The following is a 72,089-nucleotide window of genomic DNA, read 5'->3' as shown; positions in this document are numbered from 1 at the left end:
TCCTTCGGAGGTCTTAAAATTCAGTAAATACAACCCAAGATGCGCAACACGTGATACATTGCAGTGCATTATTATGTACCAAAACTAGGCTAAAATGCCGAAGCAGCGAGTGAAAAATTATAAACACCCCACGTTTAGCAGCAATAACGTCACACAATTGTTTTCTCCATTTCTCTATGAATTCTTCAGTCTTACATCATTCTGGAGGAATTTTGGCAAACTTTCCTTTACAGTGTTGCTTCTGTTCATTGAGGTTTGGGGCACTCTAACTCCCTTAATCACCAGGCCAATTTTTACAATTCTGACCACTGTAATTTTATGAGGTTATAGCTCTGGAATGTTTCAATGAATCACACTGGTTCTGAGAATGTTTTTTCGTGACATATTGTACTTCATGATAATGGTAAAATTTCTTCTCTATGACTTGCGTTTATTTCTGAAAAAAATGGAAATTTGGCAAAAATTTGAAAAATTTTGCAATTTTCAAACTTTCAATTTTTGTGCCTTTAAATCAGGGAGTCATGTCAAACAAAATAAACAACATTTCACACAAGTCTTCTTTACATCAGCACAATTTTGGAAACATAATTTTTTTTTTCGTTCTGAAGTTATAAGGGTTAAAAGTTGACCAGCAATTTCTAATTTTTCCAACAAAAACATCTTTTTTTAGGGACCACATCACATTTGTAGACTGACAGATAGTACCCAAAAGTGACCACATTCTAAAACTGCACCCCTCATGGACCTCAAAACCACATTAAGGCCGGTTTCACACGTCAGTGGCTCGGGTACGTGTGGTGACAGTTTTCTCACGTACCGGAGACACTGACTCACGTAGACACATTAAAATCAATGTGTCTCTGCACATGTCAGCGTGTTTTCAAGGACCGTGTGTCCGTTTGAAAAACACGGAGACATGTCAGTGTTCATGGGAGCGCACACATCACACGGACCCATTAAAGTCAATGGGTCCTTGTAAAACACGTACCGCACACGGATGCTGTCCGTGTGCAGTCCGTGTGCCGTGCAGGAGACAGCACTACAGTAAGCGCTGTCCCCCCAGCGTGGTGCTGAAGCCGCCATTCATCCCTTCTCTCCAGCATCGTTCGCTGGAGAGAAGGAATGAAAAATCATCTTTTTTTAAATATTTTTGCCTTTACAATAAAGATCCTTGTCACCTCCCCCCTCCCACCCCCTGTGCGCCCGCCCGCTGGAAATAAAATACTCACCCAGCTCCCTCAATGCTTCCTCTCAGCGTCGCAGCTCGTCCTGTATGAGCGGTCACGTGCTGCCTCTCATTACAGTGATGAATATGCGGCTCCACCTCCCATAGGGGTGGAGCCGCATATTCATCACTGTAATGAGCGGTACCACGTGACCACTCATACAGGAAGAAGCTGCGGCGCTGAGAGGAAGCATCGAGGAAGCTGGGTGAGTATTTTATTTCCAGCGGGCGGGCGCACAGTGGGTGGGATGGGGGAGGTTGCCGGGAACTTGATTTTAACCACAAAAAAAAAAAAAAAAAGATTTTTCATTCCTTCTCTCCAGCGAACGCTGCTGGGAAGAAGGAATGAATTCCGGCTTCAGCACCAGATGCAGGGGACAGCGCTTACTGTAGCGCTGTCTCCTGCACTGTCCGTGTGGTACCCAGTCGGCACACGGCTGCCGCACGTGTGCCACACTGATGTGGCACGTGAGCTCACGGACACACGGACACGGATAACTCCGGTACCGATTTTTCCGGTACCGGAATTATCTGGACGTGTGGGACAGGCCTTAAAGAAGTTTATTAACCCTTCAAGTGCTTCACGAGAACTGAAGCAATGTGGAAGGAAAAAATTAACATTTATCTTTTTTCACAAAAAAATTACTTTAGACCCAAACTTTTTAATTTCCACAAGGTTAACAAGAGAAAATGGACCACAAAATTTGTTGTGCGATTTCTCCTGAGTACACGAATACCCCGTATGTGGGGGAATTCTACTATTGGATACACGGCAGGGAACAGAAGAGAAGGAGCACCGTTTGACTTTTTGAACGCAAAATTGGTTGGAATCGATGGAGGGCACCATGTCGAGTTTGGAGGCCCCCTGATGTGTCTAAACAGTGGAAACCCCCCACAAGTAACTCCATTTTTTAAGCCACACTCCTCAATGATTTCTCTAGATCATATCAGAGGAGAGAGAAATTAATTGTAAATCAGACATTTTTTTTGTGATCGCCTTTATTCGGTGAATAACGGCAATCACGTGATAGGGGACCGTAAAAATCGGCCCTGATCATGTTCTCCAGGTCGAGACTCTGGAGATTTTCCGACGCTGGAGGTGCTATATCCTTGTTTCTCAGCACCGTTAAAAAGCAGCGCTGAGGAATAAGTACCCATAACTGCCTCCGTTAAAAGACGTATCGGCAGTCGTTAAGGGGGCGAGGGGTTGACTCACTCAGCTGCTTGCAGAACGCCTCTTGTGGTAAGTCACCTGCTGGTTTGTTAGGGCACAGCATAAACCGCAGCAGGGTTGAACAAAGTAAACGTGGCCTTTCTTGCCTAATGGCAAAACGAAAAAAAGATAAATTCCAATAAAGTCATTTTTGCTGCCGGATTCACCCACAGGGAACACTCAAAGTCCTCAGCTCCTCCTGGAGCCACTTCTGGAGACTTTCCTCTCCAAACACACAACAGAGGAAAAAAATTGTGGCTGAACATTTAACTCCCCAGCTTCAACCTGGAGATATGGTGAGTAGGCGTCTGCCCATCTCTCACATACTCACCAAAAAAAAACCTGGTCCTTTATCATGACTGGTTAACCCCTTCAGCACATAGCTTGTTGGAGAGAAACGTATGAGTTTTTAGATCACGGAAGAAAGCAATCTTCGTGACACATATCTCCCCTCACATACCACGCCAGTGATCTTGTCACAGGGAACCTGTCACCAGAAAAAAATGCTATTAACCTGCAGATATGAGGTTAATCTGCAGGTTAACCCCTTTATCCCGCACCCCATTTTCGTTTTTCATTTTCGTTTTTTCCTCCCCTTCTTCCGAGAGCCATAACTCTGTTATTTTTCTGTCCACATAGACATATGAGGGCTTGTTTTTTGCTGGTCAAGTTGTACTTTTGAATAACACCATTCATTTTACCACATAGTGTACTCAAAAATGGGAAAAAAAAATCCAAGTGCAGTGAAATTGTGAAAAAACACACAATTCTGAATTTTTTGGGGGGGATTGTTTTCACGGTGTACATTTAGTAGTAAAATTGACCATGCAAAATCTGGAGATGGCATAAAAAAAATTGGGGGAGTTGTGTCCCCATTTTCCAAGACCCGTAACATTTTTATTTTTCGTCTGATGGAGCTGTATCATAGCTTTTTTTTTGCGAGGCGAGATGAAGTTTTATTAGTGCCATTTTTGGATAGACATGATTTTTTAATCTATTTTTTTATGTAATTGTGGCCACCAAAAAAAATTTAATTTTGGCGTTCTTCAATTTTTTTTGTTACGGTGTTTACCGATCGGCATGTCCGATCTTGATCCAAGTGTCTGATCAAGATCTGCAACACAAGTCTATGTGTCCATGAAAAAAATATCGGATCACACTCAGACACTATCCGAGTGTTGTCTGTTTTTCACGGACTGCTAGATAGGTGAAGGTGGAGAAATTTTTTTTGGTTTTTCATACAAGTAAAAATGATGAAACTCTCACCAAAATTACTGATAAAATCGTGGACAATTTTACTCATGATGTTTGAATGAGTCTTTAACATGGTTCATGCAGGAAAGAAAAAATAAAAGTGCAAATTACACCCCCAAAAATGGAGTAAAAGGAATAGCTGCCCCTTATCATATTATAAAGATCTTGTGCTACTTCTCCTTTAAGTGTCAGTTACACTCTGTTACCATGCATTTACTTCCGGCAATAACTATGGAGGCTCACAAGGAAGAGGGAGAAGAAACAAGAAACAGCTGCAGGAATGCTCGGAGTATTGTGTGCTCCTCTCTGTGCAATCGGCATTTTCCTTGCCTTGTGCCTTCTAATATTTCTGGGAGTAACTTGGCATGAATCCTCAAAAGTTCAGATCCCATCAGGGATTGCAAATCCTGATTTACTTTGGAGAATTCATACATTTTCTACTGGTGCATTCATCCTGGTGAGTCCATAGCCTGAGCCCCCCAAAAATCTTATCTGTGTTGTTTTTTTCTCTAATTTTGCCTTACAAATTTCAGGACCCTAATTACGGTTGTGTGAGCCCACAGCGGTGCAGCTGCTGGGATCAATGTAGTCATTGGGGTTTTAGGGTATGTGCACACGCTGCGGATTTTGCTGCGGATCCGCAGCTGTGGGTCCGCAGCGGTTTCCCATGAGTTTACAGTACAATGTAAACCTATGGGAAACGAAATCCGCTGTGCCCATGCTGCGGAAAAAAACGTGTGGAAACGCAGCGGTTTACATTCTGCAGCATGTCAATTCTTTGTGCGAATTCCGCTGCGGGTTTCCACCTGCTCCAATAGAAAACTGCAGGTGAAAACCCGCAGAGGAAACTGCACTAGAAACCGCGATAAATCCGCAGTAAAAACCGCAGCGATTTTGCACTGCGGATTTATCAAACCCGCTGCGGAAAATTCCACAATGGAATCTGCAGCGTGGGCACAAGCCCTTATAAAACTACACTTACACCCTAATTATAATGGACAAGCGTGCTTTTTGTATGTCATTCGGTACTTTTTTTAGGTGGGTAGAACTTGGTTTGCAACAATTTTTCCATAAATGTTCAAAAGTGGATAATTTTTTTTTTTTTTGCTTTGTTCCCTGCTTTTTTTTTTTTTTTTTTTTTATTCCTGCTGCTTTACTTGAATTTTCTGATTTTTCTTTCCCCTTTTTTTTTTTTTTTTTTAAATCCGCCATACTGTTCTTTTTATTTAGTGGATCCAATAAGCTAATTTTTAGGGTATGTGCACATGTTGCGGATTCGGCTTAGGAATTTCTGGTGCGGATTCTGCCTCTCCTGGCAGAAAACGCACCTGCGGTTTTTTGTGCGGTTCCGCAGCATTTTTTTGTGCGTTTTTGCTGTGGTTTTCTTGCGGATTTGCTGCTGTTTTTACCCCAGCGGTTTTCTATAATGGAGTGGGTACAAAAACGCTGCAGATTCACAAACAAGAAGTGACATGCTATTTCTTAAAAACCGCAGCGTTTCCGCAAAGTGTGCACAGCATTATTTTTTTTTTCACTGAATTACATTGTACTGTAAATCAATTGCAGATCTGCAGCGTTTCTGCACCTAAAAAAACGCTGCGGATCCGCAGCAAATCCGCAACGTGTGCACATACCCTTACCGTCTTCACCGAGGGCGTTGCTCACATATTTGTAGCTCGTGTCTTTAGGCTGTTCTGCACTTTTACCCTATGAGCCGCGCCTTCTTGCAAAGGCTGTAAAAACTAGCACTAAATAAAGAGGCTCATATCTCTGGAACCGTATGGTGGATTTGCAAAAAAAAAAAAAAAAATGGGATCATCAAGGAATAAAATAAAAAGCAAATCCTTTTGCTTTTTGAGGTTTGCTAACCCCTGAGGCTACTTTCACACTAGCGTTAACTGCAATACGTCGCAAATGCGTCGTTTTTGCGAAACGCCGCATCCAGCAAAAGTTTTTGCTGGATACGTTGTTTCGTCATAGAGTAACATTAGCGACGCATTTGCGACGCATTTGCGACGCATTTCCAAACGGTGAATGCGTTTGGCGGCGTTTGGGCGTATGGTAGCGGTCCGTCGGGAAAACAAAACGCTACATGTAACGTTTTTTGCTCCCGACGGTCCGCTTTTTCCGACTGCGCATGCGCAGTCGGAACTCCGCCCCCACCTCCCCGCACATCCCCGCACCTCACAATGGGGCAGCGGATGCGTGGAAAATATGCATCCGCTGCCCCCGTTGTGCGGCGGAGACCACACTAGCGTCGGGAACGTCGGCCCGACGCGCAGCGACGGGTTGTTCCCGACGCTAGTGTGAAAGTAGCCTTATCAGTCACTGTTAATAAGAGTAGTCTATATATTGCTAACCCCTAATACCCCCATGTGTCAGAAAAACAAGGGATTTATTAATACATGGAGGTGCGGCTCTTTCCTTGAATTTTAAGGGTATGTGCACACGTTCAGGATTTTTCACGTTTTTTTCGTGATAAAAATGCTATAAAAACGCATAAAAAACTCATACATGCATCCTATCATTTAGAATGCATTCTGCATTTTTTGTGCACATGATGCGTTTTTTTCCGCAAAAAAAACGCATCGCGGTAAAAAAAAGCAGCATGTTAATTAATTTTGCGGGTTTTTTGCATTTTTCCCTCTATTTAATACATTGGGAAGCTCCAGAAAAAACGTGCAAAAACACGTAAAAACCACGAAAAAAAGCATGCTGATTTCTGGCAGAAATGTCTGGTTTTTGTCAGGAAATTTCTGCAAGAAATCCTGAATGTGTGCACAAACCCTTAGTGCTCGCTCACACCACCTTTAGTAATCGAACGAGTGTTATCTGATCGCACTTGGACCAATGATATGTAATGGGGCAATGCTTATCAATATTTTACTCTTCGCCACGACAGCACCCCACTGGAGAGAGGGATCCGCCCCGCAGGTACAGGAAACCTATTGAGAAATAAAATGGGGCGGTCCGCCTCTCCTCCTCAGTTTAGGTTTCCTGTTCCTGCAGGAACGACAGGATTTCTATGAAGATAAAATACCTGGGCATGCAAGCCGCCTGTGCGGTGTCTTTTAAGAACGGCAGGGGCTGCAGTCCAGAGGCAGCGTCGGGGGAGATCCGTTTGACGGCTCCCTCCTCGCCTGACAGAAGCCCGGATGATGACCTGGTCCGGGTAGGGCCGCCGGGCATCATTTCCGAAGCAGGTGGCAATAGCAGGCGCCGGAATCCTCGCTGATCAGGTGAGGACAGCGTTCCGGAAGTGAGTCCGGGGCCCGGACTGCGCACGCGCCGACCACCACCAAGGATTTACCCGGAAGTATAGTTTGAACTTCCGGACTATCCAAGCTGCGGCCGGCGGCGGGGGGAAGGTGCGGTCCTTGCGCATGCGCAATATGGAGGACGCTTAGGCGCCATATTTAAATCAAATGAGCGCCACTATCTGGCGATGTAAGATGTCATCCCCAGGTGCCATGGACCCTGAAACAGGAGACCAAGTACCCCCTGCCAAAGATCGTCCCAGCAAAGGATCTTCAGACACCGGTCATAAGAGCGGTTCGGTGGTCAGATCCAGGACAGGATCTCGGGCTTCTGATCCGGTATTATCAGCTTCACTGGGTGAGTGTGAGTGACTCTACCTATTAAGCTAATGCTATTTCCCCTCTCTCTCTCTCCTCCCTTCCCTCCTTCTCTCAGCGCACGGGTCAGGGGAAAAAACGTGAAAAAACAAAACATAAAGAATGTGCTCTATGTAGCCAGCCCCTACCCGACTCATACCCCAAAAAACTTTGTCAAGGCTGTATAACTGAAACCACACAAGGAGCGGCAATGTCCATTACGGACTTGCGTACCATTATCAGGGAAGAATTAAGAGCTATATCCCAAGATAAACCGCATAAATCCAAACCCAAAATACCGACACCCTCGTCAAATTCAGACAGTGACCAGGTTGTGTGTTCAGACGCCTCCTTATCATCATCATCATCATCATCATCTTCATCGTCTGAAATTGAGGGACGTCCTTGCTTCCCGGTGGAAAGTGTGGACAATTTAGTGAAATCAATACGAGACACTATGGGGTGTGAAGAGACAAAAGGAGCACAAACCACGCAAGATATAATGTTTGCGGGTTTGGCAGAGAGAAAAAGGAGATGCTTTCCGGTCATACCGGCAGTAAAAGCGTTAATAAAAAGGGAGTGGGAAAAGCAAGATCAGAGAAGCTTTTTACCCTCATCGTCAAAACGAAAATACCCGTTTAGTGACGACGAGCTTCTCACATGGACAAAAGTCCCTAAAGTTGACGCTGCTGTAGCCTCTACCTCGAAGCAGTCAACTTTGCCTGTAGAAGATGCGGGACTGCTCTCGGATCCTCTGGATCGCAAAGCCGAGTCCTCCCTAAAAAGATCCTGGGAGGCAACTACGGGAATATTTAAGCCAGCAGTAGCAAGCACTTGCACAGCCAGATCAATGCTCATATGGATAGATCAATTGGACCAACAAATTGAGAATAAAACCCCAAGAGAGAAATTACGGGCAGCCATCCCCTTAATACGGGGTGCAGCAGCCTTTATGGCGGACGCATCCGCGGACTCCCTTCGGTTAGCGGCAAGGTCTGCAGGTCTGGTAAACAACGCAAGGCGTGCACTATGGATGAAAAGCTGGAAGGGCGATGCGCAGTCAAAATCGAAAATATGCGCCATCCCATGTGAGGGTGAGTTCCTCTTTGGCAAAACTCTAGATGACATACTAAAGAAGGCGAAAGACAGGAAAAAAGCTTTTCCTGACTCTTCCATTCCCTTTTATAGGAGAGCCTTCAAAAGGAGACCGTTTGGCAAAAGAAAGCAAACGGATAGGTCTACAACATGGACCGCTAAAGATGAAAAGCAGAGAGGTACCATGTTCAGAAGACCCAACCCCTCAAAAGATAACAAATACTGAGGATATACCAGTTGGGGGTAGACTGAAGTTTTTCACTACTCAATGGGAAAAGATAACATCTAGCTCGTGGGTTTTAAATATCATCCGAGATGGAATTAAATTAAAATTCTCTCGTGTCCCCCACGAGTCTTATATTATAACATCTTTCAGCTCGCCTATACAGCAACAGGCGTTAGAGCTTGAAATTCAAACCCTATTATCAAAACGGGTCCTAGTCCAAGTTCCGGTGGGACAGGAGGGTAGGGGGTTCTACTCTCCCCTATTCTTAACTTCTAAGCCCGACGGTTCTTTCAGGACAATCATTAACCTTAAAAAACTCAACTTATTTATCGAAAATTATACCTTTAAAATGGAGTCCATTAGATCCACCATAAAGCTCCTCTTCCCAAATTGTATGATGGCGGGCATTGATCTAAAGGATGCTTACTATCATCTCCCTATTCATGATAGATACCAAAAATTCCTCAGAGTGGCGGTAAAAATCAACAACGAGGTTCGTCACTTCCAGTATGCGGCTCTGCCCTTCGGCCTCTCAACAGCGCCGAGGATCTTCACCAAGATAATGCTAGAGGTGATGTCCTATCTTCGCCAGAAGGAAACTTTGATTGTGCCCTATCTGGATGACTTTTTGGTAATAGGAAATTCAGTTACTCAATGTTCTGATCGTTTAGCTCATGCAATTTCCTCCCTACAGGACCTGGGCTGGATAATCAATACCGAAAAATCCAGACTCACTCCACTTTCCCGTCAAGCGTTCTTGGGGTTCCATTTAGACTCTATATCTCAAAAGTGTCTTCTACCACAGGTAAAAATTCAACTGATCAGACACAAAGTCCTAGCTGCAATAAACAAACCACGTACATCCCTAAGACAGGCCATGTCATTATTAGGGTCTCTTATCTCTTGTATACCTGCAGTAAGATGGGCTCAACACCATACTAGAACACTGCAACATCAAGTTTTACAAGAGGATAGACGGTTATTGGGTCACCTAAATACAAAAATAACCTTATCTCAAGAGGTTTTAACTTCCTTAGAGTGGTGGCTAGACTCAAACCATTTGATGAGTGGGGTTCCATGGGTAATAACACCATCTCACATCATAACCACTGACGCCAGTCCTTATGGTTGGGGCGCTCATATGGGAAATGATTACTGCCAGGGATTATGGAACATGGAGGAAAGCTGCAGCTCCTCAAACTTCAAAGAGCTAAATGCTGTAAAATAAGCCTTATATCATTTCCTCCCACAGCTTCGGGGGAAAGACGTCAGAGTCCTGTCCGACAACACCACCACGGTGGCGTACCTAAACCGGCAAGGAGGTACGAGATCAGAAACTCTGATGTCTTCTGCTACAGAAATTTTAAACCTAGCAGAAAGTCATCTAACATCCCTTACTGCATTGCACATAAGAGGAGCAAGCAATCAGCAGGCGGACTTTTTAAGCCGACACACCCTGAGACAAGGAGAGTGGTGTCTAAACCAGCAAATATTTCTGGACATAATATCTCTTTGGGGCCGTCCTCAGATAGATCTTTTCGCCACAAGAAAAAACAGAAAAGTCCGGAGATTTGCTTCTCTATATCCAGCGGATCACCCGGACATTCTGGACGCTCTCCAAGCCCCTTGGCAGTTCAGTCTGGCGTACGCGTTTCCTCCGATCATATTGCTACCTCAAGTTATACGCAAAATCAGAGAAGAAGGGGCGAGAGTTGTACTGATAGCTCCATTCTGGCCCAAGAGACCATGGTTCTCATGGCTACAGACTATGTCGGTCTCAGATCCTTGGGTCCTCCCCTCAACGCCCAACCTTCTCTTCCAGGGTCCGTTTTTCCACCCTCAGGTGGACAATCTCCACCTGACGGCCTGGAACTTGAGAGGCAGATGCTAAGATCGAGAGGATTCTCGGGGGGTTTAATTGATACGCTTCTCCATAGTAGAAAACCCTCCACCACAAAAATTTATACAAGAGTATGGAGAAAATTTTTTCAATTCCATACATCTACCAACACATCAGAGATTCCGATACATTCTATCCTGGAGTTTCTTCAAAAAGGGAGAGAACTAGGTCTAACTGTAAACACCTTAAAGGTTCATGTTTCAGCACTAGGAGCCCTCTATGGCCATAACATTGCGGGGGATAGATGGGTATCCAGATTTATTACGGCCTGCGAAAGAATGAATCCAGTTAACATACCTAGAATTCCACCCTGGGATTTAAATTTAGTCTTACAAGCCCTAACAGACTCTCCATTCGAGCCAATAGACTCAATACCAATCAAATGTTTATCACTAAAAACGGCCCTCTTGGTAGCACTGACTTCAGCTAGGAGAATCAGTGACATCCAAGCACTCTCTATAGATCCACCTTTTTTGTTAACTTTTCAGGATAAGTTAATTCTTAAACCAGACCCTTCCTACCTACCCAAAGTAGCGAAAAAATTCCACAGGTCACAAGAAATAATCTTGCCCACTTTCTTCAGTAATCCCTCCACTCCTGAAGAACAAAAATATCACACTCTAGACGTTAAAAGAATAGTGTTAAAATACATTGAAAAGACCAGCAGCTGGCGACAGAGTAGGGCTCTGTTTATTTCCTTCCAGGGAGTCAAGAAGGGTCATGGAGTAACAAAAAGCACCTTATCCCGGTGGATCAGAGAGGCTATCAGACTGGCTTACTCCGCGAGGAAAGAAATCCCTCCGGAAGGCATAACGGCACACTCCACCAGAGCGATGGCATCCTCCTGGGCAGAGAGGGGAGACGTCCCGATTGAAACTATATGTAAGGCGGCAACGTGGTCAAATCCTTCTACATTTTATAACCACTATAGGCTAGACCTATCGTCAACTTCTGACCTAGACTTTGGCAGGACTGTCCTCAGCACGGTGGTCCCCTCCCTAGGTGATGGTCTCTGAAAGATCTCCAGTGGGGTGCTGTCGTGGCGAAGAGTAAAAAGCCGGATTACTCACCGGTAATGCTCTTTTAGTGAGTCCACGACAGCACCCTCTTACATCCCTCCCTATATTAACATAATGCATATTATTGGAGTAAAATCCTTTTAATCATAAGCAAATAAGTTTAAAGAACGAAATAAATGATATTTGCCTAACACTGGCGGTCCTCCGGGTACTCTGAAATCAAAACTGAGGAGGAGAGGCGGACCGCCCCATTTTATTTCTCAATAGGTTTCCTGTTCCTGCGGGGCGGATCCCTCTCTCCAGTGGGGTGCTGTCGTGGACTCACTAAAAGAGCATTACCGGTGAGTAATCCGGCTTTTCTTTCTTATACCGATTCGTCATAAGAAAAATAATCACAATATGCTGCTATTTGACACGTATATTAGATGAGACTATGATTGCTTGGAAATCATCGAACTGCACTTAGATGGCATCCGAGTGCAGTCCGATTTCCCCGGACTCACAGAATGGAGAAATTTTGTCTTCATCTTCTCCACACACAGTGTGCTCGCATCCGAGAGAATCGGATCGAACTATGCTGACAGTGTGATCAGAATGTCATTAGCATAATCAACCTGATTATCTCAGATGAGAGAATCTACGGTCATGTGATCCTAGCCTGAGGGAGTTTTTGGCTTGGCTATCTTCATGTCTACGAGGCCTCATTCAGACATCCATTTTTTTATCAGTATGCTGGATCCAATTTTCTTTCATTTTTGGGGGGGGTTTGCGTCTGATTTTATCATCAGTTTATCATGTTTTTTCTCGTGTTTAAACTTTTAGGGTATGTGTCCACGTTCAGGAAACGCTGCATTTTTGACGCAGCGTTGAGCCGCAGCGTCAAAAACGCAGCGTCCAGATGTTACAGCATAGTGGACTGGATTTAATGAAATCCCGTCTCCACTGTGCATTAAAAAACACATGCGGAATTCCCGCAAAAACGCACATGCGGTGTGTTTTTTCAGAACGCAGCATGTTGCTACAATGAACAAAACACGCAGGAACACCGCAGGTGACCTGCCAGTGACCGCAGGTGCATTTTTGGTCAGGATTTTACCTGCATAAAATCCGGACCAAAGCCTGAAGCAAACCTGAACGTGGACACATACCCTAAAACACGACAATTGGCCCCCACTAATTATCTTTTTTTTTTAATAATTCTTTTTTTTACCTAGAGACATCTACCAATTATACATTGCGAAATCAAGCAGTTGCCCATATTGTTTGTTAATAATTCACCGGACTGTTTTTGGGGACCTTCAATATGAAATTATTTTTATTTTTTTTTCATAGGGGAAGGCTCTTGATAAATTCGGAGTAGGGAATGTTGCAGGCCTTATTAACTTTTTACAAAAAATATCAGTACCCAAGCCGAAGGATGATCCAGAGATCTTCAAGAAAGACTTAGAATTTGGAGGAGTGCCGGTGAGAGTCTACCAGCCCCGATCTCCTTCAGCTGGTGGCAGAAAAGGAGTCGTGTTCTTTCATGGAGGAGGATTCATGTTTGGAAGTATTGGTAAGGAAATCAGAGGATGATCCGTAACTGTTCATTTGTCTTAGGGCTCATGCACACAGCTGTATTATAGGGGTCATCCATTAAGGGGTCTACAGCTCTCTCAAATGCTTCGGATGTCCAAGTTTGGTCTGGGGAAGTATAAGCGAGGCAGTCCATAGTGGTTGTGTGGCACCCCAGGGTCCTGGTCCTCACAGTAGCATTGCTTTCCTCACAGGGAAGGTGATGTTACGTTTGGAAGCGATGAAGGATATCTTTTATCAGGTAACCACAATACACACAACATGTTCACACTCCAGGCCACAAGGGGGAGCTTTTGATCCTATTCCTAGGTGACTCCCCTATATATATTGTGGTTTGGAGGGAAAGAGGAGTCAGATTGTCAGAGAGACAGAAGAGAGCAGACTGACATAGAGTGTCAGAAGATCTGAAGGGGCCGTGTAGTCTGAAGCACTACAGCTCCTGGAGAATGAGCGATACAGAAGGAAAGGACATTGTTCAGTGAAAGTGAAGGAGAGTGAGGCACAGGCGAGGACCGCAGCGAGCAGACTGTCTCCCTGGCAAAAGCGCAGAAAACCGGTAGCCGGCACACCGAGGTTGTAAGGGACTCTAGGACTTCCATCAGAACCCGGCAGGACAGCTGAACTTCAAGTTACCTGTCCGCCATACACACCTGAAGACACAGTAACACATACAGCCCGGGGCGTGATAGAGTCCCTGTAAAAAGGCTCGAGTTACCTGTCTTACAGGTATTGTCCTATCCTATATGGGGGACAGAGAGAACAACTGTGAGGACCTTATGTGAAGCCATAGGTAGTAAGGGACTTCAATACTACCGCTCTAGAGGAAGGCTTTTAACTCCACCTGGTAAAGGGGACTCTGGATTCGCTTCCAAACTGGCCGGATTCTGCCTGCCCTGTGATCTGGTACCCTGGACTGTGGCTGCTTGAAGACTTCAGTAAACCAGGTAAAGAGACTGCAAACCTGTGTCCTTGTTCTTTACTGCTCCATTCACCATCTTCCATCTACACATCGGGAGCCCTGGGGATATACTTCACCTGTGGGTAGTTATACCATCTAGCTGCCATAACATCACCCCAGTGGACCCCTTAAAGCAGCGTCGGTCACCCTGACCGAATACCACAGGTGGCGTCACGAACATAAACTTTATTCAAAAACCCCCTTTTACATGGGCGCCCAGGGCCACGGACCGGGTCGCCACCGTGACATCCCCCTGTGAACACCGGACCCGGTACCGGGTACCCCACTGCCCTGGCGGGTGACTCATCTGCATAACGATGTCACGCGAATGTTGAGAGACCAGTGTGGGAGATGAGTGTCTGATATTTTTATTTTACACTCGAGAATATAGTATTTAAGATGGGGTTGTCCAAGTAGTAGACTCTGTTTCATAAGGTGCTGTATTTTATAGAGATGTTTTGGAGATACATGAGTCCTCTACTATGTGTCTATATTTCTCAGATTTCATGTGGAAGCTTTCTGTATGAAGTGGTCTATGGGAGAATATCTCTTTATATCCTGAGTCCGTTGGAGACTCCATGCATTGTAAGGCTCAGTGGTTAGCACTGTACTATGTATAGGGCAGCACGGTGGCTCAGTGGTTAGCACTATGCTATGTATAGGGCAGCTCAGTGGTTAGCACTGTAATATGTATAGGGCAGTATGGTGGCTCAGTGGTTAGCACTGTACTATGTATAGGGCAGCTCAGTGGTTAGCATTAATATGTATAGGGCAGCACGGTGGCTCAGTGGTTAGCACTATGCTATGTATAGGGCAGCTCAGTGGTTAGCACTGTAATATGTATAGGGCAGTATGGTGGCTCAGTGGTTAGCACTGTACTATGTATAGGGCAGCTCAGTGGTTAGCATTAATATGTATAGGACAGCACGGTGGCTCAGTGGTTAGCACTATGCTATGTATAGGGCAGCTCAGTGGTTAGCACTGTAATATGTATAGGGCAGTATGGTGGCTCAGTGGTTAGCACTGTACTATGTATAGGGCAGCTCAGTGGTTAGCATTAATATGTATAGGGCAGCACGGTGGCTCAGTGGTTAGCACTATGCTATGTATAGGGCAGCTCAGTGGTTAGCACTGTAATATGTATAGGGCAGTATGGTGGCTCAGTGGTTAGCACTGTACTATGTATAGGGCAGCTCAGTGGTTAGCATTAATATGTATAGGGCAGCACGGTGGCTCAGTGGTTAGCACTGTACTATGTATAGGGCAGCACGGTGACTCATTGGTTAGCACTGTTCTATGTATAGGGCAGCACGGTGACTCATTGGTTAGCACTAGGGTTGAGCAAAACGGATCGTTCATTTTCATAAGTCGCCGACTTTTGGCAAAGTCGGCGTCTCATGAAACCCGACCCGATCCCTGTGTGGGGTCGGCCATGCGGTACGCGATCTTGGCGCCAAAGTCGCGTTTCGTATGACGCGTTTAGCGCCATTTTTTCAGCCAATGAAGGAGTGTGGGCAGAGTGATGACATAGGGGTTAGGGGCATGCACGGCTATCATCATTTTATCGCTTGTGCGCAGTAGGGATTTGCAATGTGTAACACGAGATTTTCTGTGCTGGGACGGAGGGGAATATGGGACGGAGGGGAATATGGGACGGAGGGGAATATGAGAGAGAGAGAGAGGAAAAAAAAAATAATATATATATATATATATATATATATATATATATATATATATATATATATATATATATATATATATATATATATATATATATATATATATTTTTCTCTTCGCCACGACAGCACCCACTGAGAGAGGGGATCCGCCCCTAGGAACAGGAAACCCTACGGAGAGATAAAAGGGGCGGTCCCCCTCGCTCCCACAGTTTGGTTTCCTGTTCCTACGGGAATCCACGGAGAAGAGGATGCCTAGCCTGGATGCCGCTTGCGCAGTTTACCTGTGAGGACGGCAAGGGCTCCAGAGCTGGATGCAGCGTCGGGGGTCCTCTCGTCAGTTTCCCCCCTCGGCTGGCAGACGCCATGAGGCCACAACTGCAGGGGTTCCTGGCTCATGGGAATCCATCCGGGCAGTCTGCGGGACCTAGCGCCGAGGAGAGGTAAGCGCTGCGCTTTGGCGAGCGCTCAGGCGGCGTGCAGCTCCACAGTTTACCCGGGAGTCCTGAATTGAAACTCCGGGCGGAGGAGGAGGTGGACGGCACCCGCGCTGATGCCGGTGACAGCGCGAGTGCATACAGTATGGCCGCGACCCGGAAGTGGTTAGCACTTCCGGGTTCAACCGGAAGAAGATGGCGGCCCCCATGTAAAAAGGACACCGGCACAAGCGCCCGGTGTCCACAATGGATGCGTCACAGACCCCTGCGATGCTCTCCATAGAAGACACCACGGCCACCCTGCGTACACGGGGCAGCAGCAGTCGCTCCAAACAGAGCGGATCCTCCAGGAAGAAATCCGATTCTCCACCTAAACCTCCTCGTCAATCGGTACCGTTAAAGCTTCACTGGGGTAAGTGTGCTCCTACCCTCATAAGCTGACTGGTGTTCCCTTTCCCTTTATACACTTAGGGAAAGAAAACAGAAAAGACGAAGCACAAACAGTGTGCATTATGCCTCCAGCCTCTCCCGGATAGTTATAAAAAGAGGTTATGCAAATCATGTATTGCTTCTACCTTGCGGGAGGAGGCCTCAGTTAAATCTGAGGACATCAGGCTCATGATAAGGCAAGAGTTACAAACCTTGCGAGATTCTGAGAAAGAGCCACATACTAGAAGTAAAAAAGGATATGAATCCCCTATATCTGACCCATCTTCGGATAGGGAGAAAGCGGACTCTGACATCTCCTGCGAATATGTTTCCTCGGACGAGGAACAGGATACATGCTTTCCCACGGATAGTATTGACAACCTGGTCAGGTCCGTGTGTAATACAATGGGTATCGAAGATTCTAAAATTCCCAGAACACAGCAGGACATTATGTTCGCTGGCTTATCGGAAAAGAAAAGGCCTTCTTTTCCGGTGATAGCAGCAATAAAATCTTTAGTTAAAAAAGAATGGGAAAGCCAGGGCCAAAGGGGGTTACCTCCATCCTCCAAGAGACGGTATCCCTTCAATGATGAAGAGTTCTCGACATGGTCAAAAGCGCCAAAAGTAGACGCTGCGGTAGCATCTACATCTAAAAAATCTTTGCTACCTGTGGAGGATTCAGGCTCATTACAGGACCCGTTAGACCGTAAAGCCGACTCACTACTAAAAAGAGCCTGGGAGTCGTGTACGGGAGCCTTCAGACCATCTATCTCTGCTACATGCACCGCTAGGTCCATGTTGGTCTGGCTGAGTGACCTAGAGGAAGGTCTTAAAAGTGGTCTTTCCAGAGACAAACTGCTGTCCTCTATACCCTTAATTAGAGGGGCTACAGCTTTTTTGGCGGATTCATCGGCCGATTCTATACGTTTGGCAGCCAAATCAGCAGGTCTCACAAACGCGGCACGCAGAGCCCTATGGCTTAAGGGCTGGAAAGGCGATCCACAGACAAAGTCTAAGTTATGTGGCCTCCCATGTCAGGGTGAGTACCTGTTTGGTACCAAACTGGACGAGATTCTAACTAAAGCGGGGGAGAGAAAGAAGGGCTTCCCTAATAACAACTACCTTCCATTCTATAGGAAAGCGTTCCGGAAGCCCATATTTAATAAAAGAAAAGATTTTAAAAACCAAGATCGCTGGACCCCTAGAGACGCCAAACAAAGAGGTGCATTCTTTGGGAAGCGCCCTTTTAAATCTGAAGACAAGCCCCGTTAGAGCAGATCTACCTGTGGGAGGTAGATTATCCTCTTTTTCAGACCAATGGAGGAAAATAACTTCGAACAATTGGGCTAATAATCTCGTCACCTCTGGCTTAAAATTAAAATTTGCCCGAGTCCCTTCGGACTCATTTCTATTGACTTCTTTAAAGTCACAGGCTCAACAGGAGGCATTACAGCAAGAAGTAATGAATCTGCTATCCAAAGGAGTTTTGGTGGAGGTTCCATTTCTTCAGGAAGGGAAAGGATTCTATTCCCCGCTGTTTCTAATCACAAAACCTGATGGATCATTCAGAACCATCATAAATCTTAAAAAACTGAACACCTTCCTAGAAAATCAAACTTTTAAAATGGAATCCATTCGATCCACTGTAAAACTCCTGTTTCCCCATTGCTTTATGGCGGTTTTGGACTTGAAAGATGCGTATTACCATCTACCAATCTGTAAAGAGCATCAACAATTTCTCCGCGTAGCGGTTATATTAAATGGATGTATACGGCACTTTCAGTATACAGCAATGCCCTTTGGACTATCAATTGCTCCTAGGGTATTTACTAAACTAATGTCAGAGGTTATGTCTTATCTAAGATTAAAAGACACACTCATAATTCCGTACTTAGACGACCTGCTTGTAGTGGGAAAATCCCCCTCACAATGTCAGCAAAGACTATGTCATATGATCTCATCCTTACAGAACTTGGGATGGATAATAAATTGGGAAAAATCTAGACTGATCCCGACAACCCGGCAGGTATTTTTGGGAATTATATTAGATTCTCTAAGTCAAAAATGTTTCCTCCCAGAATCTAAACAAATAACTATTAGGGATAAGGTTCAGTCCATACTAGGTAAACCTATAATTTCCCTCCGGGAAGGTATGTCCTTGCTTGGCTCCTTCACGTCATGTATCCCAGCAGTTCCGTGGGCGCAGTTCCACTCGAGGTGTTTACAGTATACAATTTTACATGAGGAGATAAAATTACAGGGGCGATTACACGGTAAAATTTCCCTTTCTAATGACGTAATCCAATCCCTAACCTGGTGGCTACAGCCAGATCATCTAGTTAGTGGGGTTCCCTGGGAGGTCAAACCCTCAAATATAATTTTTACGGATGCCAGCCCTCAGGGTTGGGGAGCACACTTGGGGGACCAGGTTGTCCAGGGGCTGTGGTCGGTTACGGAGTTAGACGACTCCTCTAATAAAAAAGAACTAAAAGCCATCTATCATGCCCTATGTGAATTCCTCCCACAGTTACACGGAACACATACCAGGGTACTCTCAGACAACATGACATCGGTGGCTTACATCAACCATCAAGGCGGAACGAGATCAGGCACTCTCATGTCTATAGCCGAAAACATCTTGACTATAGCCGAAGATCATCTTCTGTCCTTATCAGCGCTACATATCCGGGGGATAGACAACGCCAAAGCAGACTTTCTCAGTCGTCATACCCTCCATCAGGGGGAGTGGGTGTTAAATCGTCGAATATTCTCTATGATAACTATGAAATGGGGTATACCCGACATAGATCTCTTTGCCACAAGAGACAACAGGCAAATAAAAACATTCGCCTCAATGTTCCGAACAGACAACCCCGATGTTCTCGACGCCCTCCAGATTCCATGGACATTTCAGAAAGCATATGCCTTTCCCCCGATGATCCTTCTTCCAACAGTCATCAGGAAGATAAGAGAGGACAGAGCGAATGTAATCTTGATCGCTCCATTCTGGCCAAAGAGACCATGGTTTTCCCTGCTCAGAGCCATGTCCATCTCGGATCCATGGATTCTCCCAGAGAATCAAGATCTGCTTTTCCAGGGGCCCTTCAACCACCCTCATGTGAAGGGTCTACGGTTGACAGCCTGGAATTTGAGAGGCAGCTGTTAAAACTAAGGGGCTTCTCTGATAAAGTAATTGATACCCTATTGCTGAGTAGAAAAAGATCCACTACATCGATCTATGTGAAAGTATGGAGAAAATTTTTAAGCCTCTATCCCTCAGCCCTGTCAAAAGAAATTCCAGTCCCTATTATTCTTGAATTTCTCCAAAGAGGACGTGATTTAGGCCTTTCAGTTAACACCTTGAAAGTGCAAGTTTCAGCGCTAGGGGCTTTGTATAGTCACAACGTTGCAGGAGATAGATGGATATCCAGATTCATCTCAGCCTGCCAGAGAGCAGAACCAGTCCATATTCCCAACTCACCTCCTTGGGATGTTAATCTGGTCCTTGAAGCCTTAACAAATCACCCGTTTGAGCCTCTACATTCTGCTCACATTAAACATGTCTCCCTCAAAACAGCTCTCCTTGTTGCCTTAGTATCGGCAAGAAGGGTCAGCGACATACAGGCGCTATCAGTAGATCCTCCATTTATGTCAATATTACCAGATAGGATTGTCCTAAAGACAGACCCTTCCTACTTACCTAAAATGAGTACCAAATTCCATAGATCTCAAGAAATTCTCCTTCCTGCCTTCTATAATAATCCTACAAATCAGGAAGAAGAAAAATACCATACCTTAGATGTGAGAAGGGCTGTAATAACCTATCTAGATAGGACTAGCGCCTGGAGGAAGAGCAGGGCTCTCTTTGTTTCCTTCCAGGGTCAGAGGAAAGGAGCTGGCGTTACGAAAAACACATTATCCCGATGGATTCGGGAGGCGATATACCTGGCCTATTCGTCTAGAGGGGAAGATCCACCTGAGACTGTAAAGGCACATTCCACCCGGGCGATAGCATCATCCTGGGCAGAGCGGGCAGAAGTTCCAATAGAACTCATATGTAAGGCCGCAACCTGGTCGTCTCCTACTACTTTCTATAGTCACTATAGACTAGATTTATCTGCCTCCACTGACCTGTGTTTCGGTAGATCGGTTCTTAACACGATAATCCCCCCCAAATAACTGTCTCTGAAAGTCTCTCAGTGGGTGCTGTCGTGGCGAAGAGAAAACACCGGATTACGTACCGGTAATGCTCTTTTATAGAGCCACGACAGCACCCCTTCACTTCCCTCCCTTATATATATATATATATATTAGTTTACATATGAGCACAAATAAGGGTGATTGGTTCTTGTAAATATTAGTAGTATAAGATAAAATGATGATATAGAATTGCCTACTAATACTGGTGGGCGGTTCCTCGCGATCTCTGTAACCCAAACTGTGGGAGCGAGGGGGACCGCCCCTTTTATCTCTCCGTAGGGTTTCCTGTTCCTAGGGGCGGATCCCCTCTCTCAGTGGGTGCTGTCGTGGCTCTATAAAAGAGCATTACCGGTACGTAATCCGGTGTATTCCCCATTGATGTGTATAGGGTTTCGTGTTCCGGCCGATCCTCGACTTTTCGCAGTAATCGGCCGATTTCGCCCGACTCGACTTTTCGCGAAACATGACTCGACCCTAAAAAGGTCAAAGTCGCTCAACCCTAGTTAGCACTGTACTATGTATAGGGCAGCTCAGTGGTTAGCACTGTACTATGTATAGGGCAGCTCAGTGGTTAGCACTGTACTATGTATAGGGCAGCTCAGTGGTTAGCACTGTACTATGTATAGGGCAGCTCAGTGGTTAGCACTGTACTATGTATAGGGCAGTACGGTGGCTCAGTGGTTAGCACTGTACTATGTATAGGGCAGAACAGTGGCACAGTGGGTAGCACTGTTTTGCTTCACTGGGGTCCTGGTTTGAAATCCCACCAATGCCAACATCAGTAAGGAGTTTGTATGTTCTCCCCGTGTTTGCGTGAATTTCCTCCGGGTTCTCTGGTTTCCTCCCACGGTCAAAAGACATAGTGATAGAGAATCTAGATTGTGAGCCCCAATGGGGACAATGATGATAATGTCTGTAAAACGCTGTATAATATGATGGCGCTATATAAGCAACGCATATTAATAATCATACTGAGCGGGAAGGGGAGGTGGTGTCATCTTTTGAAAGATGAGAGGTATTGTGAACGCCATTTGCATTAGAAGCAGGAGCCCGCCAATTGTGCCTCCTGTATCTGGCTCTTTTCGTTATAGCTCTAGTATCATCTCTATACAGTTGTGGCCAAAAGTATTGACACCCCTGCAATTCTGTCAGATAATACTCAGTTTCTTTAAAATTATTGCAAACACAAATTCTTTGTTGTTATTATCTTCATTTAATTTGTCTTAAATGAAAAAACACAAAAAGAATTGTTCTAAAGCCAAATTGGATATAATTCCACACCAAACATAAAAAAGGGGGTGGACAAAAGTATTGTCACTGTTCGAAAAATCATGTGATGCTTCTCTAATTTGTGTAATTAACAGCACCTGTAACTTACCTGTGGCACCTAACAGGTGTTGGCAATAACTAAATCACACTTGCAGCCAGTTGACATGGATTAAAGTTGACTCAACCTGTGTCCTTGTGTGTACCACATTGAGCATGGAGAAAAGAAAGAAGACCAAAGAACTGTCTGAGGACTTGAGAAACCAAATTGTGAGGAAGCATGAGCAATCTCAAGGCTACAAGTCCATCTCCAAAGACCTGAATATTCCTGTGTCTACCGTGTGCAGTGTCATCAAGAAGTTTAAAGCCCATGGCACTGTGGCTAACCTCCCTAGATGTGGACGGAAAAGAAAAATTGACAAGAGATTTCAACGCAAGATTGTGCGGATGTTGGATAAAGAACCTCGACTAACATCCAAACAAGTTCAAGCTGCCCTGCAGTCCGAGGGTACAACAGTGTCAACCCGTACTATCTGTCAGCATCTGAATGAAAAGGGACTGTATGATAGGAGACCCAGGAAGACCCCACTTCTTACCCCGAGACATAAAAAAGCCAGGCTGGAGTTTGCCAAAACTTACCTGAAAAAGCCTAAAACATTTTGGAAGAATGTTCTCTGGTCAGATGAGACAAAAGTAGAGCTTTTTTGGGCAAAGGCATCAGCATAGAGTTTAAAGGAGAAAAAAAGAGGCATTCAAAGAAAAGAACACGGTCCCTACAGTCAAACATGGCGGAGGTTCCCTGATGTTTTGGGGTTGCTTTGCTGCCTCTGGTACTGGACTGCTTGACAGTGTGCATGGCATTATGAAGTCTGAAGACTACCAACAAATTTTGCAGCATAATGTAGGGCCCAGTGTGAGAAAGCTGGGTCTCCCTTAGAGGTCATGGGTCTTCCAGCAGGGCAATGACCCAAAACACACTTTAAAAAGCACTAGAAAATGGTTTGAGAGAAAGCACTGGAGACTTCTAAGGTGGCCAGCAATGAGTCCAGACCTGAATCCCATAGAACACCTGTGGAGAGATCTAAAAATGGCAGTTTGGAGAAGGCACCCTTCAAATATCAGGGACCTGGAGCAGTTTGCCAAAGAAGAATGGTCTAAAATTCCAGCAGAGCATTGTAAGAAACTCATTGATGGTTACCGGAAGCGGTTGGTCGCAGTTATTTTGGCTAAAGGTTGTGCAACCAAGTATTAGGCTGAGGGTGTCAATACTTTTGTCTGGCCCATTTTTGGAGTTTTGTGTGAAATGATCAATGTTTTGCTTTTTGGTTCATTCTCTTTTGTGTTTTTTCATTTAAGACAAATTTAAATTGAGATAATAATAACAAATAATTTGTGTTTGCAATCATTTTCAGGAAGAAACTGAGTATTATCTGACAGAATTGCAGGGGTGTCAATACTTTTGGCCACAACTGTATGTAAATGTGACCGGTTACTATTTGCAGCAGAGAATTGTTGTTGTTTTTTATTGATAGAACGGATCCGATAACTCATGTCTTGTTTATTTGGTTTTAGACACGTATGACTCTCTCTGCCGATACCTAACAAAAAATTCTGGAGCCGTGGTCGTCTCTGTTGGGTAAGGAGACATCATTCTGCTAACATTTCCTTACATTATAATTAAACTACCGTAATAATGTAGGTATGATGTATTATGTGCAATGTGTTCATCACTTCAGCCTTCAGTAATGTGACGACTAATTTCCAAAAGTGTTTTCCCAAACAATCAATCCGATTTATAAAGGTGAAGTCTGTTTGGTTGTGTGGGGAACTGTCGAAATTTTTGTCTTTAGTAGTTTGTATACACAAGTCCTAATGGGGAAGTAAATAAAAGGAAATCTGTCAACTTCACTCCCCCTGAATTATTTATATGTGCATGTACCTCTTTCAAAGACAAGCCCAGCAATACCTTTACATGTCCAGTCCGTTCCTCCATTACTGGGAAATCACCATTTGAATTGATATGCAATTGAGATGGAAGAGCTTTGGTAGATCTGAAGCATCTGTCACTCCAGCTCTATTCAGCACAGATCGTCGCTTCATCCTGCTTGCTTGACTGACGGACTCCTTTGCTTACGGTCGCAGATCATAGAAGCTGTCAGTCAAGCAGAAGGAGGTGGCACTGGGTGTGGGATAGAGCTGCAGTGACGTAGGCTTCAGATCTATCATAGCTCTTTAGCCTCAGTTGCAGATCAATTCAAAAGGTGATTCCTTAGTAACAGAGGACTGAACTTCCCTAATAAAGGTATAGCTGAACTTGTCTTTGAAATAGCTACATGTGCATATAAATAGTTTAGGGGGGTGAAATCCTGCTGACAGATTATTTATAGCTGCTTTTTCTAAGCAGCTTTTTTATTTAGATTTTTTTTCATTCCATTTTTTTCAAGGGCCATAAATAAACTGTAGTTTTGAATGTCGCCCTTTAATTTACCATGAAATATACAATAAAAAGGGAGGCACGGTGATAGAAGGTGGGTGCAAACTGCAACGATTGGATCTAGCTCTGGTCACTGCAGATACAGGTAGGTTCTGGCTATATCACAAGAAGGGAGGAGAAGCTGCCCATGGCAATCACTTACCTGTTAACTCTATCTATGTGTCGGAAACATTTTGATCATTTAGGGGGTCCCCAATTCAGGACCCGACTCTAATTCTTGGGGCACGAATTAGCTGCAAACATCTCTATCTCTCTGGAGGAAGTAGCCTGACCATGGCTTGCTGTCAATGGACATGGTGTAAAAATGCAGGGGTAATTATTAATACCTTAAGCAGAGTACCTCCAGACTTGGTAGAGGTAGTAAACAATGCCTGTGAGAACCTTATAATATTCAGGTATTTACCTTTGTTTCACAAAAACATTTTGATTAATAATTTTAGGTACCGTCTGGCCCCAAAACACAGATGCCCGGCTGCATTGGATGACTGTATCGTGGCTACAGTTCACTTTCTGAAGACGACAGAAGAACATGGAGTCAATCCTTCTTCTGTTATAATATGTGGAGACAGTGCCGGGGGCAATCTTACAGCTGGGGTTTGTCAAGCTCTTGTGGGTAGATCAGATATTCCAAAGCCTCTTGCCCAAGTGTTGATATACCCATCGGTCCAGAAGGCGGACTTTAATGTACCATCTTACCAACAAAACAAGATGGTCCCATTGTTACTCCGAGAAAATGCTTTATACTACTCACTGACCTATATAGGTGGTGATCTCTCTTTATCAAAAGAAATGATGAAGGGCAGCCATGTTCCTCCTGATGTAAGACAAAAATTAAGTAAATGGTTGGGTTCTGAAGAATTTAAGGTTGAAGGCTACAAACCTCACATCATGGCGCCCTTTAGTAAAGACGTTTATGAGAAAATTAGGAAAGTTCTTGACCGTCCATGTTCTCCATTGTTCTCTGATGATGCTGTGATCCGGCAACTACCACAGGCCTACATACTAACATGTGAGTTTGATGTTCTCCGCGATGATGGGATACTCTACAAGAAACGGTTGGAGGACAATGGAGTCCTGGTCACATGGTATCATGTTAAAGATGGCTTCCATGGAATTGTCAGCTTTTTTGATCAACCTGATGCGGTTTCTGGAAAGCTGGCTGTGGATAATGTTATTACTTATATTAAAAACCTTTAACTCTTAAAAGTGAAAAAAATTGGTGATTTAGATGACCCAAAATCTTATTCTGTTTCAAACGATGAATTTCAGCTTTATTTTTTCAGTTCTATTATAAAATTACCTTTTACTCAAGGGTTTATCTCACTCAAGTTTCGATAGATGAGGTCCATACATGATGACATGTGTCAATGTTATCTAATCTGTAGTTTGTTTTGGAAAAAAGGTCAGATCCGAACCTGAAAGGCATCAATAAAAAACTACTTGAACTTCTCCAAGAGTATGGAACTACTCTTCAACCAATAGCAGCACGGTCAGTATCATATATCTGTACCTCTTCAATTGATGTGTAAATGTTTGACACAGTGCTTAAATGAGAAGTAGAAAGGTGCTTGACATCCAAAACATTGTCAATTTATCAATTGTATAAAAATCTGTACTAGAGCCTTTATCGATCATACATTTAGTTGTGACTTTCTCATATGGGGCATGCACTTTTTTGATTCTCCAGACTCTAGAGCTTTACTTCATTCCCCAACTATCTATTAATCCAGAACATTTGATAATCCACTACTGTTGAACACCTGTAAATGCCTAATAAAAGGAATTTCACCAAGCTACTTATTTGTTTGGGTTCAGTTACTCACAACTTAGTGATCTTTCAGATGTGCTAGTGTTCACCGTAGGTCATTCGTTAATGTTGTCTATGATCTTATAGATTTTTCTTACGGTCTTATCGTATACATAATGTAATTCCATGGGGACCTTGTCACGGGAAGCCTAGGTAGGCAAGAGCTAATAACCCGGGCTCCTGCGATTTCCCTCAACTCTGGGAAACCCTGACTGACCCTCTCCCAGAGTTTACACTGATGGTGTGCATGTCTGGGCCTCCATCCTCACCCTGTCTCCTGTTTCAACCCTAGGCTGAAACCACCACCCACCACCCAGTGAAGAGACCACACACCAATACCCATAGTTAGCACAGACAAGGATAACGGAAAATATGCACCACGCCGCAGTCACACATAGTGTATTCCTAAGTGCACAGGGCAAAACAAATACAAATATAGGAAGGAGAAAATATGACAAACGGAAATACACCACCAGATACGATACTCCTTCTCCTAGACCACCACTTCAGACCGAGATGCACAAGACAGAAGCTATAATCGGCGACGCCCAATGTTCAGAAGAACAATTTAAAGGCAGTGGGCGTGACCCAGCTTCAAATCCGAGCACCAGCTAAATTAACCCCGGACCAGCTAGATAAAATCTAGCCGACGCCACTGAGCGCATAGTGGACAAAAACGGAATTACCGCTGTCTATCGAATGCCCTAGTATGAACAGCGTCCGACATGACAGACCTCAAATCTGTTGTTTTATTACAAATGTCCCCCAATGGCAGGGGGACAGCTATAATGCCCATAGGGTTGAAACCCTATTACTGATTGAGGAAAAATTGGACAGCGGATTGAACAGATCTATAACTTCCACTCTATGAAACTGGTATACCTGGCCCAACGCAATAATTCTCCAACCCAAAGGTTACAGGAACCTGCTGCCTTGGACCCTAGGTGTGACCTTCTTAATGTACAGTTCCTCTAAGAGGACATGGGAAAAATAGCCAGATAATGGTGAGGCCTACTCCCTAATGCGGACCCCTAGAGGTTTGCACTACGGACCTTTGAGTAAAAGCTCACAGACGCACAGAGGACTTAAAAATCCTCCAGAAAATTGACAAAAAAATACAGAGAAAAAAGCAGAGATGGTTACCTGCTGAAGCCTCCAAACAAATGCACCAGCAGGGCGCATCGGACCCGATTAATGATGGCAACAACACAGGTGCAAAAAATACCGATGAAACAACCACTTTCAATCCAGTATTGGTTGTTTGGCATTAGTGCACAAAAAGATAAGCGATAATAGTCTGTATGTGGCATTGTTCACACAGGCAATGCAGAGCATCTGGTTTACAGCCTATTAGTAGCGCACATACAGGTGGGCTGCCCAGTGCTACAAAATGCATGCTGTGTGAATAGAGGCCTCTAGTTTACAGAGCCATCTTGGCCTCTATTCACACAGCATGCATTCTGTAGCACTGGGCAGCCCGCCTGTATGTGCGTTAGTAATAGGCTGTAAACCAGATGCTCTGCATTGCCTGTGTGAACAATGCCACATACAGACTATTATCGCTTATCTTTTTGTGCACTAATGCCAAACAAGCAATACTGGATTGAAAGTGGTTGTTTCATCGGTATTTTTTGTACCTGTGTTGTTGCCATCATTAATCGGGTCCAATGCGCCCTGCTGGTGCATTTGTTTGGAGGCTTCAGCAGGTAATCATCTCTGCTTTTTTCTCACTACGGACCTTTGTCAGTTCCAGGAGTCTATGCAGGGCCATCACCACTATTTTTTCCTGATTATGGACTATAAACCCCCCAGCGAGGTTTCCCAAGTTGCCACCTCATTTCTATCTCAGGATATTAAGCCTGCTTTTATCAGCTAGCAGAGAGCTAGGAATAAATGTCCAACTCAATCTCCAATCTACCTAGGGGAAACGCTGAGTCAGCCTCACTATGTTTTGGGAAATGACTGCAATGGGAAAATTGGGGTACAAGAAATCAGCGGATACGGGATAACAGAGAGGCAAGTGAAGCTGTATGCACCAGATATTGCAGTAGGGGCAGTCACATACAGGAGCAGCAGAGAAGTACATGCAGTACAGAACTTCAGCAGTAATATGATTAACAGCCGATACATATGCAATCAAGGACTTGCAGTAGGGATATGGTTAAAAAACAGAAACATAAATGCAATTTGTTAACTTGGTTGCAGAGAGGCAATTACACACAGAAATAATATATGTATAGGCTATAAGTATTACCAGATATATGACTGAGCTAGGAAATAGTTGCAGATTGCAGGATAGCAGACTGGTGTTTGCTGATGTGTTGATTATTCACCTGGATGTATCTGAAAGGCTGCAACAAACTCCTTTAAATATCCTAGTAAATGAATGCAATGCTTCCTGAATACTCAGTCACACATGGATGCCTGAGCCGGCCTTAACATGCCTTGGGTGATGACCTTAAAGATGGTTTCATGGTTTTCAAAGTAACCTGGCACAGGCTAGTACAAAGGGAGATGGCTATAAGAGAAGGAAGCAAGGCCCAATGCTGGAGTCGGGATAGTTAAGTAACAGTTTTACTTTGAAAGACCCCAGAGGTGGATGCAGCCAAGGGACATTTAAGGGAAAAGTTGGCCAAGAAGCTGGCTGTTGACCTGACCAAGACATGAAGGGCTAGGATGAGGAAAGTTTAGTCATAAAAAAGCACTGTCATTTTAGATCAGCTAAGTCATACAAAGTGACCATGTTTACTCCTTTTGGGCTGATGCCAGATGTGCCTGAACAACCAAAGGTCAGCTAGATATATCCTTGGGCAACTGAAAGGAGAAACCAAATTACCACTCGGTGAAAACAACTGCTGCTTTTCTTAGGATCAAGTTTGTACCTCTGCAATGCTGAAGTATGTGAGTTTATATTCCCCTTATTTACCTGTGGGGTTTACCTAATATTACACACTACCGTACTGGCGGGAGCAACCCTGCATTTCACTGTTTTGTGTGTAAGGATAGTGGGAAGAAGAGATTAGTGGACCAACTTAAAAAAAAAAAAAAAAGAAAAAAACTACATTTTGGTATGAATTTGCCACAAAAATTTTAATTCGCCATTTGGACGCCATTTTGGATTCTTTTGAGCTCTCAGAAGGGCTTAAAATTTAATACAAGATCATACTTGCTTGTCCAAGTCTACCCCTCCTCCTGCCACAACTCCCCACCCAGACTTCGATATTCTGCCGTTAATTTGGCATCACGGGGTCACATAAGACACCATGTACGTCACTGGCATCAATATAATGCCACAGTCCCCATTGATTCGGTGCCAGCTGAGGCTGCTCCATACCACTTCTCCTCACACCACAAACTGGTAACACCTAGTTGTCAATATTCCCGGGAACATTAATATTTAATTTTCCAGTGGCAACCCATATATCCAGGGGTATGCCCCTCCTAATCACCGGCATGTTATACTCATGTAGTAGGGTCCCATATATTTTCTTAAATCTGTGCATTATACCTTTTCTTTGGTATTCCTATTATCAATAAATTGTTTTTATCCCACTATTTGCTATTACTACAATCTTTATTAGGTAAAATTTAAAATAAATATAAAAGGTCCCGGCCAATAACCAAAAAGTAGCATGCTGCTTATAAATAGTAAGAAACATCCTGTTACGCAACACCACAAAGTCAGAAAACGCCGGTTGGTGTAATAATGCTTAAGCAAAACATTGAAGGTGTGCATATAAAGAGGATAACTCAAATAAATATCATTATATTATTGAGTATAGATAAGTAATAATCTCACAACAATATGAAGATACATCCTCAGTTGTTCCCTGGCGATCCCTCATTTGCATGGAGGAAGGGTCAAGTCCGAACCCAAACTTGCCTAATATCAGAGATTCCAATTGTGGTCTCCTGATGCGTTTCCTCAGTTAAGATTCATCAGGGGAGGAAAAAAGTATGGTCGTGCCTTGTCCCAGGCTAGTACTATATTGGCTCCCCTGATGAATCTTAAATGAGGAAACGCGTCAGAAGATGACAGTTGAATATGCAGATCAATTATCGGAAAGTGGAGCTAAGCACCTTATAAGTTGAAGGGTAGGATGCAGTGCCCCTTACTTTCTCAGAGGCCCCGAGAATGGTGGTTATAGCAGACTTATGTGAGGCAGCAGGTTGACTTGAACAGGGGCGAAACAGTTGGTGCTTGCAACAAAAGGTTGACACTTGCGGCAATTTGTAATGTTCCACCATTCTGCGGATGTCTCTGTGCCTCTGTTTCAGCAGGTCACACTCTATATTGGTCACAACTCCTCTCCTGGTCACCTTTCAATGGCAGCATTATTCTGGAATATATTGGTTTATCGTTTTTGCACACTGGTGCAGCCTACTCTCACAATCATCCATGGCAAAAGCAACATACTGACTAAGGATTGGCATTTCTATTCACACATCACCTTCCAGACTTTTTAGATGATTATCTTTACAGGCGGATATACGGTACTTTTCACTGTCCGGAACAAGAATCTTCTCCCTCTTTTGTGAAAATCTGTGCCCAATATTGGGGGTACCCAAGGCTGTTGAGCATGCTACCCAACTGCATGAGGATATTTTTGATCCTGAGGATTATCTCTCCTGAAAACTCTAAGGCCTTCTTCAGACGTCCAATTTTTTCACGTACGAGAAGATGGGAGCGATTATTCCGATCAGAGTGTCATCCAATTTTCTCATGCATGAAGTCATTAAAGAAAATACTTTCTCCACCTTCTCCATTCTGACAGTCCATGAAAATCCTATTTTTTTTTTTTTTTTTAATGGACCAATTGACTTGGATTTTTTAATTTTTGATCCGACACGTCTCTGCCATTTTGCTCTCACCGACTTGTGACTAGCCCCATTAACTATCACAGCTGTGAGTGCTATCCATGAAAAGCAGAGCAAAATTCGGATGTCTGAACGAGGCCCAACTATGACCTCATCACTCTCTTCTCGAGGCAACGGAATAATTCCCTCCGTTGAAAATATGTCGCATTCTAAAAATTTTAAAGGACAACTCAAATAAAGCAATGACATTGTGTAACTGGCACAATGGACACGTCACAATCAGGGCCGTATTTGCCACTAGGCACTTGAGGGCACGTGCCTAGGGCGGGGACAATGCAGGGGGCGGCACCTGAGCAAGGTTGTTTTTTGTTTTTTTTCATAAATCCTGGGCCATGCATACAGGGTGGCGATATGAGCCATGCATACGGGGGGGGGGGGGGGGATATGAGCCATGCATACAGGGGGGGAATATGAGCCATGCATACAGGGGAGGGAATATGAGCCATGCATACGGGGGGAATATGAGCCATGCATACAGGGGGAAATATGTTGTGAATTCCGTTCTGGAGCTCCCTCCTGTGGTTGCTAATGGTATTTTTGTGAGTTCTGCCCTTGGGCTCCCTCTGGTGGTTTCGAGTGGAACTGCTGCTCCTTTAGGTAGCTGTGGCAGCTGCCTTCACTAATCGCCTTGCCTGGGTTTGTTATTTAAACCTGCTCTGGGCTTTAGTTCATGCCAGCTGTCAATGTTCTTGGTTGGATTTGGTTCTCTCCTTGGATTTCTCATATGGCCTGTCCTTGTCAGCAAAAGATAAGTTTTTGCTAGTTTTTGTTTGTCCATTTGCTTGGACTCTATTGCTCTGCAAATATGTCTCTTTTTGTCCAGCTTGTCACTATGTCATATTCAGGCTAGCTGGAAGCTCTGGGAAAGCAGATTTGCCCCTCCACACCGTGAGTCGGTGTGGAGTTCATTTTTGTAAACTCTGCGTGGATTTTGTAGTTTTTAATACTGACCGCACAGTATCCTTTTCTCTCTGTCTATCAAGTTTAGTATTGGCCTCCTTTGCTGAAATCTGATTTCATTTCTGTGTACGTCATTTCCCTCTTCACTCACAGTCAATATTTGTGGGGGGCTGTCTTTCCTTTTGGGGTTTTCTCTGAGGCAAGATAGCTTTCTATTTCCTTCTTTAGGGGTAGTTAGTTCTTAGGCTGTGAAGAGGTGTCTAGGGAGAGTCAGGAACATCCCACGGCTATTACTAGTGTTGTTGTTAGGATTAGGGACTGCGGTCAGTAGAGATACCACCTTCTCAGAGCTTGTCCCATGTTGCGTTTTAGCCACCAGGTCATATCAGTGTGGCCTCTTAACCACCAGGTCATAACAGGATATGAGCCATGCATACAGGGGGGAATATGAGCCATGCATACAGGAGGGGGAATATGAGCCATGCATACAGAAGGGGGGGGATATGAGCCATGTATATGGGATGGGAGGGAGATGAGCCATGCATACAGGAGGGGGGGTCATTATACAGTATTGAGCATCATGTGGGATCATTATACAGTATGGAGAACTGTGTGTGGCCATTATACAGTATTGAGCATCATGTGTGGCCGTTATACAGTATTGAGCATCATGTGTGGCCGTTATACAGTATGGAGCATCATGTGTGGCCGTTATACAGTATGGAGCATCATGTGTGGCCAATGGCCATTATACAGTATAGAGCATCGTGTGGCCGTTATACAGTATGGAGCATCATGTGTGGCCATTATACAGTATTGAGCATCATGTGTGGCTGTTATACAGTATTGAGCATCATGTGTGGCTGTTATACAGTATGGAGCATCATGTGTGGCCGTTATACAGTATTGAGCATCATGTGGGATCATTATATAATATGGAGAACTGTGTGTGGCCATTATACAGTATGGAGCACTATGTGTGGCCATTATACAGTATGGAGCACTGTGTGGCCATTATGCAGTATGGAGCACTGTGTGGCCATTATACATTATGGAGCATCATGTGTGGCCATTATACACTATGGAGCATCATGTGTGGCCATTATGCAGTATTGAGCATCATGTGTGGCCGTTAGACAGTATTGAGCATCATGTGTGGCCATTATACAGTATGGAGAACTGTGTGTGGCCATTATACAGTATGGAGCATCATGTGTGGCCGTTAGACAGTATTGAGCATCATGTGTGGCCATTATACAGTATGGAGCACTGTGTGGCCATATTTTTTTTGTTTATAATTATTGTATATAAAACAGTGTGATCAGCAGTGCTAAATGGCTGTGGTTGGGACGTGGATATGGGTGTGACTAGTTGTGAAATGGGTGTGGTCAGAGGCGTGGCCTAAAATTTGCCGTGGTTCACTACGCGCGCCGCAAACTTTATACCTCCTTCCCTTCTTCAAAAGTTGGGAGGTATGGTACCGCATTTGCCAGATCATGGCAAGTGCCGCAAATCCCATAGGGAATGAATGAGGCCGAACGCAGTGTTGCCGTAAGTGATCCGTTACGCGGCAGATGTAGAAAAACTGCCCGATCTGCTGCAAAAGGCGACTTTCACATCAGCGATTCTTGCCAAAGTCACTGCCGATAGTGTCATACTCACCAAAGGGGGAGGCAGCACTAAAAGTGCCTAGGGCAGCAGAAACTCTAAATGCGGCCCTGGTCACAATGCAGAGCTACAAAACATACAACTGAGGAGTGTTATTCTATAGGGAACAGACCGGTTGGGACAGACCACAGGCTGTTTATAAATTACATGGAGCACTGGGCTTAAGGGGGTTAAATGCATATACGATATGTCCCCAATGAGTTGTCCTTATAGCGCGCACAGAAATGACATTCTTGCACTTTAATATTTGGTTAATATAAACATCTGGTTGCACTTCTCCTTTAAGAGGCTGCTTAGATACAAAACCCAGAGGAAAAACAGGAAGTCACAGGAGAACAAAGTATCAGAAACCGTGGAAATGTTTGGAGTATTAGCTTCTCCGCTTTGTGCAATCAGCATTTTTCTTCTTTTATGTCTTCTGATATTTTTGGGGATAACTTGGTATGAATCCTCAAAAGCGGAGTACCCCCCGGGGATTGCAAATCCTGAATTACTTCGGAGATTTTATGTATTTTTGACAGGCGTTCTCCTCTTGGTGAGTTCATGACCGGAATCTGATTTGTGTTGCTTCTTCCTACAAACCTCACAATCCCCGCTTTACATGCAATTCTACTTCTGCTGCTGGGATCAGATGTTGCACTGAAGCCATTGGGATTTTATGTTGTTGAAAACCCTGCAGTTTTTATGGCATTTTATGTTTTCGTTGTGTTTTCCCATAAACTTCAGTAGAGAAAACGGCTTCTATGAAAATCATTTCCAAACGAAACGTCATGTAGTACCGCAATATTACAGGCAAAAAAATCTTTTATAAAATTATTACTGGGCTGCTACCAAGGAAAAATCTAATAATTTATTTTGGAATTTTTGTGTTGCATTTTTTGTTATGTGGAAATGTGCAGCTGGCAGCTTTCCTTTAAATTGTACTTGGAAGTGTCCAGTGGGAAATATAGAAATCAAGGGCCCCCATAGCACTTGCATGAATTGTGTGAATTGTGCATGGCTTCCTAGCATACAATTGTACAGTAAGGTCAGGCAGGATCACATCATGTAGGCGCAGTCACACAAGAGCAGAAGTCCCACGGACAAGGAAGAGGAACATGTAAAGTGGCGCACAAAATAGTGCCCTAATGAAGCCCCTCCGTGTTCCCACCCATTATGACATCCATTTCATGGCCTTCATGCAGTATGATGCTCCCACGAAGTGCATCCACCAAGCATGATACGTACATAGAGCCCCTCAAACATGATGCCCTCACAATTTCCCCACACACATTATGATGCCCCCAGAGTGCTGACACATGACGCCCCAACAGTTCCCCCTACACAGGATGATGCCCCCATTGTGCTCTGACACACAGTGCCTCCAAAGTTCCCCTTATATAGTATGATGCCCCAAAAGTGCTGTGACACACAATGCCCTCACAGTTCCCCTTACACTGTATGATGTCCCAGTAGTGCTCTGACACGATGCCCTCATTCCCATTACACAGTATGATGCCCCCATAGTGCTCTGACAAAGGGTGCCCTCGTAGTTCCCCTTACACAGTATGATGCATCATAGTGTGATGACACACAATGCCCTCACAGTTCCCCTTACACAGTATGATGCCCCATAGTGCTGTGACACACAATGCCCTCACAGTTCCCCTTACACAGTATGATGTCCAATAGTGCTCTGACACACGATGTCCTCACGGTTCCCCTTACACAGTATGATGCCCAATAGTGCTCTGACAATGCCTCCACAGTTCCTTTTACACAGCGTGATGCCCCAATATTGCTCTGACACACGATGCCCTCACAGTTCCCCTTACAAAGTATGATGCCCCAATAGTGCTGTGACACACGATGCCCTCACAATTCCCCTTACACAGCGTGATGCCCCAATATTGCTCTGACACACGATGCCCTCACAGTTCCCCTTACGCAGTGTGATGCCCAATAGTGCTCTGACACACGATGCCCTCACAGTTCCCCTCACACAGTATGATGCCCCATAGTGCTGTGATACAAAATGCCCTCACAGTTCCCCTAACACAGTATGATGTCCTATAGTGCTGTGACACATGATGCCCTCAGTTTCCCCTACACAGTATGATGCCCCAATAGTGCTCTGACTCACAATGCCCTCACAGTTCCCCTTACACAGTATGATGCCCCAATAGTTCTCTGACACACGATGCCCTCACAGTTCCCCTTACACAGTATGATGCCCCAATAGTGCTGTGACACACAATACCCTCACAGTTCCCCTTACACAGTATGATGCCCCAAGTGTTCCCCCACCCACATTATGATGACCCTAACGTTCCCCAACACAATATGAAATCCTCACCATGCCCCTTACACATTATGATGCTCCACAGTGTTCCCTAACGCAGCACATAAACTCCAAATAAGAGTCCACTGACAAAATGAAAAAAGCTATTCATGTAGCGCCGTTCCCACACTGAGCTGCTCTGCTTTGTGCTGAACCGAGATGTAGATGCATATGGGGAAGGGCGTTGACATCTCCCTGCTCCACCAGTTTGTTCATCTCTATCTGTGTCCTGAGGAAGCAGATTCCATTGAGATCCTTATGAAGCTGTCATTTCATGTTCTTGGACCGACCTGCCATCTGGCTGAGACATGCATCGATAATATGCTCATCTGAAAAAAATGGTGATTATTCCATTCTCAAACCTCAGCGCATCTCTGCCAACCAGAAACTATAGTGGTCACATGTAATGAAACGTTATCATAGGGTGCCAGGATGAGACTGGCATAGAAGCCCTGTTAGGGTAAGTTCACACTGGGTGTTTTTGCTGCTTTTTTTCTGTAGCAAAACCTGATTTCTTGGCAGGAAAGAAGCTGTTGCAATAACGCAGGTTTAGGTACGTTTTTGGTGCATTTTGTGGTGCGGTTTTGTGTCTCTTTGTCCATACTAATGGCCATGACTTTTCTGCAGAAAAAATGCTGTTAATAATGATACCTGCATTTTTGCTGTGTTTTTGCCTTGTTTTTTCAACACCCTTTCAAGCCAATGGGTGAAAAACTATGCAAAAACACTGCAAAAACGCTGAAAGAAGTGACATGCTCTATGTCCAAAAAAAAGCAGCAAAGCACAAAATCCTGATGACACAATGTGTGTGCATGAGATTCTGAAATCTCATAGACTTTGCTGGTACTGTAAAAAGCAACTGAAAATTAGCATAAAAAAGCAGCAAAAAAAAACAGCAAAAAAGCCCAGTGTGAACTAACCCTTAGTGGGAGAGCAATCCCTAGGGGAATCGGCAGCAACATCTGTAAGGTGTCCAGGGCGAGCTGCTTCTTCTCCACACCCTGGCACCCCACATATAGACAGTGTCCCAGGACATATATAGTGTGCTGTGAAGTTTGCTTTATACTCAGTTGTAGGCCGGAGGCCTCCGCTGCATCCACTTCCTTAGGTCCAGCATCAGCCGCGCACACATCAGTGGACACTTGGTTTGTTCTATTTTACTGGACAGTTCTGACACAACAGTCTTTAACACGCAGAATTGGGCAGAGCACCCTCCATTTCCAGGTTCATCAACACAGTGCATTTCAAGCCTCTGCTTTCATTCAGATCTGATTATCCCGACTACGCTTGGTCCTCCTGTCAGCCCCAAGGATTTCCCATCCGGACCCACAGCACTCCCGAGATCTGCTACGTTTCCCTCTCGTGGTTCCCCGTATGGCTTTCTCTGTATGAAAGGGATTAAGGCACACTACTCAGTGCTTAGTTTGGGTCCATAGGACCTAGACATTACAGGAAGGTCCACACAAAAATTGGTCCGACTTCATGCTGTCAGAACAATATGTACTCCACGTGCCTCCTGCCCACTGCAGCTTAAACCTGAAGTGCACACGAACCTCTCTCCAACTCAGACTTTCTCTTTCCAACTAAACCAGGAAATGCTTCCCCTTTTTTCTTCACTTAATCCCCTTCCATGCCGGGCTGGTTCCAAACATTTAACCATCTCTGTTCCTGCAGTCTGTTGCTGGGACGATCTAACCTTTCACCTATATTCCAGTACACAGCTTTCATTACTTTCCTATGTTAACACTATGCTAACAATATTTATAGTATTCCTATATATTTCACACTATTAGGCCCACCACTGCCTATCTGTCCTAATGTTCCTATCTATTACTAAGTACTAAACTATGTTCTAAACTTTCCCTATACCTGAGCTGAATATACCAGAGGTCCTCGGGCGTTACCTTTCTGTGCCCACACAACTGCATCAGTACCTATAACACTCTATGTATTTCACATGTTTCATCGCACCATAAACCACAATGAAACCACACACCACACTTCACAATTGTTGTCTTCAGGGGCAGGTGGAATTTTCTGTGGATCTGCCACTCTTGACATTCTTTGTTTCTTCATTCTATAGACAGAAGCTCTTAATAAACTCGGATTGAGGAACATTGAAGGGATTTTTCATTTTGTACAAAAATTATTAATGCCTGTCCATAAGGATGATCCAGAGATTTTCAAGAAAGACTTAGAATTTGGAGGCGTGCCGGTGAGAGTCTACCAGCCCCGAGCGCCATCAGTCGGTGGTAGAAAAGGAGTCATGTTCTTTCATGGAGGAGGATTCATGGCAGGAAGTATTGGTGAGCAAATCAAAATTTGTGCTTTAAGGATTGATCCATTGTGTGGTTGGGATGTCTTTGTCTAATTATCTTTTCAATCGTTAGGGTTAAAGGGTTTTTACAGGTTTGGGATGAAAGTCTGCAGTCTCTCTATGTGGCTGCAGAATTGTGAATCCTCACAGCGCGCTCAGTGCACGCTGTCAGGATTCTCTGGTGCCAAGAACAGGCAGTCACGTGACCGCAAATATGTGATTTACATTCTTCCTGCCACATTCTGACTAGACATGTCCTTGCTAGCACCCGAGAATCCTGACAGCGTGCAGTGTGCGCGCTCTGAGGATTCAAAAGTCTGCAATTACATACTCACTGCTGACTTTCATCACAAGCCTGGACAAACCCTTTAATACACAAAGCCGTTTATATTACAGTTCTCTTTTGTAAAGTGCTGCAAAAAGGATTTCATGGAGGTACGTGAGAGCTTGACTTCAACTATGTATGCCTATGATGGAATAGTGAAAGATGTGTAAGGGGTGACAGATACTGGTATATGCCCCCACCCCTTTAAGCACGTCCCGGTTGAAACTAGTACTAAATGATGCATGTTCACTGTGTATATTGTTGTAGTTAAATGCCGTATCTAGTGCTGTTTAATGTAGAAGGTTACTTAAGGAAAGCGCAGTACCTTAATTGGGACACTAGATGGGGCACAGTAGGATTAGGCTATAGAAGCTTAGCAGAGTAACTAGTTAATGAGACGACCGCCGGGTCCGGTACTTAAAGGGGATGTCACGGTGGCTGCGACCCGGTCAGTGGCCCTGGGCACCCAAGTAAAAGGGAAGGACTTTAAAGGGGTTTGGATAAAGTTTGTTTGTGATGCCACCTGTGGTATTCGGTCAGAAGGGACCGACGCTGCTTAAAGGGAACCTGTCACCCCCAAAATCGAAGGTGAGCTAAGCCCGCCGCATCAGGGGCTTATCTACAGCATTCTTTATTGCTGTAGATAAGCCCCCAATGTATCCTGAAAGATGAGAAAAAGAGGTTAGATTATACTCACCCAGGGGCGGTCCGATCCGATGGGCGCTGGGGTCCGGGGCCTCCCATCTTCTTACGATGACGTCCTCTTCTTGTCTTCACGCTGCGGCTCCGGCGCAGGCGTACTTTGTCTGCCCTGTTTAGGGCAGAGCAAAGTACTGCAGTGCGCAGGCACCGGGCCTCTCTGACCTTTCAACAGGGCAGACAAAGTACACCTGCGCCAGAGCCGCAGCGTGAATACAAGAAGAGGACATCATCATAAGAAGATGGGAGGCCCCGGACCGGACCACGACGCCCATCGGACCGGACAGCAGCAGGACCCCCCTGGGTGAGTATAATCTAACCTCTTTTTCTCATCTTTCAGGGTATGCTACAGAATGCTGTAGATAAGCCCCTGATGCTGGTGGGCTTAGCTCACATTCGACTTTGGGGGTGACAGGTTCCCTTTAAAGGGGTCCACTGGGGTGATGTTACGGCAGCTGAGATGGTATAACTTCCCACAGGTGAAGTAGGTCCCCAGGGCTACAGGTGTATGGATGGAGATGGTGAGTGGTGCAGTAAAGAACGGAGGACACAGGTTTGCAGTCTCTTTACCTGGTTTACTGAAGACTTCAGGCAGCCACAGTCCAGGGCACCAGATCACAGGTACAGTCAGGGTCCGGTTGGCTTGGAAGTGAATTCAGAGTCCCCTTCACCAGGTGGAGAGGAAAGCCTTCCTACTAGCGTGATGGTGTAGTCCCTTGCTGCCTATGGCTTCTGTCAAGGTCCTCACAGTTCTCTCTGTCCTCCTTAAAGGTGGGACACAAACCCGTATAACAGGTGGCTCGAGCCTTTTGACAGGGTCTCTATCACGACCCGGGCTCTATTCGCCATTGTGTCTCCTGGGTATTAGGGCGGACAGGTGACGTGTAGTCCAGCTGTCCTGCCGGTTTCTGCTGTGCCTCCTAGAGTCCGACACAACCTCGGTCTTCCGGCTACCGGTGTCTGCGCTCTGCAAGGAGATAGCTCAGTCGCAGCTATTCTCCCCAGTTGTCACTCTCCTAAGCACAGGCTCTCCTACACACTTGCTACATGATGTTCTTCCTTCTGTATTCTGTGAAGAGAAGAAAGTAAGGTTATTTGTTTAAAGATGAACGTGAACTCTGTCTCGTTTTGTGCAATAACACCAGCAGCTAAGCCCCAGCAGCTCAGATGGGACCCAAAAGGTGCAGATGATGTGGCTGAAGGTAGGCAAAAAAGGGGACATTGTTTGCATGTGGCGGGAGGCCAGGGCGCGTGTAAGCAGATAGATTCAGCCACGACTACGGCCCTCCCTCACAGATTCAGCCACGACTACGGCCCTGGCCCTCCCTCACAGATGCAGCCTATCAGCAGCAACTAATTGACTGTGATGGTCATGGGACATATTTAATGTCACACTTTCTTATCTGGCAAGATACACAGACCCGTTAAGGGCTTTGTTTTGTTTGAGAGGGGCTGTAACCTAGCGATTGATGTTTGATAAGCCAGAATTATGGTGCCTATTTCTGACACAAGGTAAGACAACTAAAAGGTGGTGTAAACTTAAGGCCCCGTCTCACATAGCGATTTACCAACGATCACGACCAGCGATACGACCTGGCCGTGATCTGGCCGTGATCGTTGGTAAGTCGTTGTGTGGTCGCTGGGGAGCTGTCACACAGACCGCGCAGGGCCGCGCTTAGTAACCCGATGTTTACCCTGGTTACCAAAAAAAACAAACACTACATACTCACCATCTGTTGCCCGTCAGGTCCCTTGCCGTCTGCTTCCTGCTCTGAGTGCAGCCGTACAGTGAGAGCAGAGCGCAGCGGTGACGTCACTGCTGTGCTCTCACTTTACGGCGGCAGTCAGAGCAGGAAGCAGACGGCAAGGGACCTGACGGGCATCAGATGGTGAGTATGTACTGTTTTTTTTTTTTTACTTTTACGCTGGTAACCAGGGTAAACATCGGGTTACTAAGCGCGGCCCTGCGCTTAGTAACCCGATGTTTACCCTGGTTACCAGTGAAGACATCGCTGGATCGGTGTCACACACACCGATTCAGCGATGTCAGCGGGACCTCAACGACCAAAAAACGGCCCAGGCCATTCCGACATGACCAGCGATCTCGCAGCAGGGGCCTGATCGCTGGTACGTGTCACACATAGCGAGATCGCTACTGAGGTCGCTGTTGCGTCACAAAACTTGTGACTCAGCAGCGATCTCGCTAGCGATCTCGCTATGTGAGACGTGGCCTTTAGACTAAGCAGTCTCAATAATGGCTGGACTATACAAGGTAAATACTCTTTACCCCTTTTTCATCATAGATTGTAAACCCTCACTCTTCTTGTATACATTGTTTTGGTTTTACATTATTTGTAAATGTCAACTCTGAATTTTAAGAAGTAAGGAGAGTTGTGAGAAGTGACTGCGTCACAGCTAGGTAGAAGTAAGTGAGAGTAGTACTCCTTATATATATGTAAGAAGTGCTACCCCAAAGCTGCAAAGTTGCAAACATAAAGTTCCAGCTTGTTCTGCCATGCATGTCATTTGACCCACATGATGGAGGACACCTTAAGTGCAAGACGGAGTACCATCACTGCTGAGAGATGGTGAAGATCGCCTTCATAGAGGGGAGCAGAGGCTTATTCATCCAGAATGAGTTAAGTCGCTGCTTATCTGAGTTAGGTAATTTGCCATCTCGGAGATTAGGAGGAGACTGATAACGGAGCAAGCAGTTCATAGGAGTGTACAAGATTGCCAGAACACAATATCAGCGCATTGGTTTAAAGGAGGACGACTGGGATCATGGCTGCACTAAGCACTAGGAGAGACTGTGCGGTGACATATTGAGAGTGACACAAAGACTGTGACATTAGCTTTTAGTTCTGAATCCAGTGTTAGTTGTACTTTTTTCTGTCAATTTTTATCATAAATGTTTGATTATTGCGGCGGGGTTCACTTACGGTAGAATTGAGATGTGCAGCAAAAGCTGGGCAACCAGGGGAGAAAGGCAGGGGATCACCATACACCCATTTATCTCTCTAACTCCAACGTTCAGTATTTGTAAGCCAAAACCAGAAGACGAACAATCAGAGGAAAAGTACCATAGAAACACGTCACCACTTCTGGATTTATCACCCACTCCTGGTTTTGGCTTACACGTTCTGAGGTAAAAAACTGACCAAATACTGAACGTGTGAACGTGGCCTCATAGCCAGCAGAATCTGGAATCCTCGCTATATGTAAATATGATTGATTGTTATGGATAACAGAGCATTTTTCATTTGTCATGATATTGGATAATTGTTTGGTAGGATTGATTCCTATAACTCATGTCTTATTTATTTGGTTTTAGAGAGCCATGACACTTTCTGTCGATACCTGTCAAAGAAATCTGGAGCTGTGGTTGTCTCTGTTGGGTAAGATGGCATTGATCATCTAATGTTTCCTTACGTTCTAATTAAAATAATGAAATAGTGAAAGTGAATTGCGACTAATTTTGTAGAATGAAAGTGATCTGACCAAAGGAACTTTTCCGAGTTCTGTCCGAATCTAAAGCTGTAATCTTAATTGGTTGCTTTGGGCAACTGTTCCATTTGTTTTGTCGGTAGTAGTTTTTATATTCCCCGAAAATGAAAAAAAATGTCCAGGAACAAAATAATGATAACTGGGTTCACATTTTGTTCAAAACCATTATAAATATTCATTATCGAGATTGAAAAAGACATACTGATGCACAGAAAACAGTTGGGTGAGCCAGGACCCAGTAATTAATATAGGGCAAAAAATATCTATTTGTCTATTGTATGGAGTAACCGCCAAGTATACCTCATTTGTGAGTATTTCAATTATTTTTTTTCTCCATGTGCAATTAAAGGGGTTGATATATCCTTTATTTGCACATATTGAAATACCATGGAGATATAACTGGCTATTACTCAATAGTATATAGAAATAGATATCGCTATGGTTCAGAGGTGTTGGCACTTATTCTCCTGGGGCTCACATGACATTATGTCACTCAAGCTCTGCAGCCAATTGGCGGGCGCTTCACTCCTTCCCCCTTCAGAAAAATCAGACATGCCTAGTAAATCAGAGCTGCGGCTGCTCTCACTTTCTCCAGAAGCCTGATTTGTCTGAAGGAAGAGAGAGTGAAGAGGCCACAGATTTGGCTTCAGGGATTGCGTGACGTAATGTCACGTTAGTGCAAGGAGAGCCAGTGCCGTCAACGCTGGAACCGCACCCCCACTGGAGGTGAGTATAGCTGCTATTATTTTCTAAGGGGTAACCTAGTGATTTAGAAGGGGTTGTTAGAGTAGTGAACAACCCCTTTAATGTGTTTCCTCAAAAATTGTCTATAACTGACCCTTTGCTTTACAGTATAAGTACTGGTGGATGAGAGACAGCGACTGCAGCACTGGCCACCTGATCACATCCTGTTTGAGTATCCTAGAATGCACTGGGGATTCTCAAACAAAACGTCATTAGAACAGAAAAAAAAGCAGAAAGATAGTAGAGAAGGAATGGTATGGAATTTTTAATTAAAGTACCGTATGTTAAAAAAAGTGATCAGATGATTAGATTACAAATATAGAAATTCAGGATTAAGTTCAACTTTGGTTTTGGATCACACTTTAATGAATTTGGCTCATCTTTCAAGTGCCGTGCGCCACCAACAGAAATGTCACTCTGGAGTTTTTGTCGTAATTTACATCACTTTTGTGGTGTAAATTATGACAAATTTGTCAAGTGCTCTTAGCAGGTCCCATCCAATGTGAGCTGAGTCTTCTTTTCTAAAAGTGGCCAGGACTGGTGTAAAAAAACAACAAAAAGTTGCAAAATTTTTTGCACAACTTCAAGTCACACAAAAATTTTGTGACATTTCACGGAAAAAAAATTGCCTAATGAATAGGGCACAAAGTCGACAACATGATTATTTGCATAAAATAAATTCTATCAAGTGTTGTTTACTTCCGACAGCCCCTGCCCATTTACCCTATTGAAGCCATTTTTAAGAGGAGGACTAAATTCTGAACCCACATCTATTGCTTAGGGAAAAGAGTATCTACAACACTATATCTCAGTCTGGAGGACCTAACTTGGTAATAAATCATCGCCATTAGACCACTGTGAATTAATTAATACCATAAAGAACGTCTAAAATGAGGAAATTAGATGGAGATATTAATCAATGCAAATGTTGCTCCCTATTACCCAAATATTGACTGTTTCTTCCCATATCAAAGATCTAATGGTCTTTTTTTTTAAATAATTCATTTTAGGTACCGCCTGGCCCCAAAACACAGATGCCCGGCTGCATTTGATGACTGTGTCTTGGCTACAGTTCACTTTCTGAAGACGGCACAAGAACATGGAGTCGATCCTTCTTCTGTTATATTATGTGGAGACAGTGCCGGGGGCAATCTTACAGCTGGGGTTTGTCAAGCTCTTGTGGGTAGATCAGATATTCCAAAGCCTCTTGCCCAGGTGATGATATACCCAGTGCTCCAGATGGCAGACTTCAATTTACCTTCATACCAACAAAACAAGATGGTCCCATTGTTATACCAAAAGTTTGCATTATACTGCACAATGAAATACATAGGTGGCGATCCTTCTTTGTCAAAAGAACTGATCAAGGGCAGCCATGTTACTCTTGAGATAAGACAAAAATTAAGTAAGTTGTTGAGTTCTCAAGAATTTAAGGACAAAGGCTACAAACCTCACGTCATGGCGCCATTTAATAAAGAAGTTTATGAGAAAGTTAAGATAACTCTTGACCTTCCATGTTCCCCATTGTTCTCTGATGATGCTGTGATCCGGCAATTACCACAGGCCTACATACTAACATGTGAGTTCGATGTTCTCCGAGATGATGGGATACTCTACAAGAAACGGCTGGAGGACAATGGAGTCCCAGTCACATGGTATCATGTTGAAGATGGTTTTCATGGAGTAGTTGTCTTCTTTGATCGGTCTGATGTGGTGTCCGGAAAGTTGGCTATGGATAATATAATCACTTACATTAAAAACCTTTGAGACTTTATATGGGTGAAATATTGTTTATCTTTGTATGAAATAACGAGATATCTCACATGTTCTTTATTTTGGGTTTATGTCATGAGTTGTATTACAAAATTGTATTATTTTGCTAACGTGTTTCTCACTAAGGTTCCTTCACACATATGTTTTAGTTTTTGATTTGTAAGAAACACTGTGATTTTCATGCATATTTTTGACGTGTTGTTGGCAGGGTTTCTTTAGACAGGCAGTTGCAAAATGCGTTTTTCCGGTCCTATCGATAATCCTATTAAAAAAATGCATGGAAAAAGTGCCACACTTGGGCAATGCTGTATTTTGTAAAATATGTCAGTGATCAAAGAAATGCACCAAAATTGAAGTTAAATGACCATGCACTGTAAATAACAGACAGAAAATGGCCCCCCCGTGCAAGAACAATATATCGGGCTCATCCAAATTCTGCATCCTGCGTTTCTTCCTATTCCCGATCCCCCGATGGCTTCCTGAATCTGATTGAGAAGTCACACTTGTTTCAGTGACTTTCCTCTCCTGTCCGAGATTTTGCACAATCTCCATTATTGCAGGGACTCATCCGCTCGGAAGGGGCAGAGCATGTGCAGATTGTTAGTCCGGGACTTGCAATGTCATCGGGACCTTACTGCACATGTACTGCCTCAGGCAATTACTGCGTTTGCGCAAAATTTCAGTGTACTGCTGGGGTTTCTTTCTTATACTGCACTCTCCCTCGGCTCCTTAAGGAGGTACGTGATACACTCAGCAACCTTTCAAGGAGCCAGGTCTGAGTTGTCTTCTCTAGTTTTACCTTCAGGGTCTATCCAGATTGTGCTGGAGCCGCTAGGACCTGCTTTACTGGATAATATAATCTGTACAGGAAGTGGGGTTTGTGCAGTTTTTTCATAGTTAGATCCTTTACCCCGCGCTTGCGCAGTGTGTATCGTAAAGCCGCGCTTGTGCTGTGTGTATCGTCAAGCCGTGCTTATGCAGTCTTGCATTGTGAAGCCGGGCATGCGCAGTGGGTATCGTGAAGCGTCATTTGCACATGTGTATCGTCACACCGCGCTTGCGCAGTGTGTATCGTGGAGCCACGCTTGCACAGTGTTGACCGCATATGCCATGACAAGTGTGCGTATTGACGCTGTGTGTAGTACCCAGCTTCACTGACTGTGCGCGTATGCACCGCTTGTCACGGAACAAGCGCGGGGAGCCGCTCAAAATGGAGCATAGGCAGCTCCTCGAGCTGGCTGCTCAACCCTGCGCAACTGCTGCTCTCCGCACAACACTGCACAAGCGCGGCTCTCCGCTCAACACTGCACAAGTGCGGCTCTCCGCTCAACACTGCACAAGCGCGCACTCCGCTCAACACTGCACAAGTACGGCTCTCCGCTCAACACTGCACAAGTACGGCTCTAGTCTCCACTCAACACTGCACAAGCGCGGCTTTCCATTCAACACTGCACAGGCGCGGCTCTCAGCTCAACACTGCACAAGCGCGGCTCTCAGCTCAACACTGCACAAGCGCAGCTCTCAGCACAACAATGCACAAGCACTACTCTCCACTCAACACTGCACAAGCGCAGCTCTCCACTCAACACTGCACAAGCACTACTCTCCACTCAACACTGCACAAGCGTGGCTCTCCGCTCAACACTGCACAAGTGCGGCGCTCCACGCAACACTGCACAAGTGTGGCTCTAAGCTCAACACTGCACAAGCGCAGCTCTCCACTCAACACTGCACAAGCACTACTCTCCACTCAACACTGCACAAGCGTGGCTCTCCGCTCAACACTGCACAAGTGCGGCGCTCCGCTCAACACTGCACAAGTGCGGCGCTCCGCTCAACACTGCACAAGTGCGGCTCTCCGCTCAACTCTGCACAAACGCGGCTCTCCGCTCAACTCTGCACAAGTACGGCTCTCCGCTCAACTCTGCACAAGCACGGCTCTCAGCTCAACTCTGCACAAGCAGTATTCTCCACTCAACACTGCACAGGCGCGGCTCTCAGCTCAACACTGCACAAGCGCGGCTCTCAGCTCAACACTGCACAAGCGCAGCTCTCAGCACAACACTGCATAAGTGCGGCTCTCAGCTCAACACTGCACAAGCACTACTCTCCACTCAACACTGCACAAGCGCAGCTCTCCACTCAACACTGCACAAGCACTACTCTCCACTTAACACTGCACAAGCGTGGCTCAACACTGCACAAGCACTACTCTCCGCTCAACACTGCACAAGTGCGGCTCAACACTGCACAAGCGCGACTCTCCGCTCAACACTGCACAAGCGCAGCTCTCCGCTCAACACTGCATAAGCGCGGCTCTCCGCTCAACACTGCACAAGTGCGGCTCAACACTGCACAAGTGCGGCGCTCCGCTCAACTCTGCACAAACGCGGCTCTCCGCTTAACTCTGCACAAGTACGGCTCTCCGCTCAACTCTGCACAAGCACGGCTCTCAGCTCAACTCTGCACAAGCAGTATTCTCCACTCAACACTGCACAAGCGCGGCTCTCTGCTCAACACTGCACAAGCGCGGCTCTCTGCTCAACACTGCACAAGCGCGGCTCTCCGCTCAACACTGCACAAGTGCGGCTCAACACTGCACAAGCGCGGCTCTCCGCTCAACACTGCACAAGCGCGGCTCTCAGCTCAACACTGCACAAGCGCGGCTCTCCGCTCAACACTGCACAAGTGCGGTTCAACACTGCACAAGCGCGACTCTCCACTCAACACTGCACAAGCGCGGCTCTCCGCTCAACACTGCACAAGCGTGGCTCTCAGCTCAACACTGCACAAGCGCGGCTCTCTGCTCAACACTGCACAAGTGTGGCTCTCTGCTCATCACTGCACAAGTGCGGCTCTCCGCTCAACTCTGCACAAGTACGGCTCTCCGCTCAACACTGCACAAGTGTGGCTCTCTGCTCAACTCTGCACAAGCGCGACTCTCCGCTCAACTCTGCACAAGTGCGGCTCTCCGCTCAACACTGCACAAGTGCAGCTCTCAGCTCAACTCTGCACAAGCGCGGCTCTCTGCTCAACTCTGCACAAGTGCGGCTCTTCGCTCAACTCTGCACAAGTACGGCTCTCTGCTCAACACTGCACAAGTGCGGCTCTCAGCTCAACTCTGCACAAGCACTACTCTCTGCTCAACTCTGCACAAGCGCGGCTCTCTGCTCAACACTGCACAAGTGCGGCTCTCCGCTCAACTCTGCACAAGTACGGCTCTCTGCTCAACTCTGCACAAGTGCGGCTCTCTGCTCAACTCTGCACAAGTGCGGCTCTCTGCTCAACTCTGCACAAGTGCGGCTCTCTGCTCAACTCTGCACAAGTGCGGCTCTCTGCTCAACTCTGCACAAGTGCGGCTCTCTGCTCAACTCCGCACAAGCACGGCTCTCCGCTCAACACTGCACAAGCGCGGATCTCCGCTCATCTCTGCACAAGTGCGGCTCTCAGCTCAACTCTGCACAAGCACTACTCTCTGCTCAACTCTGCACAAGCGCGGGATTTCAAAGCGAATTTGAGCGATGTTGGCACCACCCCGAGAACATCATTCAAATTGCGTGGGCAGTGACAACTGTGACTGAATAACATGAAGCACACCCCTATGACTACTGTAAATGAGCAGGTATGATATAACTATATAAAGTGCATTTTGCACATGATCAGACCGCTGCTTTTAATGAAAAAAAATATGTTAGTGATGCACATTGCATCACCAGCAACGCCGGGGACAGTTTACATGCTAAAAAGGACATTACTGGTTCCCCTTAAGAACAGAGAGGATCTGTAATAGGATGTAGACTGGCAATAAGTGCCACAATGTATATTACTGAATTACCAGCGTGTATTTAGTTATTCCAGTCCTGAAATGCTAGTGGTCACTACAGGTTATCCATTAAAGTGGACTATGTCCTCATTCGTCCAGAGCTTTCTTATCATCTCATCCTAAGCTTAAAGGTATATGCTGGAGAAAAAAACAAAAAAAAGACAAAGCGCTACTGGGGTAATAATACTTAAAAACAAAAACCCTACAAAAGATGGGAGAGGGTAGGAGCGCTCACCTGGGGAGGTTATGGTATGGCCTCACTGATTATAGGGCTTTTTCTCCAGCTATTGCAGAGTGCTGCAGGCGCTGGAGAGCCTGTCGGTCCGAGGTATAGGGTATAGGTTTTCTGTTTAGTGTCGGTCATTCCTTAGTCACGGGCACAGGCTTCTGTCAGGGCTCGCGCATACAGCTCATTATATCTGACGACTGCTCTTCGTGGTATTCACAGATGACACTCGTACCTATGATATTCTGTGGAGCTTCGCACATGTTTATTTTTTTTGTGCTTGGACCGAGGAGTCTGAGGAAAAAATTGGAGACGTCCGATTCTGATCCGAGTGTCAGATGAAAATTGGCAATGCCAGTCTATGGGATGTGAAAAACATCGGACCGCGCTCGGATGACATCTGAGTGCAGTCCAATTTTCACAGACTGACAGAATGGAGAAGGTGGAGAAAGTTTTTTTATTTCTCCACCTCATAAAAAAACTGATGACACTCTGATCAAACTCTGATTGGAGTCTAATCAAAAGGGGTGGAGCTGCATATTCATCCCTGTAATGAGCGCCACCACGTGACCGCTCATACAGGACAAGCTGCGGCGCTGAGAGGAAGTATCGCGGGAGCTGGGTGAGTATTTTAATGCCAGCGGGCGGGCGCACAGGGGGTGGGAGGCGGGAGCTGACCAGGAACTTTATTTTAAACACAAAAAAAACCCTTGATTTTTCATTACTTCTCTCCAGCGAACGCTGCTGGGGAGAAGGAATGAATGTCGGCTTCAGCACCACATGCAGGGGGGACAGCGCTTAACTCTAGCGCTGTCTCCTGCACGGTCCGTGTGGTACTCAGTCGGCACACGGGCGGCACACGGCTGCCACACGTGTGCCACACTGATGTGCCACGTGAGCTCACGGACACGGATAACTCTGGTAACGATTTTTCCGGTACCGGAATTATCTGGACGTGTGAGACTGGCCTTAAAGGCTTCCCTAGATTGGTGTCTACTTGTTGGGACCTGGTCCTTTTGTATGCCCTTATTCACACTGAGGTCAACTCTGACACATGGTAAGGTTTTTAATATTTGCCAGCGTAGGACCGTCCCGATCAGAGTTACCTTGTTGTGGGATGGCTTTTAAGCTATTTTTGATCAAACACAGTATTACTAAGAACCCTGTGTTATTTAAATGCACTTTTGCTTTTTACTTATTTAGTTACTGCAGGGTTTTTGCTCATTTTATTTCTTGTAGGTTTTGTGTATTTTATGGTCAATGTGAACATGTGTTTATGTGCTGCATGTATACCAACTCAAACCAAGCTCAATTTATGTGTTTTTTTTCTGTGTAAGTGTATTTGCACAATTCCATTATTTGCAGCAGAAAAATCTGAAAATCCTGTTGTATTTGCAGGAAAAGCACAGCATAAAATACATGCTTTTTTTTTTACTCCTTTTTGATGCATCCATTAATATGTAAGAAATCTGCTGCAAAAACGCTGAAAGAATTGACATGCTCCAGATTTACATCTGCAAGTCACAAATGACCAATGTGTGCACGAGACTTCAGGAATCTCATTCGCTTTGCTGTTTGTAGCTAATCATTCAGGTTTTGTGACAAATCTGCAAATCTTGTAAGGAGACTCCAATGTGCCCGTGAAATTCCACAGTGCACACAGCTTCTCCGTCCCCTCCAGGCCACTGCCACTCCCTCACCTGCTGCAGAAGGAACAGAAGAGCAGGAAATCGCCAAGTGTCAACTCAAAGTCAGTTGTGCCTGCGCTGAGCACCCGGCAGCAGCAGCCATGGGCCTCGCTCTGGCATTGGTGGCCATCACTGCCGGCATTTTCATTGCGTTATTCTTTTTGTTGGTGGCCGGCATCATTTATTTTGAATTTGCCAATTCGGACATCCCGCCAGGAGTTGCCAATCCTGCCAAGCTTAGGATCATTCACTGCATCATGATTGGCATTGCGGTAGTGGTGAGTACCCACTATGTATAAAATATATAGAAAATATCGGAGGTGGAACTACAAATGTCAGCTTGACATCTGCCTGGACGGACGTATGGCCTAGGGCGCGCTGTTAGCGCTTGTGACATCTCTCGTCATACAGGAGCTCTCGGCGCAATATTGTTTTCCATACACAATTGCTCAGAGATTTATATCCTTAAAACTTCCCCACAGCTTCATTATTCTGACTCTTTGCTATTATTTACACAGTCCTGTACGTATTTAAAAGGGTTGTCCACAACTTTCATATTGAGTGCCTATATTATACATCATCGGTGAGGGTCCGATGCCTGGCACCACCTTCAGCAGCTGCCGGATGTGCGCAGAGCTGCAGAGTTCCATATTGTTTAGTGACTGTCAGGTTCTAAAACATCAGCTCCTGATCTGCCAGGGCTGATAGCAGCTGAGCCTGGTATGGGACCCCCTCCGATCAGATATTGATGGCCTTTTCTAAGGATTGGTCATCATTATTAAAATACCTTTTTAAGTTGACTGAAACTACTTGGGATCTGTTATCACAGTTTTTTTTTTTTAAACGTGTATTTTAAAGCCAATTTGCTTCAAAATCTACTTCAAGTACTCAATCAAATACACTGATTTCAATGTGAAATTCAGATTTCTGTTCCAGTTGCAAGAGTTTTTTCTTTCAACCGAGTTTTAAAAATCTCGCTGCTGGAAAAAAAAATTGACGTGTCACTTATTTGATAGGGATTCCTTGACAGTATCAACAAGTCAGGAAAAAAGTATCAAAAACCTCTTCAAATCTGCTTCAAAATCATGATCATGTTCAAAAAGGTTACAAAAAACTGTGTCAAATAAGAAAAAAAAAAGTGTCAAAAAGCAAGTGGATTTCTCGTGAAAAGCACATCAGACCTGTCTTTTTTTTTAGCTTTTAAGCTCTATGTGAACATAGTTGGAGTGGATCTGCTCTAAAACAATGTCCTGAAAATCACTAAAAATGCTGTAAATTGTTGTTTTTTTTATGGCAACTATATCACTAAAAGTTAAACCACAGGTATGAGTTTAAGGCACTGGCGGACGCAGGCGGAAGAGGCCCCTGAGCAAAATATATAAGGGCCCTTTGCCATCCAATAACTCATTATAATGCACGTTTCCACATGCTTTGGAGGTGGTAGTGCCCCCTTTACCTGCTGGGCCCCTGTGCAGCTGCACAGGTTGCACCAATGATATCTCGGCCCCTGGTTTAAGGGCTTGCTCACACTGGCGGGTAGCATCCAATGATTTGCTGATGCGAGAGAATCGGACGCTATATACAAATGATCCTCGGCTCAAATTTTGCTACGAGTGTGATCCGAGCGTCATTTTTACTCTGATCCAATTCTCTTGCATGTATGATAGTCGGATCCCAGGTGCGGAGAAGATGGAGAACTTAATTTCTCCATCTTCCCCGTTCTGTGAGTCAGCATATATCAGACTGCACTCGGATGACATCTGAGTGCAGTCCAATGTTTTGCATGCACCCATCGATTTGTATGGATGTATACCGTCCGATATACGCTGCTAATCGCAGCATGCAGTGATTTTTTTTTATTCTACTGAGCTAGTTGCCACTTTTCCATAGTATAACACTGGAGCGAGTGTTATATTGGAGAGCACTTGTCCGAGTTATACTCTGGCTACTTGCCAGCGTGAGCGTGCCCTTATAGTGGCTAAGTCCCCATACATGTATAAGTGGATTAGAGAGGATTTTTGGGGTAACATACCCCCTTTTAATAGGAACTATGCATTGCTTCTCTTTTCTCCTGCAGTGGAGCTAGTGGGCTTTACCCGATCTCTAGGAGTACCAGAACTGGGGCATCCTGTGATCATCATAATATTGTTGAACACCTTTTAAAAATGTGGTTGTCCAAGGCAGATAATCTTAAATAGTATGAAACGTCCGGTTTTGGTCAATGAGTTTAGGCCTCCAATGATGAGACGTGTCTGCCACTTGCATCTCCTTCTCAGGTATCCCCAAAAGTGAAGCTAATGGGGTAATCAAGGCTAAAATCAATGGGTCCCACCATTATTGGAGGCACTCCGTCCGTATTAGTAGTCAAAAGGTCTTAGCACAAAAGCCCTTTATCAATAAAGGGCCAAGTTCCCTCCAGGGCTGCACAGTTAGGGACCCTTAATAATGATATGTTTGGACCTGTTCTTATTAGTAGCGTCGTCTTTATATTATTTACGCTTGTACCAGTTTAGATTCAGGTTTTACAACACCAAACTAGAAAAACCTGTAGTGATAAGCAGAGAGTGAAGCTGGTTTCATGATGGCAGGCGATAATTATCAGCAAGGATATGGCTTCAGTGGGTGCAGAGGTGGCATCTACACTTGAGCCCTGGTGTCATCCCATCGATCCAGGAGAGTAGCTAGGGGCTAGCTTGGACCAAGGGTGTAGTGAAGGGGGTGGCAACCCCATGGTGCTGGATTTCGGAGCCACATTTCATGGGCAGTATATTGAACCTTTTGCCCTGGGTGAAGAGTTCTTGCTTCAGTTCCGGCTTGAACTAATATATTCTTGTGTCCCTCTGATCTTGGGTGCTGCGACTAGGACAGAAGTCACATACCAGGGTGAAGGTCGAATGTAAATGCTAAATTTTCCCGTTGGTATTTCCATTTTTATCTGCTGATACTGCTTAGTTACTATCAGTGTGTAAAGCTAAAACATATAAGATAATACAAGTTTATCCATTAACCCTATGTAATCACAGAACAGTAAACTTCAACCCTATGGTTATAGATCTGAGAAGATTAAACACGCACTATACATAAAACAGCCAAACCACAAGACACAAAATGGTCAGGTCAATCACAGGCGCCATTATTGTCTGTGAATTACTTTCATGTAAAAATGATTGAAATAGTTAATTGCAGCAAAAAATCATCTTAGATTTCTGTCGTGGATTTACTGTAAAATCCATAGAGGATGCCTACATAGTGTGAAAATGGACATAGGATGAATCAACTGCAAAAATGTTCAGATTTTGCTGCGGATTTTCCTTTTGTATCGCAATATGCTAGCACTATATAAGTAATCGTAATAAATAAATAAAGGCCGGCCTCACACTCAGCGTATGTAAATACGGTCCGTTTTTTACGGCCGAAATACGCAGAAAAGTCCCCAAAATAGTGATCCGTATGTCATCCGTAGGCAGGGTGTGTCAGCGTATTTTGCGCATGGCATCCTCTGTATGTAATCCGTATGGCATCCGTACTGCGATATTTTCTCGCAGGCTTGCAAAACCGACATCTAATGGATTTATGTGCTCAAATGTTCGGTAAAACATATATACAGTATATTTATATATATGTCATTGAGACACATATATATATATATATATTCTGTATTTATATTTAATTCAGCGCGATATATGTGAAAAGCCGGTAATTCAATTGCCGGCTTTTCATTTCTCCTTCACAAACCCTACATGATATGAGACATGGTTTACATACAGTAAACCATCTCATATCCCTTTTTTTTTTGCATATTCCACACTATTAATGTTAGTAGTGTTAATACCGAAACCAGGCAACATGCTAGATACTGAGAGGAACGAAATAGCGCTAAGTAGTGCCAGACATCCCCTCACTAAAGAAAACCAACTCCAAAAAGATCATAGAAAATAGGAGAAAATACGGAGTATAAAGGTATCAAATACTTTATTAATACATATACATAATAATTAGTCAGTGCACAAAAATAATAACACAAAGTGTAATAAAACCAGGATGGTAAAAGAGATGAGTGGGGGTCGCCCGGTGTGCACCGCCTATGGGGCCAGCATGCATTCCATTATTGGTAAAAGGCCTACTGCTATAGTAGCATATATATCTATGTGCCAAACTGGCATGAAAAAGACCGGTAATAAAGGTTACTCTTACCGCTGCTAGGCACCAAGGCGGCGCACCCCCGGGTAGATCCTCAGGCACAGTCCCCAACTGGGGACTGTGCCTGAGGATCTACCCGGGGGTGCGCCGCCTTGGTGCCTAGCAGCGGTAAGAGTAACCTTTATTACCGGTCTTTTTCATGCCAGTTTGGCACATAGATATATATGCTACTATAGCAGTAGGCCTCTTACCAATAATGGAATGCATGCTGGCCCCATAGGCGGTGCACACCGGGCGACCCCCACTCATCTCTTTTACCATCCTGGTTTTATTACACTTTGTGTTATTATTTTTGTGCACTGACTAATTATTATGTATATGTATTAATAAAGTATTTGATACCTTTATACTCCGTATTTTCTCCTATTTTCTATAATGTTAGTAGTGTGTATGTGCAAAATTTGGGCACTGTAGCTTGTAAAATAAAGGGTTAAATGGCGGAAAAAATTGGCGTGGGCTCCCGCGCAATTTTCTCCACCAGAGTGGTAAAGCCAGTGACTGAGGGCAGATATTAATAGCCTAGAGAGGGTCCATGGTTATTGGCCCCCCTGGCTACAAACATCTGCCCCCAGCCACCCCAGAAAAGGCACATCTGGAAGATGCGCCTATTCTGGCACTTGGCCTCTCTCTTCCCACTCCTGTTTAGCGGTGGGATATGGGGTAATGAAGGGTTAATGTCACCTTGCTATTGTAAGGTGACATTAAGCCAGGTTAATAATGGAGAGGCGTCAATTATGACACCTATTCATTATTAATCCAATAGTACTAAATGGTTAATAAAACACACACACATTATTTACAAGTATTTTAATGAAATAAAGACACATGTTGTAATATTTTATTAGACTCTTAATCCACCTGAAGACCATCGTCCTGAAACAAAGTTAAAAAAACAAACAACAATATTCCATACCTTCCGTCGTTATGTCCCACGAAGTAAATCCATCTGAAGGGGTTAAATCATTTTACAGCCAGGAGCTGTGCTAAAGCACTCGCTCCTGCCTGTAAATCCCCGGGTACTGAATGGAAAGCAGTTTGATCTGTAGTTACCTTGAGTGGCGGTGATGCGCCCTCTGCTGGATGTCCTCATATGAACTCGAGCGTGGGAACTTTTCCAAGGCTCCAGTTCATGAGGACATCCAGCAGAGGGCGCATCACCGCAACTCAAGGTAACTACAGATCACCCTGCTTTCCATTCAGTACCCGGGGATTTACAGGCAGGAGCGAGTGTATTAGGGCAGCTCCTGGCTGTAAAATGATTTAACCCCTTCAGATGGATTTACTTCGTAGGACGTGACTGATCATCGGAAGGTATGAGATATTGTTGATTTGTTATTTTTACTTTTTCACAGAACGAGGGTCTTCAGCTGGATTAAGAGAATAATAAAATATTACAACAACCTGTGTCTTTATTTCATTAAAGGACTTTGTAATAATGTGTGTGTGTTTTATTAACCATTTCGTACTATTGGATTAATAATGGATAGGTGTCATAATTGACGCCTCTCCATTATTAATCTGACTTAATGTCACCTTACAATAGCAAGGTGACATTAACCCTTCATTACCCCATATCCCACGGCTACACAGGAGTGGGAAGAGAGTGGCCAAGTGCCAGAATAGGCGCATCTTCCAGATGTGCCTTTTCTGGGGTGGCTGGGGGCAGATGTTTGTAGCCAGGGGGACCAATAACCATGGACCCTCTCTAGGCTATTAATATCTGCCCTCAGTCACTGGCTTTACCACTCTCGCGGAGAAAATTGCGCGGGAGCCCACGCCAATTTTTTCCGCCATTTAACTCTTTATTTTAGCAGCTACAGCGCCAAAATTTTGCACATACACACTACTAACATTAGTAGTGTGGAATATGCAAAAAAAAAGGGATATGAGATGGTTTACTGTATGTAAACCATGTCTCATATCCTGTCGGGTTTGGGAAGGAGAAATGAAAAGCTGGCAATTGAATTACCGGCTTTTCTCTCTAACACCGATGCGTATTTCTCGCAGGTCACACTGCTGGTCCGTGTGTAATCCGTATTTTTCTCTCCCCCATAGACTTTCATTGGCGATTTTTTTGCGCAATACGGTGATAAACGCAGCATGCTGCGATTTTGTACGGCCGTACAAGACCGTATAATACGGATCAGTAAAATACGGCTGATAGGAGCTGGGACATAGGGAATCATTGGGCCGTGTGTAATGCGTATTTTATGGACGTAGTTTATGCGCTCATACGTCCGTAAAACTCGCTAGTGTGAGGCCGGCCTAAGGGTGATCTATACCAGAAAATTAAATGATGTCAAGAGTATTCCACCACTGCCATGGATAACAGCCGGAGGGGGTCGCGCAGACACCATCGCTTCCACTAGTTTGTCAAGAAGGACAGCGGGGGTTCACGCAGATCCCATCGCTTCCACTAGTTTGTCAAGGAGGACAGAAGGGCTTCACGCAGATCCCACTGCAGTCACCTTTTTGTCAAGGAGAAGGAACTCTGCTGCGGAAAGATGGAAGTGTCAGATGTCTCTCTATAACTTTCTCTGTTTTAATTAGTTTCTCTCTTTCTAAGTTATAATTACTTTCTCTCTTTCCCTGCCATAATTAATCCCATATGTTCAATGTGAGGGTGAGATGTCTCCTCTACAGAGATGTCTTATGGATTTTAATTTCTCTCTATAACAAGTGCTTATTTCACGTTATGTGTGTATGGGGCTTGAAAATCTCATCTATATGTATTTTTCAGGTTACCTAAGAATTTACAGACATAGTGGGCCTGATTCATTCAAGCTTGCATGCCAGAATTCTGGTGTAACAGCTTTGAAAAGTAGTAAACATATGGCAAAACTTGGAGTTCTCCAAAAAATTACCAACTTTTGGTATTTTCACACCAGTTTCTACCAGCTACACCAAAATGGGTAGAGATGGGGTGCGAGAAGCCACCACGTCTAATTCATGACGAGGTGTGAAATCTCACTCCAGCCCCTTAGGTTCTCTAACTTTGTACTAGTGGGGGAAGGGCTTCTGCTACAGCCAGTTGTCACACAGCCAGAGCAGAACTGATCAGAAACTTGGGGGAAGAGGACAAAGATCACATTTAGTACCCCCAAGCCATAATGCACTTCTCCCGGCCTTGCTCATCTTAGTAAAATGCTCAAAGATAACCCTCTTATCTTTCAGCCTACTATACCATAACAGATTGCGGCACTGAACTTTGCACATTGTACATATATAAACTGAAAAAAAAAAATGAAGTTAAACATCTCCCCTGTATGTGTTACATAAGGATCTTGATGTGGATTCGTCTCTAATGTAACTTTTGCAAGAATGAAAGGTGGGGAAATCCATGGTAATCATCTGCGGTGAGGAACACTTAACGGAAATCCGCAGAAATTGACAGAACAATATAAATGAATGTGTCTTTAAAGGGAACCTGAAAGGTTGGATAACGCTACAAATCTGCAGATATAGGGTTAATCTGCGTATAAATAGTGTAAGGTGCCCAGCCATCTTACTGAAAACCCGGCCAATGGGAAAAAATGAACTTTGTTCCTCCCAGGAGCCACCGGCTTTCAGTCGTACAGGGATGCCATTGTAAGCACGCCTGACACTTTGAATGACAGCTCACAGTGGAGTGCCTCTGTCGGTTGTCAAAGTTCTAGGGGGTGTTTACAGCAAGTCATGGGAGTTGGGCTATTGGTTTTCTTTAAACACCCCATTCACAAGTTTAAACAAAATTCTGAAAGAAAATTAGAGCAATTTGTGGAATTTTACATTTGCCACATTCTCATTCCCAGCAGATTTTACCTTTGTAATATAGTTGGGGGGCAATCCGCAACAAACTCCACCAGTAAGGACAGTTTCCATCTCCTTCTCAGGTATTCCCAAAAGTGAAGCTCATTGGGTAATCCTGGCTAAAATCAATGGGTTCCACCATTATTGGAGGCATTCCGTCCACATCAGTAGTCAAAAGGTCTTAGCACAAAAGCCCTTTATCAATAAAATTGTCCCATTGGATAGTTAAAGGGTCAAATAAATGAAGGTCTGCACAGTTAGGGACCTTCAATAATGACACGTTTGGACCTGTCCTTAGTAGTGGCATTGTCTATTAAATTATTTAAGCTTGTACCAGTTTAGATTCAGGTTTTACGACACCAAACTAGAAAAACCTGTAGTGATAAGAAGAGAGGGAGCTGGTTTCATGATGGCAGGTGATAATTATCAGCAAAGATATGGCTCCAGTGGGTGCAGAGGTGGCATCTACACTTGAATCCTGGCATCATCCCATCAATCCAGGAGTGCAGCAGCATGGACAAGGCGTGTAGCGAGGGGGGTGGCGACCCCATGGTGCTGGATATGGACCAGCCATGGTCTTCTAATCCGAATTCAGCAGAATCATTTGTGTTTGACAGTAGACTCGCGGCTGCTCGGAATATCGCAGTTGATATTCAGTCCCTGAATTTCGATTGTGTGGCCTAATATATGAAGACCTTGCTGAAGATTTGTCATAAATTTGTGACCAAATCTGGACCCTAATTATTTACTTCAAACTAGACATGGCAGCTGAGAATGCACCATACCCGGGATGAAGTCCGGTGATAGATGACAAATTGTGACTAATTTTGCTCGATGAGTTAGATATCCATCTCACATCTCCTAATTAGCTTACCTTGTTCCATGCCATGAAACACAAAAGGATCAATTCATCAGAGCAATTTTGCCATAATTCTGGCTTTGAAAAGTCACAAATTTTCTTGCAAAATTTTTGAGAATTTTGGCAGAGCTGGGGCAGGAAGTGGACATGGTGGGGAAGTAACGTCTCTTAATGAATCAGGAGCGTCTGAACCCTACATGCTGTCAGGACTTTGAACATTTTTTACCTTTTGTGCATTACTGCCCTTTTCCAAGATGGCGTCTTTGGTCTCATGTGCACTGTGTCTTCCTGCTATAAAACTCCACCCCAGCCTTCAGTCTGTGCTATTCTGCCTTGCATCCAGCTCCTGACCTCTGATTACTCCCTGGCTATATACCTGCTCCTGTGAACCTGTGTGGTAATCCTGCTACTCTGCTCTGAGTTCCTGCTGCATACACCAGTTCCAGTAATCCTCCTTCATCTGCTGCTCATATTTACTTCCATCTGCATTTGCTGGACATGTAAGCGTTTGCTGCTCTGCAAAAACCTGAGACTATTAACCAGGCCTCCCTGGTTGAGCTACAATATTATTTGAACTGCCTTATAAGCTTATCTATCTGTGTTTGGACTAAGACAAGGATTTATTCGTGTCAAGTATCCTCAAGAATAACTGTGCTTCATAGACTTTCTGCTTGATTGCATTTTCCTCTGAAGTTTCCTATATACTGCTAAGCTGCGTTTAATATTTACACCAAGTGTTGTGGACTTGAGTTTCTCTCTGCACCTGTTTGAATCACCGTGTGATAATATGGACTTTACCACTTATAAAACTGTGTCCTGTAGTTGTCTTGTTCCACGCAAAGAGTCTCCTGAGTTATCCCCTATAATTATTACACATGCCCCCTACTCAAGACTGCTAAGAAAATCACCGGTATTGATGAATAGGGACCAAAAACTCATAATAATAAGTGTGGTGTGAGGCATTTACATCAGTTTTTTGGTGCAAATTGACCAGGTGGAGAATCCGTGGGGCACTTCATGGCATAAGAATTCAGGAACTTGTATGAGATAACCTAACCTGCCCTGTACTAGGCATGATTCAGGATATACATATTCCTCAGGGTGTTTCTGTAAAGTGTCCATCATGGCTGATACACCAGTCACATCTGATACTATATTCCAAGTTCCTTTGTATTTGCACAACTGATTTAGACAACGCGGCGCCATGTTTTGGTGGCCCATGCCGGCTAATTTGGACTAATGATTTGCATGTTCTAGTAAAAGTTCCAGTCTGTTTTTTAGGATATGTGCATATAGAGTTTTTTGAGGAGGTCAAAGAAACGCTCCTTCTTTAGGACGTTTTTTATTTTCCTGAAGCCGTTTTGAAGAGCTTTTGAAGGCTTTTTTTACGGCCTTCTGATTGGGCAGTGCCTAGTTTGGAGCATTTTCTATCAGGAGCTGCGTCACATAAGTGGCATGCACTTTCTTCTTTTCCCACACTTGGAACAAGATATATATGACATGGAATTTTACGTTTTGAATTTAACAGGGGAAGATCGCGCAGAACATGTTCATATGCAGCCAGCTTGACTTCACCCGTTTCATCAGAGATAAACTTCTGGCCAGAAGATTAGGAGAAGACCCCAAACTGCTTATTAAAAACCTGACGTTTGAAGGAATTCCGGTGAGAGTTTACCAGCCCAAGTCGCCATCTGCTGGAGGAAGAAAAGGCATCCTGTTCTTTCATGGAGGAGGATGGATGTTCGGGAGCATCGGTAAGTAAGTTCATGATAGAAACATTTCACATATTAAATTTGATGAAACACCAAGATCAGCCGAGAAGAAACATGAGATTCCTAATATATGAGGATTAATATAACATTCTCTTAATCCAAAGCGCTGCAGAATATGTTGGCAATATAGATAATCACGCATAACATGATCCTTATCCTCTCCACGTTTCCTTTTTGCCCAGATTCCTATGATGTCTTATGTCGCTATATCTCAAAGGGAACAGAATCAGTGGTCGTCTCCGTTGGGTGAGTCGTCCATCATTACAAGATTTTCTTTAAATGACTTTTGACCGGTGAGCATTTTATCTTTATGTTCAACTTCATCCTGTTATCAATATGGAAAAAAGATAATATTCCTTGTCTCGGATCTCAAGGCATTTAAAGCCCTAGTCCAAGATTACAAAGTTCCCCTCAAAAACCATACCATTGATATTCATTGGCAATGTCTGGTATTGAAAAGCAGCCCAAGAGTTTGAAATATCAGCAAACCTTTCCTGTTATGTTATACAACCCATCATATTAGAGCATCTGATGCCCTATCAAAGCTTAAAGAGTAACTAAACTTTTTTGCATTTAATTATCCTCCAAAGTTATGAAGGTTTGTATTTATACCTCATTACCTTATTTTGCTTCTTTCTCTCTCAAACACCAAGGTGCAGAGCTGTTTCAGTTCCCAATTTATGCTCCTTTAGATGCTGCTTTTAACTGCTGCCTGACAAGATCGATACACTAGATTCAATAAGAAAAATAAAATTGGCTTACCAACAAATGGGAAAATGTGATCTTTGGCTTTAGGCCACGTTCAGACATTCAGTATTCGGACAGTATTTTACATCAGTATTTGTAAGCCAAAACCAGGAGTGGGTGATAAATACAGAAGTGGTGACGTGTTTCTATTATACTTTTCCTCTGATTGTTCCTCTCCTGGTTTTGGCTTTAAATACTGATGTAAAATACTGACCAAATACTGAACATCTGAGTGTGGCCTTAGTCTTTATGCTTGGAAGATTCCAGTCCAGTCTCCTCTAGTAGGTTACAGGGAAGTAAGAAAAAAATAGCAACCCGATGTGCGAACGTGGTCTGATAAGGTGTTATCTGAGCATGCTCAAGTGCTAACCATGTCTTTGTCACGCTCGAATACTATGTTCAGGTCGACGTGGCTGTTCGACAGCCGCAACACATGCAGGTTTTCCTAACAAACAGGCAATCCCTGCAGGTGTGCACGTTCGCTCATCACTAGTAGATATATGAAAGAGCTAAGGATATACACTCACCGGCCACTTTATTAGGTACACCATGCTAGTAACGGGTTGGACCCCCTTTTGCCTTCAGAACTGCCTCAATTCTTCGTGGCATAGATTCAACAAGGTGCTGGAAGCATTCCTCAGAGATTTTGGTCCATATTGACATGATGGCATCACACAGTTGCCGCAGATTTGTCGGCTGCACATCCCAAAGATGCTCCATACAAGGCAGGATGGATCCATGCTTTCATGTTGTTTACGCCAAATTCTGACCCTACCATCCGAATGTCGCAGCAGAAATCGAGACTCATCAGACCAAGCAACGTTTTTCCAATCTTCTACTGTCCAATTTCGATGAGCTTGTACAAATTGTAGCCTCAGTTTCCTGTTCTTAGCTGAAAGGAGTGGTACCCGGTGTGGTCTTCTGCTGCTGTAGCCCATCTGCCTCAAAGTTCGACGCACTGTGCGTTCAGAGATGCTCTTAGGCCTACCTTGGTTGTAACGGGTGGCGATTTGAGTCACTGTTGCCTTTCTATCAGCTCGAACCAGTCTGCCCATTCTCCTCTGACCTCTGGCATCAACAAGGCATTTCCGCCCACAGAACTGCCGCTCACTGGATTTTTTTTCTTTTTCGGACCATTCTCTGTAAACCCTAGAGATGGTTGTGCGTGAAAATCCCAGTAGATCAGCAGTTTCTGAAATACTCAGACCAGCCCTTCTGGCACCAACAACCATGCCACGTTCAAAGGCACTCAAATCACCTTTCTTCCCCATACTGATGCTCGGTTTGAACTGCAGGAGATTGTCTTGACCATGTCTACATGCCTAAATGCACTGAGTTGCCGCCATGTGATTGGTTGATTAGAAATTAAGTGTTAACAAGAAGTTGGACAGGTGTACCTAATAAAGTGGCCAGTGAGTGTATATGACCGGCTTATACATTTTGAACTCTAAAGAGTTTTTAGTCATGGCCTATGACTAAGAACTTTAGCTAGTTCAAAACGTGTAACAAGGTCATATATCTCCTCAGCTCTTTTACTCTTTTATATATTTACCTCTTTATGAAGATTGTAATTCCGGTAAATAATGTTGATCTTTTTATATTCTTTACACTGATGCTAGATCCCTATTTATCTACACCAGATTCAAACCGTTTATGTACAGAACCTTCTAACATTAAATTTATGCTGGAAGATAATCGTACCAGGGAGTTCTTAAAAATTCTCATTTTTCGATACGATAATCTTACACAATCGACACCGACTGCTGATCACCCTAGGAATGAACAGAACGCTTGTTCGTAGGATGTAATGATGTTTTGGGCAGCGCAACAAGGTCATTATTCTTGGCAGCACATTTTCCTCTGTAACCCGGATAAGCCCTGCTGAGAACCATGGCAGCTTGTGCATATTGAATGATGTATTCAGCATCGGACTGGAGCACCTTGGGCCCACCAGAGAAAATCATTCTTGAGGCCCACTATGTAGCTACATAGAAATAGATACAAGACCATCAATTGTGAGGTAAAACAAGCTAATATCAGGGTATAATGTAAGGTAGTGTTGAGCGATACCTTCCGATACTTGAAAGTATCGGTATCGGATAGTATCGGCCGATACCCGAAAAATATCGGATATCGCCGATACCGATACCCGATACCAATACAAGTCAATGGGACACAAGTATCGGAAGCTATCCTGGATGGTTCCCAGGGTCTGAAGGAGAGGAAACTCTCCTTCAGGCCCTGGGATCCATATTCATGTAAAAAATAAAGAATTAAAATAAAAAATATGGATATACTCACCCGTCCGGCGGCCCCTGGACCTTACCGATGTAACCGGCAGCCTCCGTTCCTAAGAATGAGGAGTTTAGGACCTTCGATGACGTCGCGGCTTGTGATTGGTCGCGTGACCGCTCATGTGACCGCTCACGCGACCAATCACAAGCCGCGACGTCATCGCAGGTCCTAAACTCCTCATTCTTAGGAACGGAGGCTGCCGGTCACATCGGTAAGGTCCAGGGGCCGCCGGACGGGTGAGTATATCCATATTTTTTATTTTAATTCTTTATTTTTTACATGAATATGGATCCCAGGGCCTGAAGGAGAGTCTCCTCTCCTTCAGACCCTGGGAACCATACACTGGGAACATCCGATTCCGATTTCCGATATCACAAAAATATCGGAATTCGGTATCGGAATTCCGATACCGCAAATATCGGCCGATACCCGATACTTGCGGTATCGGAATGCTCAACACTAAAGGTAGTACACGTCTTAATTATGTAGCAGGGGTTGGGGTACAATCATAGAGTGGTAGCCCCCTCATAGAATATAATGTCGCCCCCTCATAGAATATAATATAGCCCCCCTCATAAAATATGATGCAGCCCCCTCTCATAGAATATAATTCAGCACGCCACAAAATATAACGCAACCCCTCAGGTATAATGCATTCCCCACCATAGAAAATAATGCAGCCCCCCCATAGTATAATGCAGCCCACCACAGAATATAAAGCAGCCCCCCCATAAAGTATACTGTAGCCCCCTCATAGGGCATAATGCTGCCCCCCTAATATAGTATGATGTAGCACCCAGAATATAATGTAGTCCCCTGAGAGAATAATGCAGCCCCACCACAGAATATAATGCAGCCCGCCATAGAGCATACTGTAGTCTCCTCATATAGTATGATGTAGCCCCCCAGAATATAATGTAGTCCCCTGAGAATAATGCAGTCCCCCCACAGAATATAATGTAGCCCCCTCATAAAGTATAATGCAGCCCCTCTCCACTCTCATCATTGTCCTCATCATTGCCTTCTCCCCCACCACCCCTATCATTCTCCCCACCACCCCATCACTGCCCATTCCACCACCTCCATCATTGCCTCCTCCCCACCACCATCATTGTCCATTTCATCACCTCCATCATTGCCTCCCCCACCACCATCATTGCCCATCACTTCTATCATTGCCAACCCCCCACCATCATTGCCCATCAACTTCATCATTGCCTTCCCCACCACCATCATTGCCCATCACTTCCATCATTGCCACCCCCCAACATCATTGCCCATCAACGCCATCATTGTCCATCACCTCCATCATTGCCCATCACTTCCATCATTGCCCATCACCTGCATCATGGCCTCCCCCACCACCCCTCTCTCACACACATACACACACAGCACCACATCACTCTCTCACACTCACACACAAAGCACGGCACCACATACACAGGCACACAGCACAGCTCACCTCCCCGCAGCAGCAGCTCATCCCGGCAGCCTCTTCCTCGCCAGCAGCTTTCTGTCTGAGACAGGAAGCTGGATGCCGGGATGTGCTGCGCTGTGTGTCTGTGTGCCTACGTGTGTGTGTATGTGGTGCGGTGCTTTGTGTGGTGGTGGGGCTTTACATGCAGGCAGTGTTAGCTGCAGCCTGCGGCTAACGCTGCCCGCTATTAAAGAGAAATGGTATTCATGCCTCTCCACGCCCATAGGGGTGTGGGGAAGCGTGAATATTCATTTTGGTTTAGCAGCATCTCTAGCTGCTGCTACGCTGGCACAGGGAGGGCCCCCTTGACTCAGGGGCCCCATAGCCAGTAGCAGGGGGCCCCTGGAGGAGTGGGGGCCCTTGGTAGATGCTGGGCAGTATGCCAGCAGGTGTCAGTGCTTGGGCCCACCGGAGAATCCTCTGCTTCTCTGGTGGGCCAGTCCGAGTCTGGATGTATTACAGATTCCTTAGTTTTTTACTGTGGTTTTCCTGTATAAACCTGGCTAATGAACAACGATCGATCAGTAAAGGGTAACTAATCTGAGGTTATTTAAAACTGCCGGTCAATTTATGTGAAGAGACCTTAAGGCCCTGATTCATCATTTGTGTTCTTTTCAGAGTCACTTTCCTTCTTTAACTTGTGGTATTAGTTGCTGTTTTGGGCACAGGCAACTCATGAATTCGGCACAAAGTCAAAATAGGGCTTTCTTCCTGTCTTGAACTGTTTTTGCAGCCTTCTGCACACTTTAGCACCAAAAGTTTAAAAGATTGTACCAAAAGTTTGGCATTTTCATGAATAGACCAGAGGGAGGACTGGAGTGAAATTGAACTAAATTTTGCGATTTGTTTTGAAAAATCGCAATTTGATGAATCAGGTTCAAAGCATCTGAAATTACTAGACTCTGCAGAAAAGGAGGGAAAGAAAATTAAGCACATACAAAATAGGCTTAAAAAAGGCACAAATAGAATAATGATTTGGGTGCAAACAAGAAAAAAAAGGCACAAACCTAGACAAAAAACCTAAAGGCGCAAAGGCATCGATGAATTGGGGCAGAGAGGGAAAGTCCCATACGCAGATTTTTTTGAGTATAATGTACCAAACTTGATGACCAGCGGTTGAAAGGAGCTTCTAAAGGAGCATGAACTGGGTATTGAAACAGCACTGCAACATGAAGTTTGGTAGAGAAGGATTCAAAATAAGATAATGAAATATAACACAAAATTCATAACTTTACAAAACCTGATGGAAATTTAAATAATACAACATTTTTTAGCTACAGGTATAGGAAAAATCTCTACAAGTGCACTTTAACATTGATGGCCTATCCTTAGAATAGGTCATAAACGTCTGATGGGAAGGTGTGCGACATCCTGCACCCCCGACAATCAGCTCTCCCTGGTTTGGATGACGGCCAGAACTGCTCAGTTACTGTGCACAGCACAGCTCAGTCGACTGTATGGTGGATGCTGCCGGGTACTGCACATCCCCCCTATTGATTTGGCTAGCGGACTGATGCACAGTACCCAGCTGTGGCCACTAGACAGTCAGCGGAGCTGTGCTGTGCAGCTCCGTAATAGAGCAATTCCAGAGGACGACGACACCGGGAACTGATCGACCGTGGTGCCGAGTGTCGCACCCCCACCAATCAGACATTGATGACATATCCTAAGGATAGGCCATCAATCTTAAAGTACTGAACAACCCATTTAAAGGACCTCTTAGAACCGTAAAAAATCTGCCTCCATAGCTGGATGCTGACTTAGGCTCATATCCCTTGGACACTTTGTGGTAGAGACCTCCCAGTTGTCAATTAATTAATCTATTAGCATTTTAGTAACTAAAACTAACTGGAGTGGTTTGGGGAAAACAAAGGAAAAATGAGAGGTGAAAAAATGTGTTGACATATAGGAATCTTATGTGTATGTTTGTTTGTTTGTTTAGGTACCGCCTGGCGCCAGAACATAAGTACCCTGCGGCATTTGACGACTGTCTAAAGGCCACAAGACATTTTTTGAAGACTGCAAAAGAATATGGTGTAGACCCATCATCTGTGATAATCAGTGGTGACAGTGCTGGGGGAAATCTCACTGCTGCCGTTTGCCAAGACCTTTTGGGCACAGACCTTCCAAAGCCTCTTGCCCAGGTGCTGATATACCCAGCGGTCCAAGGTATTGATTTCCACTTACCATCCTATACCCAAAACTGTGCGGTGCCCATTCTCTATCGGGAACGAGCTGTTTTCTACATGATAAACTATATTGAAGGCAACCTGCAAATGATGGAAGAAGTTCTAGATGGAGACCATGTTCCTGTTGACTTGAAGTTGAAGTTCAAGAAGTGGTTGGGTCTTGAAAATATTCCTGATGAGTTCAAGGTCCGAGGTATTAAGCATCCCCTGATGGCTTCACATTCTGAAGATGTCTACCAAGCCCACAAGCAACTGTTCGAGACACACTTCTCTCCATTGTTGGCCGAGGACTCTGTCTTCCGTCTTCTCCCCAAAGCTTACGTTCTAACATGTGAGTTTGATGTCTTGCGTGATGATGGAATCCTTTATAAAAAACGTCTGGAGGACAATGGAGTCCCGGTAACATGGTTTCATCTCAAAGATGGCTTCCATGGAATAGTTAGCTTTTTCGACTATGGAAAACTCACTTTTGAATCTGGAAAGTTGGCTGTCGATAATATTGTAAAGTTCATTAATGATGTTTGACATTTTGGTTTCACCCACTTCAGTGACAGCTTGGATACTTTCTATTTTTTAATGACTTTTAATACAAAGGATGTTATTTCACGGAACAATGGAAGCGAAAAAAAACCCCAAAACTATGTCCATTCCGTAAGGGAGTGAAGTCTTCCAAGAGCTACCCACGGTGGCTCAGTGGGTAGCATTGCAGCGCTGGGGTCCTGGGTTCAAATCCGTCCAAGGAGTTTGTATGTTCTCTCCATGTTTTCTCTTGGTTCTCCAGTTTCCTCCCACACTCCAAAGACATACTGATACGGAATTTAGATTGTGAGCCCCATCGGGGACAGTGATAATAATGTCTGTAAAGCACTGTGGAATAAGATAGCGCGCTACATAATCAAAGCATAATCATAATAAATAACAAAAATATGTAATAAAGTTACCGTAATTGAAATTAAAGGGTTAATCACTGAACACCGCTTTATTAGGTCCTTCTTGGGCATTTCGTGTGTCTCCATTTAATCTCTTCACTTGAAAAGAACCTCCTGAAAGCAGATACATTGAGCCTGAACCACCTATGGCATGTATCACACACTGGCTGTATGAACTCAGCCAGGTATGTTTGACTCTGAAACATTGCAGTATGAAAAATATGCTTTAAGAGCCGCCAGAGATGGAGTCATGCTGGAGATTAGTCAGGCAGTGGCTTCTCCCTGCCCTCTCCTCTTGAGTGCCTGCGTGTAGAGGAAGACCTCCAGGGGAGCAGGTGGGTAGTAGCCACCAGGGATCCACCTCTTTGACTAGTTTCCTGTGCTGCTTGGTCACCAGTGGCCTTCAAAGTCTATTTTGCTCGGTGATAGTCAAACTAAACATACAGCCCGGGTGTGAAACATGCAGCCTGTGGATCGGGCAGCTTGTATCAGCCGTCAGGTTCCTTTTACATCCACAGTAACATTTGGAAATGAATTCCCATTTTGAAGACCTAAAAATCTGCCCATACATAATATGTTAAGTTAGGGCTCCTCAACAACAATTGGCCATTCGCGAGTTGTGGTAAAATATCACCATCACTATGACTTGTATGTGACTTCAGTGCTTCCCTACAGAAATATATTGTGCCATTTTACCTCTACTCATGGGTGCCCAATTGTAGACGTGGACTCTAATGATGCCAACTCGGATTAATATACGGTAATCTCTGATGTGGAAAAAACCAGAGACCTCTTTTGTTTTGAGCAGTGCAGTTGTGTCATTTGAACATTATCACGGATTTCTGTAGATGTGTCCATTCAATAAAACCAGGCATCGATCCTGAAAATGGTGAAAAATTGAAATGAAAAACAGGAGTTGCAGAATTTTTCACTGTATTCTAATATTGAATGTATTGTATGAAGTCCAGAAACAATGATACTCTGATTAATGGGTTGTTTTAGGTATTGGAGCTCCATTTATTTGAAAATGACTGGGCTTCAATGCCAAATACAGCCAGCGGACAATTGTGGCACTGTTTCGATTCATTAGAATAAAGTGCAATAATAAAGGCAGCCTGTGGACAAGAGTAGCACTACTATATATTATATGAAAGTTGAGCAACTTCTGTATATGTGTGGCGCCCCAGGGTCCTGGTCGTCACAGTAGCATTGCTTTCCTTACGGGGAGAGCGATGTTACGTTTGGAGGCAAGAAGGGATAACTGTAACCAGGTAAACACAATCATGCAACACATTCACACTCCAGGCCACCAGGGGGAGCTTTTGGTCCTATTCACTAGGTAACTCCCCATATATATGGTAGTCTGTAGGGAAAGTCAGTGAGTTCTTGCCAAGAAACAGACTGGAGCAGTCTTAGGCAGAAGAGGGTTTACAGAGCTGTGTAGCCATAGTGCAGCAGTTCCTGGAAAGAGACATACAGAAAGCCAAATATCTTGCAGTGAGCGTTAAGGAGAGCAAAGCAAAGCAGAGGAGAGGATACCAGGGGGAGACCAGCCACGAGCAGGCTGCCTCCTTCTGAAGTGCAGAGACCGGTAGCCGGAACACCGAGGTTGTAAGGCCCTCCACGACTTACATCAGAGACCGGCAGGACAGCTGAACTCCAAGTTACCTGTCCGCCCTAAAACCCAGGAGACACGGTGACACCTTTAGAGCCCGGGGCGTGCTAGAGTCCCTATAAACAGAATCAAGTCACCAGTCATACAGATTATGTCCTATCCTATACGGGGGACAGAGAGAGAGAACATCTGTGAGGACCTTATCTGAAGCCATAGCCAGTAAGTGACTACAACACCACGGCGCTAGAGGAAGGCTTTGATTTCCACCTGGATAAGGGGACTCCTAGCTTGCCTCCAAGCCGGCTGAACCCTGCCTGCCCTGTGATCTGGTACCCTGGACTGTGGCTGCCTGAAGTCTTCAGTAAACCAGGTAAAGAGACTGCAAAACTGTGTCCTCGTTCTTTACTGTGCCATTCACCATCTTCCATCTACACCCCGGGAGCCCTGGGGACCTACTTTACCTGTGGGAAGTTATACCATCTAGCTGCCATTGTTCTGTCCTCACTAAATGAGGCAGGCTCATTGTAGCTATCCAGTCAGCTAAACCGCTACACCGGGGTCCAATAAGGAGACTGTGGTTGAGTCTGTGCTTTATTAAACGTAGTGGTATATTGATGCGGTGAAACTGTGAACAATGATATACATGGAATCAGTACATGGTATAGAACGATACATACTACACATGATAAACGTTATGCATTACATTTAGAAGGCTAGTAACTGAACTAGGAGTGCAACTGGTTAAGCTAGGCTAATATAGAGCAGAAATATCTAGAGAAAAACATAAAGACATACCGGCAATGCAATCGCAAGGGGAATGAAGTGTAAGCGTCTTTCCTGGAAGGCAAACTGGAGGAAGTGAATGAAAACTGGAGGGAAATGTGGGCTGAGCTACCATAATGCATTGCAAAGGAGGATCAGACATAAAAAATACATAGCAGAAAAATAGAACAGTCAACAT

The 72,089-nt window shown here is 44.6% G+C and overlaps 3 protein-coding genes across 3 annotated transcripts; all 3 read left to right on the top strand.

Annotated features, from left to right (window-relative positions):
* Positions 1-3,918: 3,918 nt before the first annotated feature.
* LOC143764568 (arylacetamide deacetylase-like 4) lies at positions 3,919-26,377 on the top strand. Its single transcript, XM_077250252.1, has 4 exons — positions 3,919-4,149; positions 12,879-13,101; positions 23,660-23,723; positions 25,022-26,377. Exons 1-4 carry the CDS (start codon positions 3,973-3,975, stop codon positions 25,776-25,778), a joined length of 1,221 nt encoding a protein of 406 aa, XP_077106367.1. The 5' UTR covers positions 3,919-3,972; the 3' UTR covers positions 25,779-26,377.
* A 7,574-nt stretch (positions 26,378-33,951) lies between these two features.
* On the top strand, positions 33,952-45,706 carry LOC143764567 (arylacetamide deacetylase-like 4). Its single transcript, XM_077250251.1, has 4 exons — positions 33,952-34,369; positions 38,238-38,460; positions 42,830-42,893; positions 44,757-45,706. Exons 1-4 carry the CDS (start codon positions 34,193-34,195, stop codon positions 45,511-45,513), a joined length of 1,221 nt encoding a protein of 406 aa, XP_077106366.1. The 5' UTR covers positions 33,952-34,192; the 3' UTR covers positions 45,514-45,706.
* Positions 45,707-51,238: 5,532 nt separating this feature from the next.
* LOC143764566 (arylacetamide deacetylase-like 4) lies at positions 51,239-69,556 on the top strand. Its single transcript, XM_077250249.1, has 4 exons — positions 51,239-51,534; positions 61,633-61,858; positions 62,059-62,122; positions 68,338-69,556. The coding sequence occupies exons 1-4, from the start codon at positions 51,358-51,360 to the stop codon at positions 69,107-69,109; spliced, it is 1,239 nt and encodes a 412-aa protein (XP_077106364.1). The 5' UTR covers positions 51,239-51,357; the 3' UTR covers positions 69,110-69,556.
* Positions 69,557-72,089: the final 2,533 nt, after the last annotated feature.

Source organism: Ranitomeya variabilis, chromosome 4, assembly GCF_051348905.1.
Source record: "Ranitomeya variabilis isolate aRanVar5 chromosome 4, aRanVar5.hap1, whole genome shotgun sequence".
Lineage (NCBI taxonomy): Eukaryota > Metazoa > Chordata > Amphibia > Anura > Dendrobatidae > Ranitomeya > Ranitomeya variabilis.
Note: the sequence above shows the minus strand (reverse complement) of the source record. Positions and strands in the feature narration are given on the sequence as shown.

Coding starts and splice junctions, on each gene's coding strand:
- LOC143764566 (XM_077250249.1), top strand. CDS start 51,358: ATGGGCCTCGCTCTGGCATTGGTGGCCATCACTGCCGGCATTTTCATT. Junction 51,535..61,632: donor TGATTGGCATTGCGGTAGTG/GTGAGTACCCAC, acceptor TGAATTTAACAG/GGGAAGATCGCGCAGAACAT. Junction 61,859..62,058: donor ATGGATGTTCGGGAGCATCG/GTAAGTAAGTTC, acceptor CTTTTTGCCCAG/ATTCCTATGATGTCTTATGT.
- LOC143764568 (XM_077250252.1), top strand. CDS start 3,973: ATGCTCGGAGTATTGTGTGCTCCTCTCTGTGCAATCGGCATTTTCCTT. Junction 13,102..23,659: donor ATTCATGTTTGGAAGTATTG/GTAAGGAAATCA, acceptor ATTTGGTTTTAG/ACACGTATGACTCTCTCTGC. Junction 23,724..25,021: donor GCCGTGGTCGTCTCTGTTGG/GTAAGGAGACAT, acceptor TAATAATTTTAG/GTACCGTCTGGCCCCAAAAC.
- LOC143764567 (XM_077250251.1), top strand. CDS start 34,193: ATGTTTGGAGTATTAGCTTCTCCGCTTTGTGCAATCAGCATTTTTCTT. Junction 38,461..42,829: donor ATTCATGGCAGGAAGTATTG/GTGAGCAAATCA, acceptor ATTTGGTTTTAG/AGAGCCATGACACTTTCTGT. Junction 42,894..44,756: donor GCTGTGGTTGTCTCTGTTGG/GTAAGATGGCAT, acceptor AATTCATTTTAG/GTACCGCCTGGCCCCAAAAC.